Source organism: Coptis chinensis, chromosome 8 (genome assembly GCF_015680905.1).
Source record: "Coptis chinensis isolate HL-2020 chromosome 8, ASM1568090v1, whole genome shotgun sequence".
NCBI classification, from domain to species: domain Eukaryota; kingdom Viridiplantae; phylum Streptophyta; class Magnoliopsida; order Ranunculales; family Ranunculaceae; genus Coptis; species Coptis chinensis.
Genome location: NC_141463.1, coordinates 10,356,278 through 10,428,366, shown reverse-complemented (window position 1 = coordinate 10,428,366; position 72,089 = coordinate 10,356,278). Strand labels below are relative to the sequence as shown.

General features: G+C 37.2%; 3 protein-coding genes and 1 long non-coding RNA gene across 4 annotated transcripts; 2 read left to right on the top strand and 2 right to left on the bottom strand.

The window, feature by feature from the left end:
• The first annotated feature begins 20,068 nt into the window (after nt 1–20,068).
• Nucleotides 20,069–43,239, top strand: LOC147479867 (ARM repeat superfamily protein). The gene is given in 35 exon segments (XM_086581144.1): nt 20,069–20,327; nt 20,407–20,468; nt 20,569–20,661; nt 20,985–21,156; nt 21,882–21,997; nt 23,491–23,569; nt 23,683–23,807; nt 23,902–23,965; nt 24,100–24,242; nt 26,094–26,141; nt 26,235–26,303; nt 27,433–27,508; nt 35,247–35,374; nt 35,545–35,598; nt 36,057–36,126; nt 36,207–36,271; nt 36,347–36,408; nt 36,497–36,620; nt 36,743–36,800; nt 36,919–37,031; nt 37,987–38,064; nt 38,138–38,200; nt 38,320–38,415; nt 38,544–38,653; nt 39,223–39,412; nt 40,077–40,191; nt 41,562–41,674; nt 41,812–41,832; nt 41,835–41,856; nt 41,859–41,890; nt 42,093–42,158; nt 42,248–42,376; nt 42,702–42,758; nt 42,847–42,927; nt 43,032–43,239. Coding segments are annotated over 35 exon segments (3,069 nt in total). The 5' UTR covers nt 20,069–20,200; the 3' UTR covers nt 43,080–43,239.
• A 540-nt stretch (nt 43,240–43,779) lies between these two features.
• On the top strand, nt 43,780–50,374 carry LOC147479866 (sarcolemmal membrane-associated protein). Its single transcript, XM_086581143.1, has 5 exons — nt 43,780–43,917; nt 44,167–44,760; nt 44,846–44,988; nt 45,089–45,390; nt 49,428–50,374. Exons 2-5 carry the CDS (start codon nt 44,192–44,194, stop codon nt 49,788–49,790), a joined length of 1,377 nt encoding a protein of 458 aa, XP_086437269.1. The 5' UTR covers nt 43,780–43,917; nt 44,167–44,191; the 3' UTR covers nt 49,791–50,374.
• A 502-nt stretch (nt 50,375–50,876) lies between these two features.
• On the bottom strand, nt 50,877–51,585 carry LOC147479865 (uncharacterized). The gene is made up of 2 exons (XR_015206597.1): nt 51,451–51,585; nt 50,877–51,283 (listed from the first exon to the last, which is right to left on the bottom strand). It is a non-coding gene; the product is annotated as an uncharacterized LOC147479865 (long non-coding RNA).
• Nucleotides 51,586–61,727: 10,142 nt separating this feature from the next.
• Nucleotides 61,728–62,174, bottom strand: LOC147479864 (secreted RxLR effector protein 161-like). The gene has a single exon (XM_086578509.1). It carries the CDS (start codon nt 62,172–62,174, stop codon nt 61,728–61,730), a length of 447 nt encoding a protein of 148 aa, XP_086434635.1.
• Nucleotides 62,175–72,089: the final 9,915 nt, after the last annotated feature.

Below are 72,089 nucleotides of genomic sequence, written 5' to 3'. Positions count from 1 at the left end.
TTGCATAATAATTCGATTTCGACAATACTCATTGAGATTGGCGAATGTCATATAGAGAGCGGCTTTTACCCCCGGGGTTTAGAAACAACTTACCCAACTCAGATTTTAACCCTCGTTGAATGTTCTCCTCTTTCTTGACAAAATCGACTTATTAGACAATACGATTAATGATAATCGTAGAGAATACTAAACATGCAATAATAGACACTTATACATATAAATATAGATAACCATGCAAAACAGTACCATTGGTATGTATATATACATTAATATGCAATTCATACCCACTTAATCGCATATAAATATTTACGGGCGTATTAATGTGATTCATGCATATTGCTAGCCTAAGACGTAAATAATAATCCATAAACTAATTTATAAAAACTACATATATGGCATTCATGCAGAAAAAAACGAAAAATAAAAATAACACTGAAAATTTGGAACCTGTAGCTTCCCGCTAGTCCGCCTTTGAACTGAAACAAACATTTCAATCCGTCGACGCGATTAATCCCAAAGGATTATCGAATTTTTTAGGTACAGGGCCAGATATTTAGGCCTGGAAATGGATCAAGGTAGATCAGGAGAAGCTGGTGGTTGAACAGGGGCAGCAAACAAGCAATTTGACTCGCGAACGCGGGTCACACCTGCGCACGCGACTCTACACACACGCACGCGTGTCAAGTAATCCACAATGAGTTCAATTTTTTACGGAAGTCTTATAATCTCCTGTAGTGTACGTTCCCAGTCCTAACTTTTGGTACCTGGAAGTGCAATGAAAAATCCATGAGCTTATAGGTCTATTGCGAGACAAAAATACGAAATTTGACAAAAAAGCGTAAGAACGAACGAAAAGGAAAGGAAGGAAGAGAATGGGGGTTCCCCCTTGATGCAACTTCCGATCTGTAGCACAAGTCCTATGGCTTTAGAACAGCAGCGGCGTCATTTTGATATTAGCTTTTTCTTACGTTAGAGATTAGAATCTCTAATTTGGTACAAAAGCAACTCAAAGTTCCTTACTCACGATTTTCGTTTTCGTAAAGCTAAAGTAAGGATTCGAACCAACTAAAGTCTAGGACAACTACAAATTAGTTATTACTCTTAGGGAACTAATGAGTAAGGTTATACTACTAATGCTAGGTTTCCTTTCCTACACAAACATTAAGAAAAACATTAAAGGTTGAAATCATGCACTTAATACAAAAAATACAAATTACTAAGAAAAGGTGGAGAGCTAATCCTCCTCATGTGAAACTATCATTTAGTTGTTGATTTGAAAAGGTTTATTGATTCTTCCTAGACTCATAGACAAGCCCCTAATGGAAGAAAACTTGATCCCTAGCATGCGTGGCTCACTTAAGAGCTCATACATGCTAGCAAGTGGAACCAAGCAATGATTTATCTCTAAGCTCATTGCTTTGATTCCTAACTAGACACTACACCAACTATCATTTTGGGATAGGATGTAGAGCTAGTTGTTCTTCCTAACAACCTACCAAACCAACAACAATTGTTTTTCCCTCACATGAGTTGGATTAACTCCCCAAAAGGGAAGTTAGCTCATGATCCTTGGGACAAGGAAATTACAACTAGAAAATCAAAAAGAGAGAGAAAGAGGAAGAAGATAAACAATCAAACTCACTTGCTTTTTATTTTCTAGAAGAAAACAAATGTTTCCTCCATTAAAACTATTACAAGCTTTCTTACCAAAAACTAAAAACTAAACTAACTCCTTTTTTTCACTAAAGAACTAAAATAATACCATGTAAGGAAAATAAGTCAAGGGAGTAAATAGAGTGTCCCCCACCCTTGTCTAATTTCTTCTCCATTTGAGAGAAATCTCAATTCCTCCCACGTGAATCATCAAACCACATTAATTCATTTTTATCCACCACATTAAAACAAAGTGACACCTTGCCTTTTTTTCACTATTAACACCTAATCTAATTTATTACATGCAAGGTGTCAACTTTGTACAAATAATTTGTTATTTTTGTCTTGACATGCTCCATGATTGATGACTCATCCAATCTTGTGGCCCCGCATAGTGGGTCTATGTGCAGTCCAGTGGCGGTCCGGTATTTGGGCAGTTTTACAACTTCCCGCCTATGCGTAGAGTTCATCGCCCTGATTGTCTGAGCAGCTCTCTTGTCGCATTCAGAGTCCTGGTTCGAGAGGTAGGAGCTTTGGAAGTTTGATGCTTCGCGGTTGGAAGAATTCATATATCACGACGTTCCTCGTGCTTTATCGCAGTTTAACCAATATTTCCATGTTTACTTTGCAAATACACAGAAAAGTATGAAAACATATTTATTTCATGATTATTAAACACATAATTAACCAAATTTATATGTCTCAATGGGGTTTCATAATACACTTTTGGGTGCTTATCAGCACCCTCCGCTCATCCTAGACTACTTCAAAGCGCACCACGCGCCCTCTTCCGAACCGCCCGATTTCCACAGGTTAGTTCAAATTTCCATTACTTTAAGTTATTCATTGTTTCTAACTTGTTACACACACTGAGCTCGCATATACAAGACGTTATTTATAAGCGAAGCAAGGAGACATTCAGGTACTTCTTTCTTCCACTCATCGCATCACCTGTTAGAGGTTCATACTAGCATATCAGGATTGTTTTGAGTGTTGTCGTGTTTAGTTAAGATTGGTCTTAGCCTTGCATGAGATTAAGGTCGAGTAGAAGAAAAACGCCTAACGTAATTAACCGGTAACGTCAACAAACGTTCCTTTCTAGTATACCACTCACTACACCTCTAACTGGTATTCTACACACTACACCTGATATAATGGCTGAAGAAAGAGAGTTTTCTCTCTTTAACTTTTACAAAGTCTTGAACGATAGCCCAAAATCTTGCATCGTTCTTGCATACCCAGTGGGGGATTTCTGAATCCCCCCAAATATATTTAATTTGTTACCCATTTTTCATGGGTTAGACCATGAAAAACCTTATCGACACGCGTAGGATTGAACAAGTCCTTACCACATTCCACCATCCTACCTACGGTTGGTCTTTGAACAAATTAAACCGGAGGGTGTTTCCTTTCATCTTAGCTGATAAAGGCGCCTTGGTTAACTACCCAAGTGCCTAATTCGTGGACTCATGGGCCAAACTTGTTCACTTTATTTATGGAACATTTTACCCACCATCAAGAAGACATTGATGAAATACTTTCCAAGATTCATTTTTTTAGACAGAATCCTCATGAATCATTTTCAGAGGCTTGGAATCATTTCACCGATCTTCTTATAGAGTGTCCACACCATAACCTTGTGAAAGACACGTTAGTTCGTGTCTTTTTCAAGGGACTGTTACACCACCACAAAGAGGTGCTTGACATAATGAATGAGGGTAGTTTCCTCAGTAAAGGAGCCTCAGAGTATGGGTGGGCAATGGGCCGGGTCGGGCTAGCCCGACCCTAAATATTTAAAGCCTTTCAGTTATTTGGGCCGGGCCAGCCCAACCCTTAAGTCCCTATAGGGCCGGGTCGGGCCGGGTCATAAGTCTAAATTTCAAGCCCTGACCCTACCCTAAGCCCTCTTTAACAGTTTAGGGCCGGGTCGGGCCTATATATATATATATATTTTTTACTGCATCAGTTTTAAAACTCATTTATATTACAAAAAAAATTCAAAGATTTGCAAACTCAAAGTCCCACCACTTTGAAATTTGAATAGCAACCAATCTAGTAATAATTCTTGATAAGTCCAACAATTTAAAATACATATCCACAATCTAATAAACTGAAGTACATAGAGACTCATATTTATATTTCAAAATTACAGTTAAAATGCACAAGACACATTTTGGAATGAGCTTTCACTGACATAAATCCGTTATTTATTGTACTTAAATCTCACCAAAATTACATTTAACATTGAAGAACACAAAGACAAATAAGAGTATGGAATGAGTTTTTACTGACGTCAACCTATTTTTCATTAGGCTAGTGCCCAATTAATGCTCATTATTGTTCTTGGCGACTAGGTTAGACGGGGAGTTGTGAGGTGTACATGAGTTATGAGATAGAAACAATTAGGTTTACAAGTTTTTATGATATAAGACAAGTTATTAGAAGTACCTATACGGTAAGTGATAAATTACAAAGGACAGTGTTATTTTAATTGAAAATATGTAACAAAGAGTTGGATAGTTTTAGTTGTGTATTTTATAGTGAAATTATAACTAGGGCTTAGTTAAAGTCGGGCCTATGTTTCAGAACCTTAGCCTTGACCCTGTCTTAGAAGGCATTAGGGCCGGGTCGGCCCTGCCCTAAACTCTGTGAGGGCTTTAGTTGTAAGGGCTTTCTAAGGCTTAGGGTCGGGTCGGTCAGGGCCGGGTTAGGGTCGTTAGGGCCAAATTCCCACCCCTACCTCAGAGGCTTATAAATTTTTAGAAGATCAAACAAAGCATAATAATAACTGGGGGTAGTGACGATATCTCCCGTTCCGCTAGTTCTTCTTCAACAGTTAAGGCTACCAGTATGTTTGAGGTTAAATTTGATCATGAGCTTAAAACTTTAATTGAATCCCTCACTAAAAAGGTAGAAGATATTTCTGTTCAACAAAAGCCTACCCCTGTCATGAATGTCAACTCTATTCCATGTAATTTCTGTTTGAGTCATAAGCATCCCGACTCCTATTGTTCTCTCATCTATGAACAACCATCCACTCAGCTGGACAATGTTTATTCCATTAATAGCGGACCTAACGCACCTTGGCGACAAAACCCCAACTTCGGTTGGCGAAATAATCAACAAGTTACACCTCCAAGGTTTAATAACCAAAATGTTAGGCCAGTGCCCAATTACAACCAAGCTCCCCATAGACAAGGACAAGGACAAGGTAATTATAATAATTATAACAATAATAATTATAATGCTAATAGAGGTATCGTTCCGGTAAATAATAACTATCACAACCCACCCATTAATAATCAATGTGACATCATTCCAGTCACACAACCTGTAACAACCACTCCTCCACATCCGGATCATTTCGACGCCTTTATGCAAACCCAACAACAGATTTTACAAGCCATCAAATTTTCCTTACGGTGTGTTTCCAGGTCAAGCGATACCTAATCCTAAAACAACAAACACAGCCTTTGAGGTAAACGGTAATACTAGTAACGAAAATGGAAACGTAGGTGAGCTAAAAGCCATCACCACTCTCCGTTCTAGCAGAATGGTTGATAACAAAGTAACTATGCCTGTAGTTACCCCACCAGTAGTCCCTACAGTTGATATTTTACTAGATACAGAACTAGAAACTGAATATCCTACCCCTGTAGAAGTACCAGTTAAACCACAACCTAAGAAACAAAAGGCCAAGGTTAAACATCCTATTGATCCATATGATAAATATAGAGAGAAACCACCGTTTCCCCAGAGATTAGCTATGTTGAACAAGGATACAAATTACGATGAGATTAGGGAAGTTTTCAAAAATCTAACGATAAACCTTTCTTTTCTTGAAGTGATTAAAAAGTTACCTCATCATGCTAAGTTTCTTAAAGAGTTGTGCACTACTAGGTGTAAGACAAATATTCTTAAAGACACCTTTTTAACTGAACAATTTCCAACTTTAACCGAACATAATTGAATCGTTAAGTACAAGGACCATGGTCGTCCTACTGTACAATGCACCTTAGGAGATTCACACACGACGACTGCGCTATTAGACCTGGGGGCGAGTGTTAACTTACTCCCGTATTATCTATATAAACAAATAGGTCTACAGGAGATGCAACCTACTAAAATGATGTTGCAATTAGCTGATCATTCTATTAAGTATCCTAAGGGGGTGGTTGAAAACATGCTTGTTAAGGTTCAGGATTTTTACTATCCTGCGGATTTTGTTATCCTTGATACAAAAGTCGTTAATGACTCTGTTCCAATCATTTTAGGGCGTCCTTTCTTGGCTACTGCCAACGCGCTCATAAAATGCCACGATGGTTCAATGTCCTTGTCCTCTGGCCATCTTTCTGTGGAGGTAAATGTTTTTAAAACGACGAAACTGTTTCCAGATACGATTTCTGATGGAGAGGTTAGCATGATCAAGAGTTTAGCTTAAGATTATTTCAAAACCACGTTTCTGGATAATCAGATGCACAAATTCCTTTCATTTGGAAGTTTCAACTTTGACGAGAACTCCCTGGAAGTCGAGGAAGATTTTCTTCGACTCTTTTGCAACTCTTCCTTGCCACCTTGCGAGTCCCCCCCCCCCCCCTGTCAACATCCATTCATCGCTTGACGTTATGACGGAAGATGAATTTTTCACTCTCTATCCCATTGATTCTTTTGACTCACCTATTAAGGAATGTCTTGCATATCTTACGGCTTCTAATGATCTAGACCTGAGAGCTCTAGCTGAGCCTCATTCATCCACCTCACTCATTTATCTTCCACCATAGCTAGTAATTCGCCGAATTATTCGCAAATTATAAGGTTTACCGAATAAAACGAATAATTCAGCGAATTTTTGAATTATACGGTTTAATTCGCAAATTGGTTGGGCTTAGGGGTGGGCAATGGGCCGGGTCGGGCTAGCCCGGCCCTAAACATTTAAAGCCCTTCAGATATTATGGACGGGTTGGCCCGGCCCTAAAGTCAGCATAGGGCCGGGTCACAAGTCTAAATCTCAAGCCCTGACCCTGACCCTAGCCCTCTTTAAGGGCTTTAGGGCCAGGCTTTATGGCCGGGCCTATATATTTTCTTTTTTTTTACTACATCAGTTTTAAAACTCATTTATATTACAAAAATGTACAATAATCTACAAACTCAAAGTCCAACCAATCTAGTAATAATCCTGTATAAGTCCAAAAATTTAAAATGCACATCCACAATCTAATGAACTCAAGTACATCGAGAGTTCGAATTTGTTCTTCCTTGTACTCAAACCTCACTAAAATTACATTTAACATTGAAATACATAGACAAATAATTATATTATCATTTTAAAGGAAGAAGTAATAGATATAAAGAAGAAACATAATAGTTTTGGTTAAAGATCATGGAAGTTGTTAAACTATTTGTAATATCATAAATTATTTCTATAATAGATTCAAACAAATATAATATTACCTTTCTTCTAATTTAAAAGTGATTCAAGCTTTGTATATGGAAATGAAAATATTGGCTTTTGAACAAGTGATGGAGAAAGGTTTGAGATTACAAATGTCATTTTTCCTCGACAAAGGGTGTTTTTGGTTTCTATGTTACAAATGTCCGCTCAGATTTTGCTTTAATGGTGTGGAAGGAAACCTTTAGTTTTAGACTTGGCTTGGATGTGAATAAAAATATAATTTATAAGAAATAAGTGATAAAAGAAATTGAGAATAATAAGTTATAGACTTTAACTTGATGATCAAAGGAATAAAGTCTTATTTTTTATTAGGTCGTGCTCATTGTTCTTCATGGTCGCTAAGTTGACAAGTTTTTGTTATATAAAACAAGTTATTGGAAGTACCATTGGGTGTAAGTGATAAATTACAAAGGACAATGTTATTTTAATTGAAAATATTTAACAAAGAGTTGGACAATTATGGTATGTGTATTTATAGTGAAAGTATGAAACAGGGCCGGTTAGGGCTTGGTTAGGGTCGGGCCTATGTTTTAGAATCTTAGCCCTAGCCCTGCCCTAGAAGGCATTAGGGCCGGCCCGGCCCGGCCCTAAACTCTGTGAGGGCTTTAGTTATGAGGGTTTTATAGGGCTTAGGGTCGGGTCGGTCAGGGCCGGGTTAGGGTCGTTAGGGCCAAATTCCCACCCCTAGTTGGGCTAGGCTTATAATTGCCGAATTATAATGTCCGGATCTTTGAAATTCAAAAAAACGAGCCGGGCCTTAGTTGGAACCAAAAATAAATGTGTTAGTAATAGTAAGTTGAACCAAAAATTTGACATTTGTATTATTTTTTCATGAATAAAACTGTAAAAGTATAAATAAAAATATTATGTACTTATATATCAAAGTTTTAAATGTAAAATATATAGCCGAATTTTAAAGAAATGCATTCGTATTATACCCGTTTAAAACATTTACATCGTATTTTTACCGTTAATGTTTTATTGGATTGAATATTTAAAAGTATTATTGTTGAAAATTTCGAATCTTAGGCGAATAATTGCCGTATCGAACTTTTGCCGTCCACGAATTTACTAGCCATGCCTTCCACCTTTTCAAAGGAACCTTGAGTTTGTACTTGACCCCTTGTTTCTTCTGTGTTTAATGATTTTCTAAATCCTCCTAATACGAAAATAATTCCAAAGGGAAAGACACTTGACACCTTCATTTTCAGATTTGAGACAGTTCTTACTTACACCATGAATGAGTTTTGTGCTAAACCCACATTCTCATTTTTTCCATTCTTTCCTTCTAAAACTTATCCATATCCAACATATCTTCCACAAACATCTATTTTCTCACGATCATTTACTTGGACACCCTCTCGTTCAAAGATGAAGAAGAAGGTGCATGCTCGGCTACGTTCTAGGTCTATCAGACTTCGCTTTCATTTCACTGAGTTACGTCGTAGAAAATCTTGGTGCTTGATTCTGTTTGGGGGGTGCATTCCATGTTATTTATTTATGGAAAACCCACAACTCTTTAGGTTGTTGATATATAGAAAATTATAGGGTATATATATATATATATATAGTTATTTGTTACAGTCTCGAGTATCTGACTATAAATGACTCATTTTGTTGTTTGGTGTACTTCCTTACACTTTCATATATTAGTAAGTGCACCATTCAGGTAATCGGGCCCTCCCTATGGAGTGTGTGGCTGTAAGTACAGGATCCTAAGACCACGTTTAACATAATTCACGTTTTCCACTCTTGCATGTTTTTTCAGTTTTTGAGTTATGTTCCTATATGGTGTGAATTATGTCCTTATTGCTTTTTGTTTTTCCTTATATTAATCCGTATTCATAAAAAGTAAAAAAAAATATTAAAACCATAAAAATAGTAATTTAGGAAGTCTCGGGAATCTAACTTTAAAAGACCCACGTTTAAAACAAATTTTCTAAACTCTGTTCTATAAAATTTGTTTGGGGGGTGGGGTAGGTGTTGGTATTTCCATCCTTGATTGCTCAACCATCTTCATCTCGTGGCTAGTTGTTTAGGAAAATTGTTTTTATTATTTTTAGTAGATTGGATGTTAAGTTGTTAAATTCAGTAGTTAAATTTGAATTTTGTAGTTAATTGTTAGTTGAATTTCTATTTTAATTTAGATTGGGTTTTGTCTAAGCATGCGATGATTTGTGTGTTAATCCCACATTCCCGAATTGTTTGGGGGGTGGTATTATTTCTTTTAGCATGGTTTTTATATGATCCACAAGTTTAGCAGTAAATTTGCGATGATTGTTGGGAATGTTGCCGATATTGGCATAGCTATGATTAGATATTGTGGTAAGATAAAATTTCAATGAGTTAGGAAGTTATTATTCTAAATCCAATCTAAAAGATATTAGGTTTGTTTTGGAATAAGGAATATGGGTTGTTTCCGTTTTAGGTTTTGGAAATATTTTGTTTCCAGCAATTGCCTTAAAGATTTTTGGCAACTTGTTAATCCGTTTTAGAAACCAAAACCCTATATATACTTCCTTCATTCTACAATCACAACCCACACTACAAACCTTGCACTCTCACCTTTCACTCCCTATTTTTTTTTATCTTTTTTCTTCTTCACTTCAACACTCAAGTTGCACGGAGCGCACCCTGCGCTTGAACCACCTGTTACTCAACTTAGCCCAAAGCGCACCCTGCGCTCTCACAAGAACAAATCCGAAGCGACCAGCCAAAACACCGAACTTGCCCAAGGCACGAAGCGCCCAGCCCATCCCAGTAAAACTGAAGCACCACATTGCCCAAGTGCTCGAACTTCGACCATAAAGACGAAGCACCTCGCCTCTACCCAGCATAGTTTGAGCACCCGCGCTCGACATCCATAGGCACGAAAAATTCCGATTTTTTGTGGGTTGTTCCAGGATCGTTTGCAGCTATTCTAGAGAGTAGTTTTGTGATGACATGCCCTACAGTCATACCTGAGCAGTATTTTGAAGATTTGTTCTCAAGCGAAACATACGGATCTTGGTTTCGCAAAGTGATCATACAAGCAGGATGACAAGCTTTAATGGTAAGTTCTGAGGAACTTTACTTTTCTGCACTTACTTCGTATTTTTATGACCATTGTAAATTCTTTTATCGGATGGATGGATAACACGTGTTCTCCATCACCATTAATGACGAAATAATGGAAATAACCAAGTTCTTGTTGGCTTTTGTTGTTGACCTTCCTATGCCTGCTGAGATTCAAGACTTTTGGGGCTATTTAGTTGATAATTTCTCTGCCTACAACTACGAGTTTTTGCATGAGACTTATGGGGCCGGAATTTTCCGTGTAGAGGACCAAGGGAAATATAATGTATCCCTTGGTAGCTTGTCCCTTAACGTTGGCACGGTGATGTTCTTTATCATGATAAACATATTAGGGGAGTGACATTTTTCTTCTACGAATGACGCCACTTGTGCCGTTTTCCTTGCTCTAGCTGAAGGACGTCTATTATACGACCTTCCCAAGACATTAATGTCTAGTTTAGCACGAGCCCAGAGTATGAGGCATAAGTATCTTCTTATGCATGTCTTAGTTTGTCAAATCATGCTATGTTTCTTTCCCGTTTTTTGTGCCCGTTTTACGGATTGGGTTGGGGTCGACATAGTACGATCCACCAACTGTATTATTCGTTCTTTCCGTGCAATGACTTGGTCGGGGTGGAGGATACAACCTCATTGGGTTGTCCCCTACACCCCATCCAACCAAGTGGCGCTAAACAGGTTAGCAATTGTAGATAACAAATGGCGTGAAGCCTGACAAATCATCATGGCATGGCAAGATGCAAAGGAATCTCATCTCTTTCAAGAGGATGATAAGGAGGATGACGATTAAATGGGAGAGGAGGTAAGTTTTTAGTTTCAGTTAGTGTCTGCTTATGTCCCAAGCAATTTGATTCTTGTTATCCCCATTACGGGTGGAACTCCTATAGAGTTGCGTCCGTTTATATTTCCTATATTAGTATGTTTAACCTTATTTTGCAGATGTTCCAGAATTTCACGCGTTTCCATGGTATTTTTCTACCCTTTTTATTTCAATACTTTGATGCATTGTCACCAAATACGGGTTTAAAACGCGTTTAAAACCCGAGATATTGCCGAGGCGTCTGGTTCCAGTTTAAAACCCGGGTTTTTCAACAAAACGCGTTTTAAACGTTTTAAACCCGTTTTAAACTTAAAAAATGTTTAAAACCCGAGATTTTGAAAATCTCCCGCTTAAAACTTTTTTTTTTTTTTTTTTTTTTTCTAAAAGAAAACGCTAGAAAAGAAAAAAGGTTATGGAGTTTACCTTTTTGAAGAGTGGGCTTAGATTGACTTATTGAGACCGCTTCTATTTTGCTTTGGACTATTAATAATTAATTGAAATTTTTAAAGTTATTAACTTATTTGTAGTACTTAATTATGTCATTATGGTTGGTAATTAGTAGTATCTTATTTTGAATAGTGTTTTGGCACTGAATCTAAAATTTCTAGTATTTGGATGAGTAATGATAATTTGATACTTTCATGTATTTGAATTTTCTTTCATTTGTATTATTATTATTTTTATTTTACGTGTCTATTTTTTTTTCCACTTTTATAGAAAATCAAACTCATTATCTATTATATTATTTATCATCGGTTTTACCGCTTTTTAACGATATTATAATTATTATGCTTTTAAACCCGCTTTTTACCGTTTTAAACCCGCTTTTTATGCCCCACGCTTTTTTTTTTTTTTTCCGTTTTTTCCCGAGACGCCCGTTTAAAACACGAACTAAGTTTTTTTCAAGTATACCGTTTTAAACCCGTACCGTACTTGGTGACAATGCTTTGATGACAAAGCATGCTTCTTGTTTGGGGGTGGCATAGAAACACGTGTAATTAAAGCATCTGTTAGGATATAGATATGTATAATATGCACTTGTTTTCTAGTAAAAATTTCAAAAAAATAATAATAATAAAAATAAAAAATTATGCTATACACTTAGGAATATTGGTATTGTTTTCTTTCTCTATGCTCTTAATAATCTAGAAGTCTCACGTAGCTTTTGCATTAGAATAGTTTTTAGAAACTTAGGTTAATATGTAGGTAATAATCTTTGCATATATCTATAAATATATTATATGAGTATCTATGATTGTTTGGCAGTAAGTTTTTGAAATCTATGCTATAGTACTTATTCTACAAATCATGTGAGAATATAGCCTAAAGCTTTATATGAGTGAAACATTTGAGAAATGACACAAAGGAGAAGTAAAATCCGGATAGAGAAATCACACGCCACTTGCTTGATCACTATATCATATCTTAAGCGAGAATTTAGGCCCTCTTTGGATCGATATAGCCAAAAATTCAAACCTTATGAAATTATTTTCCGCTAGTCGCCCCTCTAAGCCTTTCTTTAGCCTTTCATAAACCGCAAATCCTTTAACCTTTTACAAAACAAAATAACAATAAAAATTAGCCTACCCATTATTTGAATGAGTCTGAGAATAGAGATGAAAAATAGAAAAAAGAAAGACATTTGAAATCAAGAATTTGTTAGTCACTTCAAATAAGAAAAGAAAGTTTACATCCAAATAATAAAATAATAATAAAAAAATAAATAAAAATAAAGAGTTAGAACTCCAAAAAGAATCAAAATAGTCAAAAGCCAAAGAAAAATAAAAATATGGCTAAGGATGGAAACAAGGTGTAGAAGCAAAAGTAAATAACAATGTTTTCTCTAGTTACATAATATGAAGACTCTATTATCTTAGACTTGTTCCTTTTGAATATCAATTTTCTTTTTTCTTAAACCATCTCCTAATCCCCGCAAAATATAATTAAGACCTCTAACTCAATTAGGAATAAGTTAGTGTGATAGTAAGTGGCAGATGTGTTTGATCGACTCCGGCGTCCTTGTGTGTCATTGAGATTGTAAGGTAAAGTGTGTCTACTGCGAACTGGAGTAGCGAAACTTGAGTGGAAAAATCAGAGTAGTTTTTGTCTTGACATTTATGTGAGGACCTACTTAAGGACGCTATTCCGAGTTTCCAGAAACGGACCTGCTAGTACATTTTATAGTATTACTCATTGTATATATGTTTATTCATAGATGATTGATTATTATGCATATATTAGCTTAGGTTTCGACTTGATTATTCTGTATTCATTGCTAGTGAGATGTATAAATAATTGAGACATAAATAAGGAAACAATAGTTTTATTTCTTAGTCGTTGTAGTATAGATGAAGTTTGTGAGTACCTTCACTGGAAAACTCTCATGAGGCTATAACTCATCCACTAGGGAATTCCTAGTGGTTTAAGGCCTTGTTGCATACGGTCAATGCAATCGCACTTGGCGAAAAGAGAGTAGTTAGAACTCCATTTTTGGTCACTTATTCTAATTTCTCATATTTGCTTGAGGACAAGCAAAATGCTGTTTGGGGGTGGTTTGATAAGAGCCCAAAACTATAGTTTTAACCCCTTAACAATAATACTTTTTAGACCAATTATGCGAGTAATAAATAAGAGTTAGTTAATGCTGATTATGTGCTTTTATGTATTTCAGGCATTGGAGTTAATTATGTGTAGAAATGTGTCACTTTGGCGAGATAAATGAGCAAGGGTTGGTTGCTAAGAAGTTCTATGATTAAAGGCCAAGATTCAAGGAGAAAAAACCTTTTTAAAGCCCGGTCAAAGCTGAAAAGTCAAAGTCAATGCGGCGTAGCGATACAAAAGTCAGCCAGAACTTTCGAGTCAGATCTTTGGACTCATACCTCGGAATTGAGCCTACCTTATGTCAATATGACCAGCTCGGAAAGAGATTTCCAATGGTCTAAGCCTTGACCCAATCAAAGGAGCAAAAGTGGATGAAAAGTCTGTTAAAGTCAAATCCAGCTGAAAAGGCTTCTGTGGACTGAAGAAATTGGGTTTTGGGCTCGATTTTCCGACCCAAAACATGACTCCTCAACCCATGCACGAAAAATTGGATCTGGTCTCCTCCATTTCAACACAGAAGACTTAGCTATTAAGCAATCTAGTTTTTTAGTTAGTCAGTAGCCAATAATTTTAGATCTAGTTTTACATTCAATTAATTAGTTTTATAACAAAGTAGAATATTATTTTAAAATCAGTATTTGTTATTTATTCATTAGATCAATAAAGTTGGTTAGTTATTCATAATCTAGTTTCATTCCATTAAATCATTTTAGTTTCAATTCATAGATTTAATTATTAATCATTACTAGTTCAATTCAATCTTGCGTGATTAGATTTCCATTTTAATTCAAATAAGCAAATTTATAATCTTTATATAATGTCTTGTTTCAATTCCTATAGAAATGATAGTTTTATGAATCAATGCTAAACCTCCATTAGAGGGGTTTGAGGAAGCCTTGATGAAAACTTGATTGTGTAGTGTAGAAATAGTTGTAAGATTCTATTCCAATCTAGAAGGTAGTTGATTCGCCATGAGAATGGGTCGAACTTCCTCACATGCTAGTCATTATTTGGTAGAAATTGTCATAAATGATTAGGGATTAGAACGACCAATTCTTATCGTAAGAACGTAAGAATTGGATTACAACAATCTATGCTAGTTTATTAAGTTGAATTCAAGGTGGAATCAAATTCCCCTAATTCTTAATCTAAATTCGAATCTTAGTATTTTAATTGTCATCGTAGTATTTAGAACATTTTGATTACATCATTTCATCGTTGTTAGCATAGTTACATAATCATTACTCTCACGAATTTGGTGGAACCGATAATCTTAGTTAGCATTGAATTCTGAAGAACTAGGAGTGGAACGAATTCTCTACTCCACTTAGTGCAATAGCATCGAGAGTGTAGAAAAATTTGATAACCATAACACAAAATAGCTTTAGTTTTACTTGCATTGAAGTTTAATCACTTATTCGTAGGTAAAACTATATTATTTACATTTATCACAAATACTGTCTTGCATTGATGTCCAATGCATTTTTTTTGAAAAATTTAGTTAACATCGTGCGTGAGGTCATTTCATGTGACAGCAATTCACGTAGATCTCGACCCTCGGAGTAAAGGACTTGGTGCGTGTTTTCAAGATGAACTTGAAGGGCATAAACTGATGGATAAATTTTATTGAGTGGAAACTTGAATATCCTCCAAAACGCTTCATGAGGTGTAATCCAGCGTGCCTCTACAAATTTCTTTATCTCATCTTGATCATCATGAGATGTGGAATTTACCTCCATAGATACCCGGTAGGAGCCTTTATACACATACTTGTACATATACTTCATACACTTGATTGTTGAGCATATTTCTACATTGATGTGACAATCATATTTCCGCAGGAGCCAGGGATTATAAGGGATAACCCAATGATTGTCAACAGATAACCCCTTGGTGAGAGTTAGCACCCGACCATTACGTCTTCTTCTATATGTTGGGTAAGAGTCGTTTCCTTGAACTGTGTCTTCAGCAAACTCCTTCAGCTATTTTTTTTTTTTTTTGCATAAACCATCTTTCATGCAAACAACATCTGATTTAAGGTAGCCACAGGGCCCATGAATCATATCTCGCTTGACTAAATCATATAAGACAGGCTCTGAATTTGAATCTGGAATTTCTGCTTCGAACAATATTGTCGTAGTCATCAGGAGTGTTGAATGTATCATCATCATCAAGGATTAAGAGTATGTGTGCATGTGGGAGACCCCTTTTTTGGAACTCAATGACATGAACATGTGCTATTACCTTGCCCAAGATGTTTTTGGTGAAGAGATCATTTTTGAGCTCTTCAAATCTTGCATGAAATACACGGACTACTACTTCTGGACGATCTTGCGGTGTATGCCCTTCATATAATTTTTCTTTGATTTCATCCCAGTTGGGGTTGCAAGTCATTATAATAAAGAGATCAGACTTTCCAAAATTTTGAACCAAGGCCATTGCATCATAGTACCTTTGGTGCATATCGCGAGGACTTCCTATATAACTTGATGGCAATATTATTCTACGACCAACATTGCCTAAAAGAATCCATAATGATAAATTATAGATAAGAAAAAAAAAGTATAAATAATAATAAATAAATAAATTATAACAGTTGCGTTTGTTGCAAACCTGTATTAGTGACCCCAGCGGCAAGAGAATCATGTAAACCTTGGTATAGTTCAGCCCTAATCTTATCTTGGTTGTTGCGTATAAAACAGAGTTGTTAAGTTGCTATCTTAACATAATTGTCAACTGCGTACTACTGCAAAAGTCTACTGCCACGGAGTAACAACGATATATGGTTATCTCGAATCTGGACATGTCAAACATGAACTTCATATATGTAAGCATTATGTATAACTTGAACCTAATTATATAAGAATTAATCACAATTATTAATAATATATATAAGATGAAAATCGATATGTACCTATAGCATGTAAGAATAAAAAGCTTGGCAACTAATTCTACGTTAACTATAAGAAAATATGTGCAAATCCCAGCCAAAGTTACCATATGGATGCAATAAAGGATATTGTAAAGGGTCATAATAACCCGCAGTGTCTGGGATGTTGAATATATCACTAGATCTCGCTTCAACAATAATGTCTCTTTCATTTATGTCAGTTGGCTCTTCACCTCCGATTAAGATAGTTGCAACCTTCGAAGATTCTGGTAGTGAATATTGATGGCGATTAGGTGGCTGCTCTTTGATGTGTAGACGAATATTGTTAAGAATGTCATGATGAGAGATCTCACAGAAAATATGTACGAATTTGTTGTTTGACTCTAACACCTTTTTCAGGATAGCCAAAACCCGTCTATCAAGAATTTTTCTCTCAGTTAGACGATACTCCAATTCATAGTCAGTGTCATAAATATACATTTGCAAATAACGCGGCCGGTCACCAGGTCGTGGTAGGAGACCACCAATCCGATGATATATGGCACCTCTAGCACGATATGTGTACACACCATTTGCCAAAGCATCATCAATATGAACTCCCATGGAAGTAAAAGAGAACACATGGTTATATGAACGAATATTATCTCGAAAATGAATACCATCAGCTGATTGTGACGTGTATAGATATGCTAATTCAAGTTGAGGTGCTAGCAAAGGGAGTCTGACCTGCCCGTTAAGACAACAGAGACTACTTGTCTCAGAAGGAAATAATTTCGCTCTACAGTGATGACATGTTTTAAAACTTCGGAGTTGGAACGGTTCAATATAAGGGCTATCTTCAAAGCCTCTTGCACACTGTTGTGGTATGAACGCAATGATGTCCTTCTTGATCTAATACCATCGGATGAAAATCTATTATTCTCTAGTGTAGCTGCCATATATTTTACAAAAGATCGGATAAATTTAAGTAAGAAATTAGTATATTGATTAGAGAAAATTCCAATAGAAGTGAACCTGTGGTTGTAGCTATCTCTGTAGAATGAATTTCATCCGTAAATGCGTGCCGGGAACGAAGCAGGTCATTCTCAATATAAACATCATTTAAGTCAATATTTGGATTTCCTACGTTATCACCAGCTTTAAAAAAAAAACAAATAAAATTAGTCAGTAATAATATCAACAATGAATTGATAACAATAATAAATTAATAATATCAAATATAACAAACAAATTAATAAATAAATAAACTGAAGTATAATCATAAAAATCTACATACCAATATTAACTCGAAATGTGCGACCATCAACTTCAAGGGTAACTGGTAAGTAATTACCATTGAATCTACTAAACTCTGACTCAATATGTTGCCTAAGTAGATAGAGCAAATGGTTTACGTTTACGTCATACTCAACAATAGTGACACCTGAAGTAAAAAAATAGAACATGCATAAATAATGAAAATCAACAATATAGAATTAAATATACTAAAGTCTAAATAGATGTTTACATAGATATACATTAGACCCCAAGTAATTAATTACCTGAACGTTGTGAGCTTTGAGCGTCAACTTGGGTAGATTCTTTTTGGGACCGTACTTGGCTATGGTCTACAGTATTAAATACAGCAAAGTCTAAATAAATAAGCGCGTATTAATCAAAATAACATAAACCAAGCAATCAATTACCTGAATGCTGTGAAATCTGATCGATGCCTTGAATGTATTCTCCTTGGGAAGGTAGTTGGTTTGGTCCTTTGACGTTGGTAGGGCCTTCTTGTGGTCTATCATGGTCGAGTTTGACTCGTTCACCAGTTGAAGCATTCTTTCGACATCTATAGTACTCATGTCTCTGTTCCCAATTAATAGATTGTTGTTCAGCAGTCATTCGATGCCCTCTCTCTTGTTGACGCAGACATTCGCGTTCCCTGTGTGCGGAAAGTTGTTCTTCACTCATCTTTTGGTGTCTATCATGATTGAGTTGAACCTGGCCGCCAGTTAAACCATTCTTTTGACGCATATAGTATTCATGTTTTCGCTCCCGTTCAATAGATCATTGTTCAGCAGTCATTTGTTGTCTTCTATCTCACCGACGCAGACGTTCGCGTTCCTTATGCGCAGAAAGATGTTCCTCACTCATGTTTTGGCGTCGATTTCTTTGTCTCAGTCGTTGCCGATCTAGACGATCATGAATTCCGTTAAGTACCAATGAGTTCTCTTGGGATGAGTTCTCCATTTGGAGTGCAAATGAGAATAAATGGTGGCGAGAAGAACATGCACAACTTGATCATTAAATATATAAATCAAACCAATAATAAAAAAAATTAAAAAATAAGTAAATACAAACACAACAGAATATAAACAATTACCAAAATGAGCACCTTATTAGTGAAAAATAAAATAAAATCTAACATAATTTCTTAAAAGAGATATTAATTTCAATAATCATAGAGTTTATTGGACCACTTAGATTAGAAGTCTGCATTTAGATCTTGATAATATTCTCAGACTAAAGCGATATAAATGCCTGAAAGATTCATTGAAAGGTGTAAAGAGTAAAAAGAGTTGCAAATTTGAAGTAGCAAATTGAACCGGTCTACACTTTGAAGTAGCAAATTGAACTGGTCTACACAGAGATAATTAGACCTATCAGAGTATACGTTTGCCAAGTGCAAGCATATGTATTATCTTATCAGAATTGATGACCAGGACCATTTGTTTGAACTGTATAATACCAATAAACTAAAAAAATAAAATGGCCTCTATTAATTAAGAAATAGGAGTAATCAAGGAACCTGTTGTTTTCGCTGATTTGTTCATAGTGCTGGATACCATATTGTTTTTCAAGCACTTCCACCACAATAATTATTCACATATATACAGTAGAAGAGAAAGCACTAGAAGAGAAGGCGGTGCATAAGAGCAATCCTAGTGGTCACTAAGATAGATAAACAAATATGTCTTCACATACTATCTTTGGCATTGTTGTTGTGTTCACATATATATTTGTGTTTTCTCAGTACGTGATTAAACCCATTCTAAATAAACCCCATGAAAACAACAAAACTCAAAACCCCAATCTAAATAAACCAAAAAGTTGAATTTTCAAAAACTAAAAACCCCATTATAAACAACAATATTTACTTCAAGAGCAAGCTTGAATATTCGAAAATTCCTTAATTGTTAGGTAGGTTTTGAACGAAATTGGGTTAAAACATTAAATGAGTTTTGAGTGTGATGATGTCGGAGATGAATTTGAGAGAAAGAGTGGGCGACCTCTAAGTTTGAGAAAAGAGCGAAATGGGGAGACCGAGAGAGAGAAAAAATCGAGAAACACTATAAGTTTTGTTAAGTAAGGAAATTACAATTTTGCCTATGTGACGGACACAAATGTGACACCAAATCACTATTTCTGGTACCCCATATTTTTCTACAGTAAGATATGCCCAAGACAAACTTTGGTCAATGGAACAGTTGACTTCACCTGCTAATCTACGCATCAGGCGCAAATTAGAAAACCCGAAACCCTAAAAAAAAACGTATTTTATAACGCATTCACTGATCCACTCTCTCTATATAAACCCCAAATTTAAAGCACACTCTCCCATGACCCATCTCACACTCTCCCCCCAAAAAGGCGCGAAAATAAAAAGGACCACACTTTACTCTCTCATCTCAAATTAGGGTTTCTTTTATTTCCTTCTTCTCCTGTTTCAATGTCAAACATTATAGTTGACCAAGACCAACAATGGTTACTCAATTGCTTAACTGCAACACTTGACCCAAATCACGAGGTCCGCTCCTTCGCTGAAGCTTCTTTATCTCAAGCTTGTTTACAACCAGGTTTGTTCTTTCTTTTTTTTCCTAAAAAAAATCATTTCTTTATTCAATTTTGAATGATAACATTTTGTTTTTTGCTTAGGTTTTGGATGTGCGTTGACGAGAGTTGCTGTGAATAAAGAAGTTCAATTTGGGTTACGGCAAATATCCTTTTTTAAATTATATATATATGTATATATGTTTTTTTTTGCAAGTTTGGATTTTTGTTGGATTTTGTTTCCTTAATGTTGTTGTTTGTGAAAACTTAGCTGCAGTTATTTTGAAGCAGTTTATTAAAGAGCATTGGCAGGAAGATGGGGAGAATTTCGAGCACCCTGTTGTAACTAGCGAAGAAAAGGTCATTTCTGTCTTTGGAACTCTGAAATGAACCACATGATTTGACTTGATTGTTTATATAGTACTTGATAGGTAGAAATATAAAGGGACTGAGTATACATGTTAATGAAAGAATATAGCATTAATAGGGGATTTAAATCTCTTACGTGTGTCTTTTTACACCATACTATGTATGGACTGGTTTGGCTATTTTCTATGTTTCTCATTGTCATTTACCATGATATGGTTTCTTAACTCTTGAAATTTGATGGATTTGTATCAGCTTTTTGCAACACACCTTAGTACATTTGACTGTATCACTTAATGTTACTGCTACATTTTCAGGCGGTTATATGTAACCTTCTTCTCTTGTCTTTGGATGATCCTCATGCGAAAATCCGCACAGCTATTGCTATGGCTGTGGCATCCATCGCACAGTATGATTGGCCAGAGGATTGGCAAGAATTGTTACCTTTTCTGTTGAAGATGATTGCCTGTCATACTAGCATGAGTGGAGGTAAAATCTGAAATTCAAGGGGGCACAAGTTATTTACTTCAGAGATGTTCCACCAAAAAATTTCAAGCAATAATTGCTACATTTTTCATTAACAAAGACAAAAATCACTATTTTTTTGGTATATGAACAAAACCAAAATAAAAAGAAAAAAAAAACATTTTTATAATTTTGTATGCTGCTTTGAAGGAGAAGAGTTTTTCCTCTTATATGCTATTACACAAAGGTGGTACTAATAAAGAGAAACATTAGTAAGTTATCAATCACTTTACGACAAAAAATTGGGGGGGTGGGGGTGGTGTGGGGGTGTTTGTGTATCTTGCCACACTGCCACAGTATGTTTTGCTTGATTTCGAATGCTCTCTAAATTACCATGAAAAATCCAAAAGGAATATCATTCAAGACTTGGGCTCAAAACAACCATGTTCTTATATTACGCTTCTTTTGTGTTAGGCTTATTTTGGGAACTTGTCGTTACATTACCTTGTAAAATTGATTGGAGGCTTCCAAATGAGAGAGACATTCTATTATTGATGAACCTCACTGCCATTTTATGGGGTGTTAGACAACTTTAAAATAGCATAACTTTGCACTTTACAGACCCACTAATGCAAGTTGTATAACAAAAATGTGTGCAAGTTGTATAACAAAAATGTGATTAATTTGCTCAGTTTTTGTGTTAAACAAGTTTAGCTACAGAGGTAATAAATATTGGTTTATTCATTCAGTGTGTGGAGCTGTAAAATGCTTGAATCTTCTCTGTGATGATCTGGACGATATATCAGTGCCAGGATTAGTACCTGTTTTGTTCCCATGCTTGCATACAATTATATCTTCTCCCCAGGTTAGTCTATTGTCGGAGAGTTTTTTCACATTTATAATAAGCAGCATAATATTTCCATATTTTATACAGGGTTAAAACTTCAGCATATAAGATGGGTGTACAATGAAAAACAAGAAGGCCTTATTCCAATCCTTTAAGCTATAAAATGAATCTTTGACCTTTTCCCTCTTCTAGTGTTCCGAGGAAGCTTTCTTGTGTGTAAATAAGATCTCACTAACTCTAAATGGCTTTACTAATGGTTGTGCATCTCGTGGAGTGTTCCTGAGTGGACTAATGACATCAAATTTGATGTTTGTCCACATTAATTAGAGAAATGTATTAATTGCTAGAAGAATTTTCTTTATCATTATGTAAAACAATAGGTGTGCACACCGCTTGTTAAGAAAGAGAGTGAGCATTTACCAGTTTGTAATAGATATTTTCTTGAGTTGGTTGAACAAAGCCACAGATCCATATACGGATGCCACTTCCCTGTTGTGTTACTCGACTTGTAATTTTTGTTAATACACGCCGTACTTGTGCTCTTCATTTATTTTTGATGTTGGACACCTTGGAGTGATGTTAATTACTTTTTTCCCAATGGCGGGAGCTCCTAACATTCAAACAACATTGTTTCGCAAGCCTTTGATGAAAATCTTTTCTCGCAAGTTTAGATGGAAATGACACTTGAACATAGGGCAGGGAGCTGGTCGGATTCGAGGTATATCCGAAATCGAACCTGAATTCTAATGTGGTCCCATATTCCATTCCCTATTTGAAATTGAACCTGATATCGGGTTTGTCGGGTTGAAGTCAAATCAGTCTTCGTTCCATCTCCACAAAACCCCCAAACTTTTGTTTTTAAATCACAAACACCCCAAACTGTGTAACCATATAAATCTACATCTTCATCTAAAAAAAAGTTCGGAAGCAATTTCCAATCCATATCTTGATTCAATCAGTATAGGAAGAGCAGAGAAAGAGAAGAAAAATTTGAAAAAACTAAGACACCAATTTGTAGAGGAAGTGATTCAGAGGTGGACATATTGCTGGATTTCATTACAGACCAGAGACATGTTAAGTAATTAGAAGTTAAGAAATCAAGGAACAGCAGTCAATCACCTCCATAGCTTCAATCGCCTCCATAGCTTCAAATGAAGAAGATTTTCTAATGAATAAAGACACGTATACACCCTTTAGTGTTAAAGCTTCTTTTTTCCTCTATTATCCTTGACAATATCTAAAATTCCTTCAATAGGTGATCAGATCTAACTGGGTTAAGTCGGATATTGGGTGAACTGACCCGTTCCCTGCTCTACTTGAACATAAGCTATGAACTTTCTCCACTCTTCTTATAAGAGTCTGAGACTACTCGAACTCCAGAAGTCAGTGAAGTGGCATTTCAACTTATTTACTTATATTGCATAGCACGAAAACAGAAAAAGCTGGATTAGATGTATTTTGTTTTACATCTATCTTACCTGTGTCCACTTTTTAATTCCCTGTTTGTGCAGATATATGATAAAAGCTTACGCACAAAAGCTTTTTCAATAATGCACTCTTGCACATCCATGCTAGGAGTAATGAGCCATGATACAAGGTATTATGGATGTCAATCTTAATCCTTTATTTTTTCTCCAATTGAGATTTTTTCATGGAGCTGTGAGTTATGATAAAAAGGAGTTAACCACACCCCCCCCTCTCCCTGAAACAGGCTGAAACGAGTTCACTGATTATACCAATGCTCAAGTCATGCACAGAACAAATTGCAATGGTTTTAGAAGGTCCAGTGCAGCTTGGAGATGCTGAAGATTGGAGCATCAAGATGGAGGTAGATACAATTCAAAATTTGTTAGACGCCTCTCACCGTCTTGTGAATATATTTCCTCTCAAAGTCTGACATTTCTTGGCTTTTGCACAATCAGGTATTAAAGTGTTTGATGCAGTTCGTTCAGAACTTTCCAAATCATATTGAAGCAGAGTTTTCTGGCACGCTCACTCACTCAACAAGATTAAACTTCATATATGTTTCTATTTTGTTAATGTTTTTATCAGCTTCTCGTGGTTTCTTTTCTTCGTTTTTTCACCGGAGAATCTCAAGGTGGTACTTTATGTTGATACAGTTATTGAAGCACCTTTGTGGCAGACATTTGTTACATCTCTGAAAGTTTATGAGATTTCGTCAATCCAAGGTACCAATGATCCCTATTCTGGAAATTATGATTCTGAAGGTGAAGAGAAAAGTCTTGAGGCGTTTATCATCCAGGTATAAAGAATGGAAGTAGTTTGTTGATGGAATCATTTCGTGCAATATAATCTATTTTCTCTTGTGGTCAATTTTAGTATGGTTAATTTTGTTTTACCCTACTTAATAAACAACTGTTGGAAGCTGTAAAGTCCTGTGCATATTCTTGAGTTTACCATTTACCTTGATGCAATATTAAAAAGTCCATAAATATCAACAACGGCAAAACAAAAAAGAAAAGAAAAAAACAAGAAAAAAAACCCAGGGATTAACGCATTATTTGTGATGGAGGGAGTTGAACAGTTTGTGTTTACTGCTTAGACAAAACTTGGTAATTTGGGGATACTTGGTTCTGTAACTTGTTTGGAATAAATTATGTGTTCATGTTTGTATTCCTAGCTTAGGTTTGTGCTGGTAATATCTTTTACTAAATGTGTTTTACACATGTAAGGATTTTGATTGTAGATTTGGCTTACATAAAGCAATAAAGCATAGATCCTTGAGGATACTAGGTCTTATATGTTTGACATGAATGTCTTCCAATCACCCATTATGACAAGTGTTAAGAAAAAGTTGAATCATGAAAAAAGTTGTATTATGAATATTATGTCAATTTGTTTCTCTTTTTACAAGTGAGACGCGAATACATTTTTCCATTTAAAACCTGGCTTATGCTTCATATACTTTCAGGTTGACGCCTTACTCACATAAGTAAACTATTCCGATCAGTAATAGGGTCAGGTCTAGCAGGCCTGGTAGTTGAGAGGCAAGGCATTAGGTTTCCCAAGTGGTGCCTTGGGCCACCTCAGCGATGACTTTGACAGCATTTGCAACTATTTCACCAAAATATGGTGCTTTGTCCACCTTGAGTACTGCAGAACCTTACCCTCCTTGGGGTGCCTCAGCCCCACCTTTGACAACATTCAGCAGTGTATCCATGTACAGATATGTCCACCAACAGAGATATAGGAGTGGGAACCATTGGAGAGAAAAACATATATGTTCAATTTACTCGAGTCAGGACAGTGGAACTATGATCTCTCCGTCAATTTCTTATGGAACTTTAATAGACTTAATTTGATTAGTTGAAATCTTTCGTTGCACTCATTTGCAGCATGAACAGCTCTGTATTTCGTCAAATCTATTAGAGGAACGAAATTTATCCCCTCCAAATTTGTTTGGACCCACTGATTATAGAGGAATCCGAAGTGTTATTGGAGTGAGGGGAACTACATTCTAAATTTCTTAAGCTAAACTTCGGAAAATCCGAAAAATAGTTACTTCTTGTCGTCTCACTCAAAACCCGAGTTAAAACTAGGATATTGAAAGTTCTGCATAATATAATGTCTTTTCACATGTGGACATTGATGATGAAACTGCATCATCTGCATGGAAACCATGATGATCAGAGCTGATATTAACACAATTAATAAGAAGTACAAAGGAAGAGCAATTAAAAAAGAAGATTAGTTAGGTTGGTATGTGGAACTCGCCTTCTACATTTTTATTTATATCTCACAATCAGTAAGAGGGGAATAACAAAAGAAAAAGAAAAAAGAAAGAGGGTGTGGCATATGAACTATAATTCTACCGTCCCGATTACTATCATTTGGACCCTACATCAAACTTTTAGTATTAATGTCATAATGTAATACATGTAATTTCTTGATTGTCATTCGTATTTGGATCACAAGAAATGGTTTCATTTCCTTCTGGTTTGTTTTATATCTAACATTTTTTGTGGTAAGTGAGCTGGAGTTAAGTTGGCGACCATATGGTTTTTGTCAAGTTTGTCAACCATTTGATCAAGTTGCTTGTGTCTTAGTGCAATCTGAACAATTTCAGTGATTTATTTCCTTTTGTATTTTGTAGTTATTTGAATTCTTATTGACCCTGGTGGGTAGCTCAAGATTTGTGAAGGTATAGTGCAAGAGATTGCTCCCGAGTCAAGTTGTAATTTGTTTCCTGTTTATGTGCATTGTAATACATAGAATTGATAAATGTTCATTGCAGGTGATCACAAAGAATGTCAAAGAGCTAATTTATTATATTATCGCTTTTATGCAGATGACAGAACAACAGGTGATTCTTTATTTTATTCTTACCTTCATTTACTTTAATTTCATTTGGAATGGATATTCTCTGTATCATTGCCTGATTGTATATGTGCTGATTTCTTATTACATTTCCACTCTTCATGCTGTCCGTATTTTACACATCAGTGATAGGGGTAGGAAGTCCAACTGCATGAGGCACATTATATAGTCAGAGTTAATTAATTACATAATCGCTTTTATGCAGATGACAGAACAATAGGTGCTTCTTTATTGTATTCTTACCTTCATTTACTTTAACTTCATTTGGAATGGATCTTCTCTGTATTCATTGCCAGATTTCATATGTGCTGATTTCTTATTACATTTCCACTCTTCATGCTGTGACCAAAGAAGTCCTTATTTTACACGTTAGTAATAGTGGTAGGAAGTCCAACAGCATGAGGCACAGTATATAGTATGTAGTTAGTGATTTAAAGATCTTAATCTGTCCAACATACGTGAAAGTTGGGAGGGCATTGGTGCTCCCTGTTGGCTGCATGGTAAAGATAGATAGAAATGGAAGGCTTTCCCTAGCGGCTTATGAATTCTTGGAAAAAGGAGTAATCCAATAGATCAATGAATAATAGAGTCAAGGGTCCGACGTGCCTACCTACACATTAGCTTCCAAGGTCAGGAAACCATGCCGCAAGCATCATTGTACAGTGTTTGCAGTATTCTGTTAAATTATCTCTGAAATAGTTGTGAGACTTGATAGAGTCTCTTAACTTGGGGCTATTTGCAAGAATGGAGTGTTTCTTCCAAGTCTCTGTATTACGCTCTTTGTTCCCATCTTCCAGTTTCAATTCGTGCGAGCCCTATGTCTAATTTTTGTAGAACTTACTTTTGAAGCTCTAAGATCCCTTGTTAAGTGTCTCTCTTATTGTGTAGCGGTGCACAAACTAAAATTGTCACCACATATACCTAAATCAGAAGAAGGAAAATTATCACAACATTTTCCCTTTTCTTATTCCAACCATGTTCTGTAGCATTATGTAAGTCTTGGAATTCTGTTTCACTTAATTGTCAATCAATCTTCAATTCTTATATCCTTCATTTTGTCAGTGTTTTTTTTTCCTAGATTTTTGTAATTAACAATTCACATACTTACATATTAGGTTCACATGTGGTCTTCCGATGCTAACCAGTACGTTGCTGATGAAGATGATGGTACCTACAACTGCCGTGCTTCAGGTAAGCAACTTTGAAGTTGATGAACTTGTTTTAAAGAAGACAAAAGTGAGGGTTACCAAATAGTCTTGCGCAAGGTCTGTTTGTTACTATTTCCTTCCCAAATAAACCATGCTGTTTTCCTTCCTTCATTGCATGAGGAAGTTCTTGTCTGTTACTTGTTAGACCTTGTTCGACTGATTTTGTGTTGTACCTTCTTACTTTAAAGTGTATCCATATCATGCAAATACTTCAAAATTCAAATTAGTGTGATGTTGTACTCATAACTCCTTAAGTTATCACTTGCTGTAAAAACTTTAAGATTCAAATGGACAGTACATAAGTACAAAAAATGACAAATTATTCCCTTTATTTAACTAATCAACTGCAATGGAAAGTTGTGATTTTGATTCTAGTCATTCTACCCTACCTTTGGCATCTAAGTATCTGGTCATGTGAAGTTAATAGCTTCTTTTCTTGTCACTGGATGTTATGTTGTAAAGGCAAGATTTTTTGGTACAATATTTTTATGTTGCTCTTTACCTGTTTCTTACAACAGTTCTCATAAGATGGAAGCTAGCCGAAATATTGCTTGCCCGCACTCTTTTGCAGGTCCAACTAGCAAAGTTGGTAAAATCTTTGGGTGATGATACCAGAAGTTTGGGGATCGAACCCTGCCAGCATCAATGAGTTACTGATCTCATATAAAACAGGCTTGCCAATAAAAAAAGAATGAAATATATTCTGCCAATTTATTAGACAACAAATTAGTGATTATACATCTAGATGAAGAAGTGGGATACAATCCAACAAGAATGGTAGGTATGTGCAGATTTCTATCAGCCCATGTTCTAGTAAAGGTCGTACCGTCTTTCTCTGTGTGCCGGAAGGAAAGAATGTTACAGGCTGGAATTTTTTTGCAACTTTCCTTAAAGGATTTGCGGAAGGTTCTACAGTGGCCTTACACCCCAGGCAGGGGTCGGAAAATGTGAATCCAACAAGGGAAGAAAGTCTCAAACTGCGAAACAATGGTGAACAGGAGATACCAAGGAGGACTGGCTCATATCTTCATGCTTTGCTCGATGGGGGAGGTGAACAAGTTCTTGAAAGAGAGAATAGTAGATTGGAGGGTGAGGTTGAGGTGGGAGGAGATGAGACAGAAGGGAGGAGTAAGGGAAACAACCAGGAGGGTGGGGAAGACGAAGAACCAATCATAGCTGAAGTGCAGGTGAGGGTGGTTAGTGACGATCCAGGTTGGGAGAGTGTGATAGAGAAAATCAACTTCTGCAAGGAGATGATGTTGAAAGAGAAAGGAAGAGGGTCTGATTGGCCAAAAGAGGTGGTGTTCAATGACGATCCATTGTTGGTCTTGATGGTCAGTCAGTGGATACGGAAAACATACCAGCTGCTGTTATAGGTAGGGAAGAAGTAAGACAACACAGATCTGATGAAAGAGGGGAGGTTGGTGGTAATGATAGGGCTTTACAATCTTCTTCAAGCAGTAGTAGCAGTCCATTGGGTACTGCTGCAGCGGTGGTCGGAGAGTTTTCTTTGGTGGAGGAGACTCAGTCACGTGCAGGACACTTTAATTTGAATTTGCCAACAGCTGGAAGTCCTGCACGTGAAGGAATCACGGGAATACTTAATATCTGTGAAGGTGGGCCTGATATGCAAGTTGGACCGAACCGCTTGGTGAATCATGTATGTGGGCTGGGATTTACAAATGGGCCTATACTGGAAACTGGAATTGTTGCCCAATGCGATGGAACAGATCAGGAGGTGGCCCATGAAGGTAATTTAAATCCAGCAGACTCATCTGTGAGTAACGGGCTTAACTTGAGAGATCCAAAGGGCCCAAGTCAGGAACATGTTGGTCCTGTTCATTCTCATTCTTTTTCTCGTTCTAACGCCAACTTTAAGTCACTTCACCCTTCAGGTCATGTACTCAACTGTAACTTAGCGGGGTTTAGAAGCGGACTCCAGAGAAGGAACCAAGTGAGCTTGTCGGAGTTATCGTCTATAGGAGAAGGAGGTAAGAAATTGCAATCTGATCGAAAAGAAAATGGGTTAGAGAAAGGGTATGCAGAGAAATCTATCATGGAGAAATTGGATCAGCTGTTACTGCAGTGCCAAAATCAGAGAATAGCAAGACTTGAGGGAATCACAAAAATTTCGATATAGGTATAAGAGAGAAAGAAGAAGGAAAAACTTAATGAATGTTCTGGACAATTATGGTGGAGATAATCATCCTGCGACAGTTGGGTTTGTTGAGGTCAGGCAGAGAAGTTCAGAGGAGTCACGTAGGAGGGATTCTCTATGTGAAGAAGTAAGTAAAGAGGGGAACTCAGAGGCTGGTTTGACAGCAAACCGAACCCATATGGGGGAGTTTGGTGCAGGAACTCAGGAAGGCGTTAATGAGGGGCATATTCCAGGAGCAATACCTACAACTGAAACGCTAGTTCAGGCTGCCATACAGATATCTGCTCTAGTTGGTGGCAAGCACAGTGGTGATGCCGGGTGTAGGAACCAAGGGGTTTCTAGTCGCATTTTGTCAAAAGGTTTGGGAGTTACTGGTGAGTGTGTTATTGATGAGGGAGAGGGGGTGCAAAATAGGGAAGTTGGTGACCACAATCCTCCTGTTGAATGTGAAGGGATGGTGAATGATTTCAATGAAAAAGACGTAGAAGGTGAGAGGGTGAGGGAACAAAGAGAAAACTTTTTATCTTTTGGTGAAAGATAGGGTGTACGGGTTGAGGAGAGGAGAGAGAAGATCATTCAACTCATGGAGAATGGGGAGGAAGAAAGAAGGGCCGCCGAGAACATTGAGGGGGATCCTTGAGAGGCCTATAATGACCTTTCTTCGGATTCGGGATATGAAGACTCGGTTGATTATGAGTATTCGGAAGAGGAGGTTGACAAAGACATGGGGAGAGCTCATTCCTCATGTTAAAGCCGGTTATTCTTTCTTGGAATGTTAATGGGGTAGGAGGAAAGGAGAAAAGAAGATGGATTAGGAGGATGAGGAGAAAGTGGAGAGTAAATTTTCTTATGATACAAGAATCTAAATGGGATAGTATGAGTTTACATAGAGCAAGACAACTATGGGGAAGTGGTCGTGGTTGCATGGGTGGCACCTTATTATTCAGCGTGTCCCGTGTCGTGTCGTACCAACACCGACACCGACGCGACACAGATTCGCATTCAAATCTATTTTCAGTTTCAAAGAAAAAAAAAAGAAGATTAAGAAAGAAGGAAGATTAAGAAAGAAGGAAGAAAGCGAGTAGGCTGACCTGAATTCCTGAGTGGTGGTGTATTGATGTGGTCGGCTGTGACCATCTTCTTCTATGGCCGGCGGCTGCAACCCAGATCTAAGATCTAGGGTTTGTTTCTTTTAATAAGAGGGATGTGGGCTTGGGCTATTTTGCTTCTTTTTTCCATAGATACTTAGATAGGATTAATTGGGGCTTTTAATAAGCAATGTGGACTTGGGCTTTTTTGGAATGGTTATATTCAAGATCTAAACTTAACAAAAACTGTTTTAAATGGCTAAAAAAATATATATATATATATATTTAAAATAATTTATGTTTCAATAAAATATAATATTAAATTAAAATATTAGCCGTGTCCCTGTGTTGATTTTTAGACCTCGCCATGTCTAAACCGGCCGGCATTGCAGTGTCCAAACCCGACACTTTCGTGCTGCGCCCATGCAACACGGGGAGCTGAATATGGGCTTGGCTTTCGTGGCCTTCTTTGGGAAGGACGGGAAGGTCCGGAGGTATGATTTCTTTATGGGATAAGGAAGTGGTGGAGGTGAGTGAGGTCTTGGAAGGAGCTTTCTCTCTTACCGTTCGTTGTAGATGAGGAGTGGACCAACCTTGGTCTATGATTTCTAACATTTATGGGCCGGTGGATTACGGGTTCAAAGATGACTTTTGGATGGAATTGGAGGATGTAAGAGCTTGGAACGGGGATATGTGGTGTCTTGGGGGTGATTTTAATGCAACTAGATTTGTTTGGCAAAGAAGGGGGGTTAGCGGAGAAGATAGGTTTATGAGGGAGTTTTCTTCTTTTGTCAATAGGAATTATCTTGTTGATATTCCTATGGGTGGTGGTTTATTCACTTTCTCGAGGGGTGAGGGTAATCCTTCATTGAGTCGCATTGATAGGTTTATTGTGAGTTTGGAGTGGGAGGAGCTGTTTCCAAAAGAGTCTTTGCATGCATTACCGAAACCTATTTCGGATCATTGTCCAATTTTATTAGATTGTGAGGAGAAAGTAGGAGGGCCTAGACCTTTCAAATTTGAGATGATGTGGTTCAAAGATGATGCTCTCATTCCTTTGATGGAAGGTTGGTGGGCGTCTTTCCATTTCAATGGGAATGCGGGGTTTGTGTTTTGGAAAAAGTTGAATAGTTTGAAAGTAAACCTCAAGACATGGAACAAGGAGACTTTTGGTAGGGTGGATATTAGAATAGGCTTGAAATTGGAGGAAGTGGCCGAGTTGGACCGTAAGGAGGAAGGGGGTACACTAACTAGAGAGGAAGTGGCAAGAAGAAAAGAAATAAAAAATGTACTTAATACACTTACTTTGATGGAGGAAGTGTCTTGGAGACAAAAATCAAGGGTGGTGGAGGTGAGAGGAAGGGGAGAAAAATACTAAGTATTTTCATAAAATGGCAAGGACTAGAGGAAGAATTAACAATCTCTCAAAACTTAGGATTGGGGGTGTGCTAGAGGAGGATAAGGAAGTCATTACAAATCATGTGGTGGAATTCTATGAGAAAATTTATAAAGAACCTCATCAATGGCGGCCTAGAGTGGAAGGGATTAACCTTGATAGCATTTCGCTAGAAGACAAAGAAAGATTGGAGTCTCCAATTCTTGAACAAGAGGTGAAAAATGCGGTGGATATGCTTGGTGGGGATAAAGCACCGGGCCCGGATGGGTTTCCTATTGCATTTTTCAAGAGGTGTTGACATTTTTTAAAGGAGGATGTAATGAAGGTGGTAGAAGAGTTTCATGGAGATAACTACCTAGATTGGCGCCTTAATACAACTTTTATTACACTAATCCCGAAGAAAGGAGCGGAGGAGTTGAAAGACTATAGACCTATTAGTCTTCTTGGATCTTTGTACAAAATCATCACTAAAGTTCTTGCTACAAGGTTGAAAGCGGTTATGGGAGGTATTATTTCAAGCTTCCAAAATGCATTTGTTAGAAAAAGACAAATACTTGATTGTTCTTTGGTTGCAAATGAGATAATTGATTCGAAAGAATAATTGAGTGGTGGAGGTATGGTTCTCAAGGTGGACATCATGAAAGCTTATGACCATGTGTTGTGGAATTTTTGGATTTTGTTATGGAGAAGATGGGGTTTGGAGCTAGGTGGAGAAGAATGGATTCATGTATGCATTTCTATGGCGCGGTTTTCCACCCACATCAATGGAGTTCCACATGGATTCTTCCGGAGTTCTAGAGGATTGAGACAAGGTGATCATCTATCACCTTTCCTTTTTATCATGGTTACCGAGGTACTTAGTAAAATGACAAGTATGTTGGTGGAAGGGAGAATCATTGATGGTTTTAGAGCTTCAAGTAGAATGGAGTCGATATCCATCTCACACGTCCAATTTGCGGATGATACAATGTTTTTCACAAGTGCGACGATGGATAATGCATATGCACTTAAACACTTACTTGGGTGGTTTGAGTTGGCCTCCGGGTTTAGAATCAACTTGTCAAAGTCGAGGATCTATGGAGTGGGGGTGGTGGAAAGGTTGGGCGATATTGCTAGTGTGTTGGGTTGTGAGGTGGATGTCTTTCCTACACTCTATTTGGGCTTTCTGTTGGGAGCTAGAAGCAAGTCCAAGGATATTTGGGCCAAGATAATTGATAGGGTGGAAAGTAGATTGGCGGGATGGAAAACAAAGTGTCTTTCTATTGGGGGAAGATGTACCTTGGTGAACTCTACTTTATCTACCATCCCAAATTATTATCTTTCTTTGTTTCCGATTCCTAAAAATGTCGCTAGGCACTTAGTGAAGTTATCTAGGAGATTCATATGGGGAGGGGAGGAAGGGAAGAATAAAATACACATGGTTAAATGGGATAGGCTTTGTCTATCAAAGGAAGAAGGAGGGTTGGGGTACAAACACATCTTGCTCATGAACAAAACTTTACTAGCAAAATGGAGTTGGAGATATGGTGAGGAGGAAGAACATCTATGGCGAAGAGTGGTGGTGGATAAGTATGGAGAGGGGGTTAATAAATGGTCGTTGAAGGTACCTAGAAATCCTTTTGGGAGGACTCTTTGGAGGAGCATTGCAAGCGTATGGGACAAGTTTAAGAAAGGTGTGATTTTTCTACTCGAACCGGGAGACCATTTCATTTTGGGATGATGTATGGGTGGGGAAACCACACTTAGGGAGCAATTTGATGACATTTATAGCTTTCAGTGTAATAAGAAAGCCTTGATATCGGATTATTTGGAGAGAAGTAATCAAGGGGTGGTGTGGAACGTGTCACTTCAAAGAGGCCTTAATGATTGGGAGATAGAAAACTTTGAGACCTTCTTAGAGTCCATTTACCATGAGAGGAGTAGATTTGGAGAAGTTGACTCAAGGAAGTGGATTTGGGAGGAGAAAGATGGGTTTACCGTAAAATCCTTTTACTTGAACTTGGCAACGAAGTTTACTTTTGCAACATCTCAACACAACGGAGAGGATCCTTAATTTCCCACATAAAAGGATTTGGAAGATGTCTATCCCGCTCAAAGTGGCATTCTTTTGTGGGCTCACTTACTTGGGAAGAATCAAAAGCGGTTGATAATCTTAATCGAAGGGGTATGAACCTCCCAACCCTTTGTTCACTTTGCAAAAGGGTGAATGAAAGTATTGATCACCTTCTTCTCAATTGTCCACTTGGCGATGTTTGGAAGGATTTCTTCTTCTCACTCAATAGGCCTTGGGATCCGCCATTAAATGTTAGAGAAGCCTTAGTGAAGAATTTGATTATGGCTCTTTGTCTAACAAGTCCAAGTGGCTTGCGGATCATCTTCCTAGTGCTATTATGTGGACTTTATGGAAAGAAAGAAATATGAGGATCTTTGAGCACAAGGAGAAAGAGATACATAAGATAGTGGAAGAAGTCAAAGAATTGTTGTTCGAGTGGGCTAGTGTGTGTCCAAGCTTCCGGGGAGTGGGTTATGACAATTTTCTATGTGATTGGGATACTCTTGTAACTTAAGTGTACAAGTAGGTATGATCGAGTAGCTACTTGCTACCTAAGATCGATATGTAATTTGTAATGTGTAACCTTTGGATCTATAATAAATAAAATTGAGTTTTACCGATCAAAAAAAAAAAAGAAAAAGATGAAGAAGTTAATATTTACCACTTTAAAGCAGTGAACTTACTTTTTTTAGTTTATATGATTCTTTTTAAGCGTGCTTTTAGGTACTCATTAATATTTAGTGCAGATTGTCATTGATGTCACTTGGTCTGTTGAAATAGATTTTAATGTCATATAAAATCGACTTAGTTTTTATGCACGTACAATGTGTCCAACATTAATGATTTTACTTTAAACTTTTAAAGGGTTGCTTTCGTCGTATATGTTTTTTTTCCCTTCTCTCTTGTGCTTGTGCCTGTGCCTGTGCCTGGTGGCATTCTTTCTATAAAAGACATTAGTTTCAGGGGACATTCTACTGGAAATTCTTCACAGTTCCTAGCTTGCCTTATAAGTGAAATTGCTTTCAGGGGCTCTTTTACTGGAAGAGCTTGTCAATTCATGTGGAGAAGGAATTAATGCCATATTAGAAGCAGCTCAGAGGCGATTTGCTGAGTCTCAACTTGAAAAAGCTGCTGGTTCTGTATTCTGGTGGAGGGTGAGTGAACACAAATTTTCAATAACTATGACACTCAAACGTTGTCTCTTATGAGCAATTGAAAGATGTTTTACTTTGGGTCATCTTTTGCAATACTAAAAGTACGTAAATGTTCATACTTATTTGCATCTTCTCCTTTCAATTCGTTAACTATAAAATCTTTTATGCAGCTTCGGGAAGCAGTCATTTTTTCTCTGTCTTCTCTATCTGAATCGTTGGCTGAAGTACGCACTTTTTTTTTATTATATCTTAGTAGTTTCAATTTCTAGATTTACTTTGCATGCTTTATGCTAAATATTATTTTATGTGCGTAGGATACCTCTTTCTTCAGCTTTTGAGAACTTAATATAGTATATCTACATTTTGGTAATAAAAAAGAACGGTATTACCTGAGTCTTACTCATATCTTCAACGCCTAGAGTTGTGATTTAGGACCCAAATAATGTAACAGTAAAATTGTATTGTTGTTAATGGAGAGAAAAGAGAAAAAGTGGATACAGCCTTATTACTTTCGGCTTTGTTTCACTTCAGTATATTTATGAAAATAAGAGTTTACGATAATAGAATCTTCCTAAAACATTCGGGAGATGTCCTCTTAGAACGCTCACAGTAACATTTGGTAGGTCTATTTTGAATGGAGACTCGGATCAATAGTGATTTAGTCTTGGTCATTTGTGTGAAGATCTCAGGATCATCTAGATCTGATTTTGGAAATCTCATGGAGCAAATACTGACTGAAGACATTGGAACAGGTTGCTATTACTTCTCATCAATTGGCACTTTAGGATATTTGTAGAATTTGAGTTGACTGGGTGATATGTCCTCTGTGCAGGGGTACACGAATATCCATTTCTTCATGCACGGGCATTATCAGCAGTTGCTAGCTTTTCATCTCTGGTAACATTAGCACTTCTCTTGAATGTTATAGTTGGAATATTAAAGGTTGTAATTGTTTTTTGCGGTATTCTGCAGATCAGTCAGAGAGTTCTTGATCAGTTTCTATATGCTGCTATGAAAACAATCAGTTTGGATGTGTAAATAATACATCTATCTTCATATGGTTCATTTTTGCATCCAAATAAGAAATAGATTTCTGATGAGAGAAAAATATGTATTTAACAGGCCTGCACCAGTAAAGGTAGGTGCCTGTCGGGCACTTTCCAGTCTCCTACCAGAAGCAGACAAAGGAATTCTGCAGCCTCATATTATGAATCTGTTTTCGTCACTGATGGATCTTCTCAAGCATGTAATATATCTCTCATATCTCTCAGCTACCTCATCTCTCTCTTCCTTCCCCTCCCCCTCCCCTCTCTTCTATATCTGTATTCTTGAAATGAAATTAAGCGGTTACATTATTTGTTCCTCTAGGCATCTGATGAAACCCTACACTTGATACTTGAAACACTGCAAGCTGCTGTGAAGGCAGGTCTGCACCTCTGAAGTTTCCTGCCCTTATACTTACCTTTTCAGGAGTAGCTTATTGTATATTCTTCTGGAATTGTTGCAAAACTTTGTTTCTTGACTTATAATTTGGTTTATTGAAGGTGATGATGCAATTGTAACGATAGAGCCCATCATATCTCCTATGATGTTGAACATGTGGGCGTCCCATGTTTCGGATCCCTTCATAAGTATTGATGCTGTTGAGGTTTTGGAGGTAACACTTGTGAAATGTGTTGGAATCCTTACTTAAGTGATGTGTGCTTGTGTGAGACAGACGTGTGTTCTCAGTGCCCTAGACAGTATAGGATATTGGACAGGTTGATCCATCTTACTTATTAAGTCTAGTGACACTCCAAGACGGTTTTGACAAGTGGGTCTTAACTTCAATTGACATTGCTTTGGCAACTTTTTATAAAGATAAAGAAGCTGGAACTCATTCTTATGAGGAAGACATGGCTTCTTTAGTTATAAAAGGTAGTGTGTTACATAAAAAGAACTTTGAAAATGCCAGATGGCCAAGATTTTGGTTGTTAAAGATGACTAAGAGAGATAGGAAGTATTACGTGTTGCCACACAGCATAAAACTTGGTCAGGTGATGCAAAAGGAACACGGGAGGATTTAATTTATGTTAACAGTAATTTGTAACCCTACAGCAGAGAAGTGCGTTACTCAAAAGCTTGTGATGTTCTGATATGGAGTGGAAGCCCGCTACACTTGGGTTCAGAGGACGGACCCTTGAGAACTAATCCTTCTCTTGGGCACCAGGTCTAAAAAAAAATTACTATAACAATCCTCAGTGTAGTGTCCTTTGAAAACATAGTGTGGTGGAACTTGTGATTGGCGCGTCCGCGCATGTGCTATATTGTCTTGTTTGGTTGTCCTGTGCCCTCCTTGTGTGAAAGATGAATTTCCTTCATTTGTCCTTTGTCTATATAGGGCACCTGGAACTATCTTTAGGTTCCCTTCTTTGGTCATTTCAAAGTATGTGTCTTTATCAAATGAAAAGTGAATGGAGAGTAGGTATGCTGAATAGTTTTCAAATCTGTCACAGAAGAGGAAAGAATTTGAGGTTTGAGGCTGTACTTTTAAGAAAGATGCATGGTACTTGTGAGCTGCCTCTTTTTAGCTTGTTAATTGCAGTGATAAACTTTTGTTTTCTTTATGTTAGGCAATAAGAAATGCTCCTGGATGCATATGGCCTCTCATTTCACGAGTTTTACCTTCTATTGGACCTATACTAGAGAAAGTAAGTTTCACAAGAGTTCCTCAAAGTTACTTTGCATTAAGAGTTGTTTTTAACTTTTAACTTTGTGCATCAGCCTCAGCAGCAGCCTGATGGATTAGTTGCTGGCTCATTGGATCTTATAACTATGCTATTGAAGGTAAGTATCACTGATGATGATTCTCCTGTAATGTTTAGTGTTTTGCCTTTGAATTTCCAAACACTTCAATAGTGACTTAACTACTTAAACTGATGTTTGCTGGTGATAGCACATTGCAGAATGCTCCTGTTGACGTGGTGAAAGCAGTATTTGGCGTTTGTTTCCGTCCTCTAATACAAATTATCCTTGAAAGTAAGGATGATGGCGAGATGCAGGTATAGTGGCTTTGAAAGTGGTCCATGTCTTCTCTTTGTTTGCTAAAGTTGCTTATGTCCAGTTGGATGAGCCATTCTTATATGTGTGCTAACATTTGGCTGTGGTATGTACTTTGTATTACACCCAGAATGCAACTGAATGTTTGGCTGTGTTTGTCTCTGGGGGAAAGCAAGAAATGCTTGCTTGGGGTGCTGATTCAGGGTCTACAATGAGAAGCCTACTTGATGCAGCTTCTAGGTACTTTCATTATTCAATGGTTCATAATCTTTCTTTTGTATCCTTCAGAGATTTTCCATGTGCAAGAAGTGCCGTGGATGTTGTATTATTGTTTAACAGTGCTTCCCTCGAAAGTAAGTTTCCTAGTTGATGAAAGAGCAATATCTATCTCAAGAGAGCGGGGCTCACACGGCCAAAAACAATGTAAAATGACATAAAATAAAAAAGGAAGTGTAACAAACTAAGAATTAGTAGCTAAGGGGTGCCAACCCTAGTTGGGATTCTTAGCTATTAGGTAAAGAACCCCTACCCCTCTCTTCTTACTTTTCACTATTGCATAGAAGTATACAACTATTGATGAAATTTGCATTTACTGATTTACTAGCAAAAGAAACAGTGATTATGAATTACGACCTTCATTGCTCTAGAGGATATATCACATATTATTTTCCTTGTGGTTATATAGATATATTGTGCTGTTAATTAATCATAGTCTCTTGAGTTTGAGCTGTCTGCCGAACTACAGATATTCATGTATTAAGCTCCTTGTGACTAATCTGGATTACTTTTGTGGTATACCCCACATGCAGGCTTTTGGATCCTGAACTGGAAAGCTCGGGATCACTCTTTGTTGGTAGCTACATTCTACAACTTATTGTACACATGCCCCTACAAATGGCACAACATATCCAAGATCTTGTTGCTGCTCTTGTTAGACGCATGCTGTCTTGTCAAACAGAAGGATTGAGAAGTTCGCTGCTACTTATTATTGCTAGATTGGTAATTTTGTTCTCTGTGATTTCTTTTCTTTTCTGTTTGTCTGAACGTCGACATATTGCTGATGTTCTTTTAATATCTCGATAACTCTTTTCCCCAGTTTCATCTACCAAAGGCATTGAACTTCAATGAAAATAGACTTTTCTACAATGAATTTAAGCGTACATCATTGTTTAACATTAAATCTGAAGACGATACCAGGTTCTTTTAATATCTTGATTGCTCTTTTGCTTAGTTTCATTTACCAAATGCATTGGTATTAAGTGAATATAGGCCTCCTGTAACAATTGAGCATCTTATATTTGGTGAATATGATCTCAACATGGTGGTCATCCTCACCGAAACTAAATGGAAGATAATTCCATCAGGCAATTCTGGACTGTGATGCATCTTCATTATTCTTGCTCTAGACACTGCCATTAGCTGTCCCAAGTTGCAACCTGCAACTTCAGTTTCAAATGTTGAAACACCCGAGAAGAATTGCCTGGTAGAGTGTTTCTACTGACTAGTTTCCTAGTTTAGTTCTCTTTTTTGTTGCTAGCTTTGACATTTTCTAGCATGAGTAAGATACCGCACGTTAAACTCTTAATAACTTATCTCTCTATATAAATTTGCTTTTGGAAAATGGTATTTGTGGATCATTTATGCGTTGATTTCCAATCTGCAGGTCCATATGAGTGCCCCAAATGTTGAACAATTCATTGATTTGTTGATCAGACTGCCAGCTGAAGGATATGAGAATTCCCTTGCTTTCATAATGTCAGAATGGACTAAGCAACAGGGTAAGTTGAACTCAAAAAGATTTTATTTCAGCAGTTCTGCTACAGTGCTACTACTACTACCTTAGTGCCCAGATAGATTTATACCGGATGTGTTAGTTAATTGCATTGATTTACTATCAAATTTCACTGCAGAAGTTTCCTGCACTGCCCCATGTCTTTTTGGTATAACCACATTTGAATGTGAAGAGTGCCTTAGCCTAAAGGAAGTTCAGAAGAAAACTAGAATGGTAATGAGAGTCAACAATAAAAATAAGTGCTTCAAGCCTTTGACCCTTCAAGTCGTTGCTATTTGTCTTGAAATAGGATAAAGAGATTTGAATTATCGATGATGTGGTTCGGTATATGTAGAAAGAAATATAGTGGAATTACCAGTAATTAAGTGATATTTATGGAGAAGTACTTAATACGAACTTGGATTTGTTTTGCGCACCTTATGCCTTGCCAAAGGAGCAAGAAGGGGAGGGCACAAAAAGGTGTCGACCTAGTTTGGATGTCTTAGTACTTATAAAAACTTCTACTCATCCGTAGTACTTGGTTGTGCAGAAATATGCTTCATTATCGATAGAATTTTATTTTCTACGCTCAAGAAACTTTTGGGTGAACTACAAGATCATAAAAGCATTGCTTTATTAATATCTGGTGCTTGCATGAAGTAAGCTGTGTTTTTCAAATGAGTTGTTATTGGAAACAGTGAATATGTTCATAACCTTCTGAATATTTCCGCATAACTAGATAGCAGACATTGCTTATGGTTCTAAAAAAGTAACATCAAGTTCGTTGTAATTTTTTGAAGTTGTTACTTGTTATGTACTGTGTCAGTGCTGTGATTTACATTTTAGCTGTTAGTACATAATAACCTTGAGAGATAATCAGAATCTATTAGGCCGTGTTTGCAATAAATCATCCAAACTTTTATGAGATCTATTACACCCTTAACTATTTGGAATTTCTGATTATGTAACTTAAAGAGTCCTGTACATATATGCCTCTCAACTCCTTCGAAGGTATATATTGTATAAATTTGGTGATTTGTATGAAAAATCAGGTAACTGGTATCAAGGCTTTTTGATCCACCGATAGTTTACCCCTGGTTTTCCTACTTATTACCTTGACCTGAAATTTTCAAGTATATATTTTGGGAAATCTGGGGTATGATATATCTGTAGATCAAACTTTGGGCCTGCCTTGCTTACCTCTATCATGTTAGGAATTTTAAACTTCTAATTTATAAATATCTAGTTCATCCAAATAAAAGTCATTGTGGTATGTAGTTGATCTTTTAAATTCGTTTAGCAGAAGTTACAGAAGCAGCCATATATGTTTGATATTCATGTCTGAGTAATGTATTTCAAAATGTTACTTGGGTGCAGGGGAAATTCAAGGATCATACCAGATTAAAGTTACTACTACTGCTTTGGCCATACTGCTCTCTACAAGGCATGCCGAATTGGCTAAAATTCATGTTCGTGGCTATCTCATTAGGGTATGCATTTGATGCTAAGTATGGGAATACAAAAAAAAAAACTTAGATATATATTAGTAGAAAAAAAATATTGGTAGAAAAATAAAAAGAACAAGAGAGTTACTAAAATAAGCATCTTACCACTTCCATCATTATAGTCCACTGCAGGGATAACTACGCTGCTTCAAAAGCTAAGCTAGCTCCCACCAGTGGACAGTGATACCACTTCCGACAAAGGTACGCCTTGTTCATGTTTCTTCCCACCTCTTTTTTCAAAAAGAGAAAACCTTCCCTTATTTTTATTTTTGGTATATTTCTTTTCCACAAATCTGACAAATTTATATCTGTTTGGAACTAGTTAACATAGTTTTTCTTTTTAATGTATGGTGATGCCTTTTCCATAGTGAGTAATGTTTTTCAAGTGACATCGGTATTACAGATCATGACATTGTTGGCTGATATGTTAATTGAGATAAAAGAGCAAGTTTTGGTTGGTGAAGATGAGGTAGTCTTTGAGGTTATCCTTCGCTCTATTTGTGCTCGAAATTTTAAACGTTTGTCAATCTATGTATATTCTGTTTGTCATCGATGCAGGATAGTGACTGGGAAGAAGTTCAAGGTGGAGATGGGGACGCTGACAAAGCTCTCTTATATTCAGCTGGTGCTCCTTATGGAAAGCCTACAAATGAGCATCTTGATGCAATGGCAAAAGTCTTCAACGAGGTATCTGATTCTCTTCTTTTTAGCTAAGAAAATAATTTACTGAGACAGTACATTATATATATATATATATATATATATATATATATATATATATAGTACTAATAATAATACCAACAACAACAACAATAATAATAATATTGCTTCACAGCTTTACAGTTTTCTAATTAAATATATATAATGAAATCTCTCGATGCTTTACAGTTTTAGCATGAAGCATTTATATATGTAGCTACCATTTGCGTTTTCCTACATAATTTGGTTCTAGATGCATATTCTCGTTTTGGCTTGTTATTGAGAACATTCTATCTTTTGTATAAACGTGAAGAACCAAGATGATAGTTATGAGGACGATCTCCTACAAAGAGCCGACCCGCTTAACGAGGTTTGCTGTCATTCCTAGTATCAGCTAGCAAACCTGAAATTCTTTCTTTTTCAGCTGTATTAAGATTCTCTTTACACTTATCTCGCAGATTAATCTGGCAAACTATATTGGTGACTTTGTTACGAAGTTCTCTGCTGTGGACAGAACTCTATTTAATAATCTTTGCAAGGTATCACCCCTGGTGTCCCTACACTTTTTGTTAATAATTCATTTTGCGTACCTGGTTAGCTTCAAAATGGTTTACCTTGTGTTTTTGTTCTTTTGAAACCACAGAATCTGACACCGGCTCAGCAGAGTGCAATACACACAGTCCTTCAATGAAAAAGTGATACTGATCTTCATTATTATTATTATTTTTTCTTATTTATGGTTCATCTTTATGAGTTGATGAGGCTGTATATATTTTAATTCCGAGGGTTTTGATTTAATCCGGCTTGCCTGTAAAAGTATTTACTGTGTAATCATAATTTTTTCGAATCAATTGAAAGTATTCATTGGTTAATATTTCCATTCTTATCAATCTATTCAATTCAAGGTTGACATTAAATGGCCTTCAAGCTAGGATCCTTAGAAATCGATTATGGCTCTGCGAGGACTGGTGATTATAACCCCTTTGCAACGTGTGTGGTTGCTTAGCTAATTTCATGTAGAGGAAGTGAGAATACTTAATAAATGTTTGCTAGCTTGTGTAGTTGTATACTTGTATGCAACAAGGATGAGGAACACGTGTTCTGAATGTGGGGATGGACAAGGTCTTCTAATTTGAAGCTGCTCCAAACCTGTCCGCAGGCTTGTTTGAAGAGAGGAACATTAAAGATTAGGTGACAATTGAATCTGGAATGTAGTTTGTGGCAATTTTATTACGTTCTACGTCATCATAAATAAACGCTACATTATTTGGTAGCCCACAACACATTATTTAGGATTAGCATTTTCCTCACGATCTGAACATATCACATCGGCAATATCAGTATGTCCGGGCGTTGGATACATAAACAAGAAATGACAGTGGACTAGTGGGCCTCCTTCAAATCAAGGCCCAAATAAGTGACCCATTACATAAACTTGTTTAGGGATTTGGCTGGTTTCTTTCTTCACCAACTAGAAATAAAAAGGATTACGCTCAATACTGTATATAATAATCACAGTAGAAGCTCTCGTAAGTCTATCTCTCCTTCTTTTCTTTACTATTTACAAAAGCCTCCTTTTCAGCTACAAGGGTTTTATATCAATTTCTTGATGGCTTTGTCCTAGAGGCTTATATTAAATTTTCTGCAGTGTTTTAGGGCAAGAAAAAGAATCACCCTTCTGTTTTTTCTTTTGGGATTGCCCTTCACTGTAAATTTCAATTACCTTCATTTTCTTGTGTTGGCATTTTAAAGAATTTAATCAAATTTTAATTCTTTAGGTGGAGATTGATTGGGTGAGTTAAGATGGGAAGTAAAGGACGCATACCGCCTCATTTAAGGAGACCTCTTTCAGGTCCAGATATGATGCATCCTGACCTGTTTGGTCCAGGTGGTGGTGGTGGTGGTGGTCGTCCTCCACCTGGTGCATATCCTCCTTTTGATGTGCTCCCTCCTCCAGAGCTTTTGGAACAGAAGCTTGATGCACAACTTGTTGAAATGCAAGCCCTTGCTACTGAAAACCGAAGACTTGCTAACACTCATGGAACATTGAGGCAGGACCTTGCTGCAGCACAGCAGGAGCTGCAAAAACTGCAGTACCATATAGCTGCCGTGAAGAATGAGAGAGAGCACCAGTTTAGGGGACTTGTAGATAAGATATCTAAGATGGAAGTTGAATTTCAAGCTGCTGAGCCTGTTAAAATGGAGTTGCAGCAGGCACGTGCTGATGCACAAAACTTGATTGTAGCAAGACAGGAGTTGATGACTAAAGTGCAACAACTGACTCAGGATTTGAAGAGGACTCATTCAGAGGTCCAGGTTCCAGCTCTTATGTCTGAACTTGATGGCCTAAGACAGGAGTATCAACGTTGCAGGTGATTGGTTGTTCCATTAATTGAATTTCAGTTTCACATTTGGTGCATCTGTTATAACTATGAGGATTGCGATTTTACCTTGCAGAGAGACATACGACTACGAAAAGAAACTTTACAATGACCATTTCCAGTCACTTCAGTTAATGGAGAACAACTATATTTCTATGGCAAGGGAGCTGGAAAAGCTTCGGGCAGAGTTGGCTAATACTGCTAATCTTGAGAGACAAAGTATGACCTACCCTTTCGTCATTGATTTTACTGAAATGTCTGTACCTTTTTCTTTAATTTTTTTTGCCCCGATAGTTCATATATAGCGTTTCATATGCAGGTGCTCCATACGGTGCCCCTACAGGTTACAAGGAGAACGAGACTGCTGGGCAGAATCCTTATGGTAGTACAGGTTATAAGGAGAATGAGGCTGCTGGACACCATTCCTATGGTGGCCCTACGGGTTACAAAGATAATGAGGCTGCTGTGCAACATCACTATGGTGTCCCTACAGGTTACAAGGAGAATGAGGTTGCTGGACACCATTCCTATAGTGCGCCTACAGGTCACAAGGATAATGAGGCCGCTGGACAGCATCTGGCTGGACAAAATGCTTACGAGGATGGCTATGCTGCTTCTCAGGTGTTGTATCCACTTAATGCTGTTTGTACTTGAATGGCTATGAAGTATTAATATTAACTATGACAGTTTTCAGTGCCCACACACACACACACACACACACAAAATACAGACATATAAGAACGTACTGGGTACCTCATGTCAAACATGGCTCTGTTTGGGAGGCGACCTTTCAATTTTATTGTTTCGCGACCTGCAGAACTGTGATAATCTGTCTTTCCCCTCAGATCTCTAGGATAGCATTATCCTTATATGTCATCAAGTTGTTAAAGTTTTCCTGCAAATTTCTGCATGTGCTTGTGTACCACAAATGTAGGCTTGTCCTTTTAAGTTAGACTTCTATTATTTTGAAGGTACTCTTTACCATTTTAAACCAAAACACAATGGAGTGTTATTTTGGGATCTCTCTTGAATGGCATTTGGTCTAACTTAGATGTTGGAAGCAAGTTTATTGAATTGGTGTGGCTTATGCATCTGTAGTAGAATTGAGTGTTGACGGAAGGTTTTGAGGTCATCTTTGGTTTTATCTCTGTGCTATATACATTAGCAAGATACATATAATGTTACAGATGTTAGAGTGTTAGAATGATTATGGGAGGCTGATCTCCATGGTGAGACTCACTTGATGTGTCTTTGTCGCTGAGCAAGAAACAATAGATACACAATGTATAAAAATACCCAAAACTAGGGTTTAATGAATAAAAACGAATTTCATAAATTCAATATAATAATAAATCAACTCCGATCATATCTTGTTTACAATGGTATTTATAAACAATCAATGAAACCTAAATAGAAACCAAACTCTATTCCTAAATCCTAATTAGAAGCTACAAATAATTGAAATATACACCAAGCTAAAAGAAACAACCGTCCAAATAATATAAATATGTAAGCGTAATGCGTTGCCTGAAGCTAATCATCATGTCCTCACATCGGTACCCCGGCTTGGGAAGAGCTGGATCCTCGAGATTAAGTTTTTGTACTTATGGTAGAAAGTAGGATCCATTTGTTGAAATGCGGCATAAAAATCCATGTATTTTAGAAGATGAGCGGTTATACCACTTTTACCAAATAACGATTATAAGAACCTTGGCGAGTCGTAGTAGAAAAGACCTCAATGACAGTTTCAATTCGATCTGTAGCAGTAGCATGAACTACAATATTATCGAGAGGCAAGGGAATAGGTGGAACACTATCGCCAAGAAAAGGAGTGAGATTAGCCACATTATAAGTGCGAGATATACGCATCTCAGGAGGGAGGTCCACCTCATAAGCATTAACTCCATGATGGGCAACAATAGGAAATGGGCCAAAACATCGCATCATTAACTTGTGAGATGAAGGCTGACGTTCCTTTTGCAAATAAACCATGACCAAATCACTAACTTGAAAAGTCACTAAACGCTTGTGTTTGTCTGCATTAGTCTTGTACATGACATATGATTTCTCTAAACGCTGTTTCTTGACATCCTCATGAATAATTTTAATCCGAGAAGCAAATTCCTCTTATGAAGCACAGACTGGAACAGTCGATGGAATAGGAGCAAGATTAAGAACGGTAAGAGTCATGTCAGAAACAATCATGAATGGAGAAATGCTTGTAGAACGATTGATAGAGTTATTATAGGCAAACTTTGCTTGTGCTAAAACAAACTCCCAAGATTTGGGATTGTCATCAATCAAACACCTCAGTAAATCTCCCAAACTACGATTGATAACCTCGGTCTGCCCATCAGTCTGTGGTGAAAAGTTGTAGAAAACTGAAGCTTACTCTTAAAAAACTTCCATAATGTTTTCCAAAAATAGCTAGTAAACTTGACATTTTTGTCATAAGTGATAGTGCGAGGTAAACCATGCAAACGCTATCTATCACAAAAAGTATAAATGAAGCGACTGCGTATGCGGCGTAGTATATGTGTGCAAGGAATGAAATTAGCCATCTTGGAGAAACGATCCACAACCACAAAAATGGAATCCTTGCGTTGCGTAGAACAAGGTAAGCCTAACACAAAGTCCATGGAGACATCAACCCAAGGTTTGTCAGGAATTGAAAGTGGGGTATACAAACCAACATTAGTGTGCTTAACTTTCGTTGTCTGGCACATATAACATCACTCAATAAACTGGTTAAAATCTCTACGCATAGTGGGCCAAAAGTACTTCTCTCTGATAGAAGCAATGGTCTTTATGGTCCCAAAGTGACCACTCAACCTCCCAGTATACATTTCAGTCATAATCTGATCACGGGGGGAAGAAATAGGAACACAAAGTTGTGAACCCCGAAATATGAAACCATCATGGAGGAAAAATTCACCAGATATGCCATGGTGTATCAAACAATCGGCATGGATAGGACCAAAATAGGCATCCTGGGCATACAAGTCATGTAACTCATCAAAGCCAAACAAAGATGTACGGAGAGTAACCAAGAGATGAGAACGACGACTCAAAGCATCAACAACTCGATTATTCTTTCCAGCCTGAAATTGTAAGTGGAAAGTATACCTGGCTCTGATACCAATTTGGTGTAATGTATAAAAATATCAAAAACTAGGGTTTAATGAATAAAAACGAATTTCATAAATTCAATCTAATAATAAATCAACTCCGATCATCTCTTGTTTACAATGGTATTTATAAATAATCAATGAAACCTAAATTAAACCAAACTCTATTCTTAAATCCTAATTAGAAGCTACTAATAATCGAAATATAAACCAAGAGATGAGAACGACGACTCAAAGCATCAACAACTCGATTATTCTTTCCAGCCTTTGAAATTGTAAGTGGAAAGTATACCTAGCTCTGATACCAATTTGGTGTATCTTTGTCAAGGAAGCAAGAACAATAGATACACAATGTATAAAAATACAAAAAACTAGGGTTTAATGAATAAAAACGAATTTCATAAATTCAATCTAATAATAAATCAACTCCGATCATCTCTTGTTTACAATGGTATTTATAAACAATCAATGAAACCTAAATAGAAACCAAACTCTATTCTAAAATCCTAATTAGAAGCTACTAATAATCGAAATATAAACCAAGCTAAAAAGAAACAACTAGTCTAAATAATAGAAATATGTAAGCATGTGCGTTGCACATTGCTAATCATCATGTGTCCTCACATCACTCACCCTTGCAAAAACAAGCCGTAATTCATTTTTTATAGGCCCATTAAACTTTTTGTCAATTAAGTTGTTGGTTAATCCTACCTTATGCACTCTTCCTGTCTCCCATAAGGCTGAAGTACCTGAGACTTACTCCAGGACTTCAAGAATCTTGATGATGTCTTACGGGTTATCATCTTGATAAACTTTTATATGAATTACAGCCTTCTCAAATATAGATCTCAAGGCACTCTCTTCTGCTGTGGCAGAAAGAGACTGCAACTCATTTAGGCTTACCATCTTTCAGAAACTATAATTAATGTAAAACCATTGGAAATGTACGTCTATGATTGATAGTCTTTAAATTTACGAAGTACAAGTAGCCAAGTAGGTAAACGTGAAGCTGAAGCTTTGGATAGGTTTAGTGTGTATTTCTGGCGAGATCCTTGCTTGCTGCATAATGCTAGGAGTAAAAATAGTTATTGCTAATGAAGAAGAAAGTCTGAAGAGAAGAGAGAAAAAGAGGATACAGTCTTAGTCAGTTTTGGCCTCCTATCACTATAAAATTTATAAGGTAATAACTAATAACATGATTCTACATAATAGAAACTTTAATAAAAAATTCAGGACATGAATCTTTTATTGAAAATAACAGGCCCATCCCTTAAATCCCCTTGGGAGGTGTCCCATAGAACTCTAACAGTAGGATTTATCCATCCTCGATGGGAATCATCACCTAGTTATATAAATACAGAGTACCTGATCAATTGGATACTTGCCGAAATGTATGTTTGTTCAACAAGTAATTCATCCAGGCTGGAAGGGGGCACCCATTCCTGCTTTGCGGTCTCTACCCTTTCCATCTCTTAATTGAATGTTGTGCTCAAATCTGGAAACTTGATACGTTTGTGTTTTATCATTTAGGTCCGTGGAGCCCCTCCTCCTCCTTATGGAGGCCCTGGAGCTGTCCCTGTTGGTGTTGGTGCTGCTGCTCCTCCTTATGGAGGTCCTGGTGCTGTCCCTGCTGGTGCTGCTCCTCCTTATGGAGGTCCTAGCGCTGCGCCTGCTGGTTCTGCTCCTCCTTATGGAGGCCCTGGAGCTGCCCCTGCACATGCTGGTTATGGGGCTGGTTATGATGCGCAAAGAGGTCCTGTGTATGATCCATCAAGAGGTCCCGGTTATGATGCTTCAGTCAGGGGACCAGGCTATGGCCGCACCCCTAGAACTGCTTCGGACCTCAAGGCCAGATGGTTGCACCAGCAAATACTGCACAATATGGGTCAGTAACACCACCTACTCGTGCTGGAGGGAGTTATGAGCATCAACCTCGAGGTGGAAACATGACTGGAAGATGAGCTTGAGCCGTGTGCAGTGGGTGGTATCTTGTCTTATATCACAATTTTTACTCTAAACAGGCTATGTGAGATCGGGCGTCTCTGTTATTTTCTAGCATGGCTCTGATGAAAAAGCTCACTATGTGCATTTGAAATTTATGAATTGAACAATTACATGGTTTGTTTCAAAGGAGCAGCTCAGTCGGTTGAACCTAAGAGAAAGGCTGCCTCTTACTGTGGCTGCTGGCAGGGGTGCGTCATGGTTTTCTTCAGTCCACAGTTGCTTTGCTACTTCACCCAAGTGCCCAACTTTGTGACCATCACTTTGTAATAGTCATTCTTCAACGGATTGTTTAGTGCTGTTTTATTGCCGCAGCGGCCGCGTTGATTATGAAAATATTTGTCATACTTTTGAGGAGATTACTGATTCAATTTTCTCCGAGCATATTGAAATTTACGAGCGGCTTCAAATGACTGTTCTTTTATTTGGCGAAACGAGCTGTTCTTTATGGAGTGGTTACCATTGTCTCGTCTAAACTCACTTGTGATAGTGATATAGTTTATTTAAAGTCTAAACACATCCGAATGTTTACATGTTGTAGTGAAATGAGACTGGCATTTTATTTGGGAAAAACCATATTTCTCTAACACTGGATAATTGGAGAGGAGGAAACCTAGCTTATTCCCTGGTACTTGCATTAGATACGTCTTTCTTATCCTTTAAAGCAAACCCCATGTTCTCTTCAGGTTGGAATTTCCATACAAAAACAGTTTTGAAACAGAAATGACTGATGTATCACTGATCTTTGAGATATCACCTAGACAGAATGTTATTCCAAGTTCGGTACATTTGGAACGTCTGCATAAGATATTTGAATTCTTGGAGACTCCCAGCACAGGAGACATGCCTGGGTTTTGCTGGGATGGAATTCCAAATTCCACAGGCGATTAATCGGAACACAACATGATTTCATTAAAAACAAACTATAAATGAGATTTCCTATAGTTGTACTCTTGAGTCGAGATGAGCTTATCAAAATTAACACAAATCGAAACTCGTTCTTGATTGTCTTTGCTTCATAAGAATTGCCTCAAGAGTCCATACAACGAACGGGTAACTAACTTTATGGAGAGAGACGAAAATAAGAGTTATTGCTTTTACAACATCTCCATCTTATATAAAGTTTATCAAACTACATAACAGAAGAAGAGTGAACCTTGATGTATAGTACAATTAGAAAGCATAGCTTCTGTTCCTTGGAGAATCTGCAATCTTGAGAGTCTTTTCTATAAGCTTTCTAGCTTTCTTACTTCTTATTTCTATCCTCATGCTATCACTCTTCTCTACCTTATCATAAAGCTTCTTTGGCCTTAAAGCTCTAAGTACTCTAGACTTGAGACTCATCACCAATCTCTCCAACCCCATCATCGCCAAGCTCAGAAAACCTTGAGATATCACAAGGATAAAGAAATAGTTAGTGTTATATACTTGATAATATATACTATACCTATAAACTCTACATAGAAGTCTTGTGATGAAACAAACTATGTAAGAGATGGTTGAATAGAATAATTAGATAGATGGTATGGGAAGAACAAGTAAAGAAACAAACCTGAATGAAGTAACTGTTTGAATGTCACAAGGAATGCACAAAGCTGAGTAAGGAAGACCACACAATGTTCAAGAGCAAAGGCCTCACTTGGAATCCATGTAAATGTTTTGAACTTTTATATGGAACATTATCCCTATATTACCCCTTTTTCGTATTAAGGTTACTAGAAAAAGCTTGACCATTTTTCCCTTATCCAGTTATTTCTTACCATGTATATGTATAATCTTTTTTAGTTGATTATTATTTATTCTGGTCTTCCAATAAAGCAAATTTGCTTTTGAATGTTTTCCTGAGTAGCCCCTGTATTCCTAGAAAAATATCGCAAAAAATCTCAATATATGTTTTAATTAAAATGTTACTAAATAATAAGATACTCCTAAAAAATTATGTTGAAAAATTCGGTGTAATCTAAGGGTAATCTTTAAATTTGTGCAGAAAAGTTGGAAATAAACTTCAACAATTATTGTTGAAATATCACACATACTTAGGCGTAAAAATGGATATAAGATTGCATTTTATTATAATGAGAATGATAATGATGATAGTGATGATATATTGATATACGCGGGAGTGATCTAATGAGAGTGGCTCTATTCTTTTTCTATATATATATATAAAAGTAAAAACAATGGGCATTTTGGAAAATGTATTGTAGGAAAAGTAGTGCCTCAATGGATACTAAGGGTAGGCCACCCAATTGACAATTCTTTTTGCTTTTTTCCAAATGATATGAACTTTATGAGCTCAAATCATTACTTTAGTGAGGGTGGGAACAAGAAAGCCCTGGCGTTGCTTGATTTGTTCCTGGCGTTGCTTGTTTGGAAATGGAACTACTATTTTTGGACCTTGATTTGTTGAAGATGACTTGCATGAGTGTCATTCTTCCACGTAAAATCTTGATCATAATTTTGTCTTCATGTCTTAAAAAAGAAAAACGTAAAGCTCCACACATGAAACAGCACCAACTAGTTGTCGTCTCCGCAAACAAATATAATATTTTTCTGCATAACCAGCATTTTTTCTCTTATTTTTTTCGTGGGCCTGGAATTCCACATAACCAGTTTTTTGGTGGACCTGGGAACCATACTTAAGGGACTAAGCCACTAAAAGGCAAGGATGATTATAGTTTTCTAAATTTTTTACTGACCCTACATCTTGGATTGCCCATAAATATGTTTTCTCATCGAACCATTCACTTCTCTCTATATATTATATATATATTAGAAGACAGAGCGCGCACGCGTTCTGACATAGAACAATTGGAGCGCGCACGCGCTTTCCATTCCAATATCGTAGCCTATACCGTTTGTTTCCTATTTATTTTAGGATTTCTATTAACGTAGATAGAAACTATGTGTATGTATTAGGAACTTATAATCTTTATATAAACAATTGTGTAAACATTAAAAATCAATCAAGTAAATATTCTCTCGAATCAATCTCTCTCTCTCTAATTTATCATGGTATCAGCTAATTTCGATCAAAACCCTAACCCTAATTGCTCTAAGTTTTCGACTCCTCTCAATTCTCAATGGCCGACGTCTCAAACACCAATAATGACTCTCCTCCAGGTTCCGATGATCCTTTCTTTGTACACCACTCAAATAGTCCTACGGCTATTCTCTCTCTCCTCATTTATCTAGTGACAATTATCCGACTTGGTTACGGTCTATCTCTAAAGCCCTTAGAGCAAAGAATAAGTTTGGTTTTGTCGATGGCTCTGTCACACCAACCAGTACTCACAAAGAAAAATCCAAGTGGTCGCGATGTGATGACCTCGTTGCTTCATGGATTCTAAATTCTATTACTCCAGATATCCGTGGAAGCATCCTCTATGCCGACTCTGCATCCGAAATCTGGAAAGATCTAGGTGACCATTTTTCACAAACTAATGCACCCAAGGTCTTTCAACTGAAGGATTCTGTCACTCTTCTCAAACAAGACAATCGTCTGGTATCTATTTACTTCACTTTGTTTAAATCTTTATGAGATGAATTAAGTTCTTTGTCTATTATGCCTGCTTATACTTGTAGTTATGCATCTATTTTTGCCAAAGAGGTTGAAGACAGTCGTTCTATGAAATTCATGGAAGGCCTAGATGCTCGTTTTCAATCCATTCACAGTCAAATTCTCTTAATGGATATTTTTTTTCGTATATCCAAGATTTATTATTTAATCCGACAGGAAGAGAAGCAACAAGAGATTGATGCACTCTCTCTTCCTTCTGCTTCAGACGCTGCTGCCCTGAGTACCCACTTTCAAAAGACCAACTGGGCTTCTTCGTTCGAAATTAGGCCCGTCTAAACCTCCGCAGTAGCCTGACACACCGGTTCGCAATGACCTCGGCCTAGCCAGCTATTAGATCTGAGGGCAACGAGCACGCACGTGCTTGTCCATTCTGCAATCACTGTAACCGCGTTGGACATCATATTGGTACATGTTACAAACTGCACGGTTATCCCCCTAAGCCTGCTTAAGCCAATTCGGTTGCTACGAACTCTAATTCTCCTGTTTTCTCCACAGAACAATACAACTAACTTCTCAGTTTGCTTGATTCAGGTAGCACCACTTCACAAGCAAAGCTGACAGTATTTCTCTATCATGTTTTTCTAAATCCATATGAATCATTGACCTCTGGTGCTACCAATCATGTATGTTCATCCTTACATCTGTTTTCTCATTCTCATACTTGTTTAACACATTCTACTCTTAAACTTCCGGATGGAACAGACCATTTAATTACTCATGTTGGTAGTGTTATTCTCTCTCCTCTATTGCGTCTTGACAACGTTCTGTTTGTTCCCACTTTTCATTTTAACTTGTTTTCCATTAGTGAACTAGTCAAGTCTCACCTTATCTCTGTCACGTTCACTAATGATTCTTGTCTTTTTCAGGACTTGTTATCGAAGAAGAAGATTGGATTGGGACGGCTTAATAGGGGACTCTACCATCTCCAACTAGCTTCCATTTGCTCATCCCACAACTCTACCACCAATAATTTATGACATTATCGCTTAGGACATCTCTCTTCCACGTCTTTGCAGATTTTAACTAAGCAGTTTCCTTTCATTTCTAGTTCCAATAATGCTACTTGCAATGTATGTCCGCAAGCTAAGTAAACACGTTTATCTTTTTCTCATAGTTCAATAAAAACTATTAGACCTTTTCAAATGATTCATTGTGACATTTGGAGTCCTTTTCATTTACCATCTTATTCCAATGCTCGTTTTTTCTTAATTATTGTCGATGATTTTAGTTGTGCGCGCGCTACATGGATTTATCTTATGACTGTCAAATATGAAACTGCCATGCATTTACAATTTTTTTTTGCCATAGTTCATACTCAATTTCATTCTACAATACATTCGCTCATATCTGGCCATTGCAACATTGATGACCATTTTCATGAAATCCAAGTCCTTCGATCCGATAATGGATCCGAATTTATATCCCATAACATGCAACAATTTTCCCCCCCCCAAATATGGGGTTATCCACCAACATAGTTGCGTTGCTACTCCCTAACAAAACGCTATTGTTGAAAGAAAATATCGTCACTTACTCAACGTTGCACGAGCATTACATTTTCAAGCTCATCTCCCGTTATCCTTCTGGGGTGAATGCATTCTCACCGCAGGCTATCTCATTAACAAAACTCCTAGCCCCTTGTTAAATGGCAAATCACCTCATGAGCTTTTGTTTACAACACCTCCCACTTTTGCCCATCTTTGTGTTTTTGGTTGTTTATGTTTTGCTCACAATACTTCTATTAAAAATAAGTTTGATCAATGCGGGAAACCTGGCATCTTCATTGGTTATCCTTATGCTTAGAAAGACTATCGCATTTATGATTTATCTTTCAAGAAAATTTATACTTCCCGTGACGTGATTTTCCATGAGAATGTATTCCCCTATCAACATTTATCTTCCCCACCGTCCCGGCCATCTGCCAGTTTATCCCTTACCCATCCCAGACAATGAAACTTTCGACATTCAATCCTCTCCTCAGACTCCGGTGAGGCCGAGTGCGCCGCTGCGTTCGATCCAAAGACAAATCGAGTGTGCACGTGTCCTCCCTCCTCAGAACTCCGATGAGCGGGCGTGCACATGCTCGATCCAAAGAAATCGAAGGCCGACGTGCCCTCCCTCTGTAACTCCGATGAAAGCCGCGACGCCGCGCCGATCGGAACAAACAGAGCACGCACGCGCCCTCGCTCCCTCCTGACAATCTTCCAACTCAGTCAACTCCGTCACCTGCAATTTTGGAACTCCCTCAGCCACCACAACCCAACCCTCCTACCTCACCTCGATCTACTAGAGTGCGAAACCCCCCACCACTTCTCATCAAAGATTATCACTGCCCTACTCTCACCAAGGCACCTATAGTCCCTCATTCAGCCAACCTCATCCAATCGGACTCTAAGGTAACACGGTCTTCCACTCCATATCCTATGACTTTCTATGTTTCTGACACTAATTTTTTTACTTGTCATAAAGTTTTTTTGTCTAAAGTGTCTTCTTCAGTTGTTCTTATATCTTTTTCTCAAGCTGTAAAAATCCCAGAATGGAGAGCTGCTATGGCTGCTGAAATTGCAGCTTTAGAACACAATAACACATGAACTTTTGTTCCGTTATCCCCTCATCTTAAGCCTATTGGTTGTAAATGGGTTTTCAAGATTAAATATCATGCAGACGGCTTTATTGAGCGTTACAAAGCTCGTCTTGCTGCCAAGGGTTACAATCAGATTGAAGGACAAGACTATCATGACACTTTTACACTTGTTGCTAAATTAGTCACTATTCAATTACTTCTCTCCATTGCTGCTATCAGATATTGGTCCCTTCATCAGTTGGATGTCCACAATGCCTTTCTCCAAGGCGATTTGGATGAAACTGTCTACATGACCTTACCTCTTGGCTTCACCAAACAGGGGGAGCCACAGGGACTGTCGACTCGATCAATAAGTCCTTATATGGACTCAAGCAGGCTTCTCGGCAATGGTTTTCCAAACTATCTACCACTCTTGTCAATGTCAGCTTCACTCAGTCTAAGTGTTATTATTCTCTGTTCACTCATATTCGTGGTTCTAATTCTACATTTGTTCTTGTTTATGTGGACGACATTCTAATCACAGGGAACAATCCATCTCTCATTAAGAACTTGAAGCAATTTTTAGAAGCAAAGTTCTATATCAAGGACTTGGGACGTCTTAAATATTTTTTGGGTATTGAGGTAGCTCGGTCCAAAGAAGGATTATTTCTTACACAGCTCAAATGTCTTTTGGACGTTCTGTCTGATTGTGGTACCACTGGTGGTCGTATTTCTGAGTTCCCTATGGAATAAAACATCAACCTCAATACCAACGATGGCACATTACTTCAGGATCCTACTGTCTATTGTCGCTTGATTGGGCGTCTCCTATATCTCATAGTTACACGACCAGATATCACTTATTATGTTAATTATCTCAGCCGTTTTATGCAGTCTCCACGGACTTAGCTCCACATCTCGATGCTGCTCATCGTATACTCCGCTACCTTAAAGGTTCGATCAATAAAGGGATTCTCTTATCCGCTACTAATTCTTTACACATCTCCGGCTTCTGTGACTCTAATTGGGTTGGTTGTCCTGTCACTCGTCGTTCTACTAGTGGTTATTGCACTTTTCTTGGTTCTAGTCCTATCTCCTAGAGAACAAAGAAATAGAGCACTGTATCCCGTTCTTCTGCTGAAGCCGAATATCGATCCATGGCTACCCTTGCGTGTGAACTTCAATGGTTGAAGTATCTTGTGCATGACTTAGGCATCTCTCACCCCTCTCCGATGGCCATTTTCTGTGACAATCAAGTCGCACTCCACATCTCTCAAAATCCAGTTTTCCATGAACGAACGAAGCACATCGAATTGAATTTGCCATTTCTTATCGCGACAAGATCTGAGGCCAAGTTATTATCTCCTACGTTCGTTCCATCCTCAGATCAAGTAGCAAGGACACCTTTCTAAGATTAATTTGCAAGTTGGGAGTTTTTGACATTCACTCTCCAACTTGAGAGGGAGTATTAGAAGACAGAGCGTGCACACGCTCTGACATAGAACAATTGGAGCGCGCACGCGCATTCCATTCCAGTATCACAGCCTATACCGTTTGTTTCCTATTTGTTTTAGGATTTCTATTAACATAGATAGAAACTATGTGTATGTATTAGGACTTGTAATCTCTATATAAACAATTGTGTAAACAGTAGAAATCAATCAAGTAAATATTCTCTCAAATCAATCTCTCTCTCTCTCTCTCTCTAATTTATCACTATATGCCCTTGAAACTTGGAAGGGTGTGTACTTATTGAAAAAAATATGAAAGGTGTCTACTTACTCTCGAAGACTGCAAGGCATGTTACAAAATCATGCAACCAACAAGGTGTGGCGCTAATCCCGGCATACTTGTTGGTCAACTTAGCTACCTAGTTAGCTTCTCTATTACATTCTTTGTTTAACCATTAGAATTTAACTATCACTGAAGGATAGTTCTCATAATATTCTTTCATAGTGATCTTGAGCCTGTTATAGACCTCTTCAGAGTCCCACGTAAGGGTACTTAATTTCTCCTGCTGCCAGAGTCTTCATGAGCCTTTGATTATCTCCTAGTATCACCATGTTCAGAATATGTAGTTTCTGTGTCAGTATTATTGCAAGTTCGATCTACACTTTTGCATTCTGCTTGCATGGCATTTTGACATTTAAACTTGTTGTATACTACTCCAATTAGCTTCCCATCTTGTCCTTTACATATTGCTGCTGCAGCTCTTCTTCCTGTGTCTTTCTCATAAGCACCATCACCATAGATATGTGCCAATTTTCATGTTTCATTTGTTCAGCTCTTGCAAACTCAAACATAGTATTTGATATCTCAATCCTCCTGTGAGTGTCTGTATCCTTCTTATATGCTTCAGTGACTTGCTCTGTGCGAGTCTACACATGCTTGTAGATATCTTGAATCCTTGTTTCCTTTCTTTCAAACTTAACTTTGTTTTAGCAAGCCCATATTTATGATAGCAGACAAATTGCATATGTTTTTGCATATTTACCTTCAGAGTCTTGTTTCTGCCCAATTCAGAAGTGAATCGAGTGCAATTTTAGCATCTTTATCTTTATTCTACATCATTCTTTGGCCAAATATAGATTCCATCCACAATCTTCTAGACCATTCACAACCAAAAAACACATGGTAATCTGTTTCTATCTCCTTCCAGCAGAAAGCACAGCTCACATTTTCTTTGAATTTTCTTCTCAACAGAACATCCCCAGGGGCTAAACCTCCCATATACAATTTCCACAAGAATAATTGAGCACTAGCATCAAGTTCTAAACTCCATTTTTTTTTATAGAGTTATAATTGCATTTTGAGCTTTCTCCTCTCTCAGTTTCTCTTGTGAGCATCTTGTAAGCTTATTTTACTTGAGATTTCCTTTACTATCTCTCCACCAAATAATTTGATCCTGAGTATCTGGCCTCACTGATTTGAGCTGCTCTTAAATGGCTCACCTTTGATTTATATTTTCCCGGTCTCAGGCAAGGAGACCCCTTATCACCTCATCTTTTCATATATACTAGTAACAAAAGCATTGTCTGGATTACTGGGAAAAGCAGAAGAGGAAAAAAAGTTAAGTGGATTCAAGATAAGGAAAAACTCTCCTGCAATCAACCATTTATATGTTGACGACCTGATTGTATTCAACAAGGCTAGTTTTGAAGAAGCAAGTAATATGAAGAAGTTACTAATGCAGTACTGCAATGCCACATGTCAGGAGGTTAGTCTGGAATAAATCTAGTGCTTTTTTTAGTCAAAATGTACATCATAGGCATCAAAAGATCTTGCTTAAGAAGTGGAAAGTAAGAAATTTCTTGGACAAGGAGAAGTACTTGGGAGTGCCCATATTGTTGAGTAAAAAGGAGAAGATTTTGAATATTTAGTTGATAATATGTAGAAAAAAGTTACAAGTTCGAAGGCCAAGATACTCTCACAAGCAAGTAGAACTACATTGGTAAAATCAGTAGGTCAGATAGTCGCAATATATACCACAGGAGTCTATCATTTAATTACTAGTAAACACATGTGAGAAGTTAGATCAAATAAATATGGATTTTTGTTGGAATGGGAGTGAAAATTCCAATGCATGGTACACTCTCAATTGGGACAAACTGCGGTAGAGCAAAGATACATGGAGGATTAGGCTTCAAAAGGCTAGAGATATGAACATGGCAATGCTTGCCAAACACAAATTGGAGATTGATACAAGATCTTTGAGAGTCAAGATGGGCAAGAACATTCAAAAGTTTGTACAAGTGGGACTGTTTTGCTCCAAAGACAACTCAGAAGAAAGAACCTAGATCTTATTTCTGGAAAGGTGTCAAGAACAGCTTGGAAGCTGTAAGGGAAGGCTTACTGTGGTCATTGGGAAATGGCAGCAACATAAAAACTTTTAGTGAACCTTGGATGGTACTAAACAACAAGCCAGTGATACTCTCAAAATGATGCCGGCCCTAGCCTGAATTCCTGAAAATCAACTTTTCATGGAAAATCTTCAGGTTGGAATTTCCATACAAAAACAGTTTTGAAACAGAAATGACTGATGTATCACTGATCTTTGAGATATCACCTAGACAGAATGTTATTCCAAGTTCATTACATTTGGAACAAAGAAAGATAAGATATTTGAATTCTTGGAGACTCCCAGCAGAGAGGAGACATGCACAGGTTTTCTTTGGGATGGAATTCCAAATTCCATAGGCGATTAATCGGAACATAACATGATTTCATTAAAAAAAAACTATAAATGAGATTTCCTATAGTTGTACTCTTGAGTCGAAATGAGCTTATCAAAATTAACACAAATCAAACTCGTTCTTGATTGTCTTTGCTTCATAAGAATTGCCTCAAGAGTCCATACAACGAACGGGTAACTAACTTTATGGAGAGAGACGAAAATAAGAGTTATTGCTTTTACAACATTTCCATCTTATACAAAGTTTATCAAACTACATAACAGAAGAAGAGTGAACCTTGATGTATAGTACAATTAGAAAGCATAGCTTCTGTTCCTTGGAGAATCTGCAATCTTGAGAGTCTTTTCTATAAGCTTTCTAGCTTTCTTACTTCTTATTTCTATCCTCATGCTATCACTCTTCTCTACCTTATCATAAAGCTTCTTTGGCCTTAAAGCTCTAAGTGTGAGGATTTCTCCAATACCCAGAATACATGTCAATCAATAAAGAAAACCAAATAATAATAGGACATACCTGAAGCCATAGCGTTGATCAAGCAAGTCCTATAAAGAGCGGAACGTTGTTGTCTTCCACTCCAAAACCCTTCTTGTGTTCTCTCACAGTGGATGGAAAACTTATGAGAATCAGAATAGGGTTTGGGGTGGGGACCTCAACTTATATATTATGGGTGTATTTCTATTATAGCCCATCATGATAATAGAAATACGCTTAAGCCCAAAAAGTATCTGCACATATCGTTAAGCCCATACTCACTTTATACACGTGTCATGACTTGACACGTGTGGTTTGAGACATGTAAATGACTCAGTCATGTTACTTTAAGATCACAGTTTAGTGAGTCTTTACGAATGTCACTCGAGGGCGTAGTTCGACAATTAACAATTGTGTAATGTGTATGATCTATGTAGGTACACCTTAAAGAGAAAAGTTCTAACAATCTCCCTTGTACCACATAGGTCATAACCCGATATTAAACAATGTTGACCTTAAGAGCTCTAAATTTTATTGTCGAAAATAATGAGTGGCGTCTCAAAAACAACAATGTCGGTCCATTGAAAATAAAAATATAGGATCACAAATGACCTTTGCCACATTTAGCATGACTAGACCCATCTGTGGTCACAATACTAATATCTCCAACGACATAGATTAAGTATGGATGTGTAGCATGAAAATAACATGTAATGTGATCCCGAACATGTTCATTTTCAACCGTCCAACCTTATGATTTATAATGATTTCTTTATTCTACTTAATCAAACTTTATATGTGCAACCATAAATGAATAAGTAGATAACTTTATTTCAAAAAATAATCATCAATAGTAAACAAAAAATTAATACAAACTCCCACTAAAAAGGAAACATCGGAAGGACTAACCACCCCCATAATGAGCTACATGCTCCTTAAATGCCTTAGGTGGTAAGCCCTTAGTTAAGCGGATCGGCTATCCGAGATTTGTATTAACATACTCAATTGTCATATGATGATCTTTAACCCTCTCTTTCGACAAGAAACTTGATGTCAATGTGCCTAGACTTTGACCTTAACTCTTGTTGTTCTTGGAATAAAGTTCTCATGGCTTTATTATCACAATAAACCGTTAATGGTTTCTCAATGAAACCCATTGCATGAAGCCCGTAAGTGAAATTTCTATACCACTTTACTTGATTTGATGCTTCAAAACAAGCAATAAATTCTGCTTCCATAGTGGAGGAGGCTATTAGTGTTTGTTTGACACTTTTCCATGATCTGACACCTCCAAATTTAACATGAAAAACATAACCAGACGTGGATTTTCTACTATCCAAGCAACCAGCAAAATCTGAATCCGAATACCCAATCAACTCAAAATGATCGGTTTTTCGGTATGTGAGCATAAAATCTTTTGTCCTTTGCAAATACCGCATCACCTTTTTAGCCGCTTTCCAATGATCCATTCCCTCGGATTACTTAAGTATCTGCCTAGCATTCCAACTCGTCACAATATCCGGGCGCTGCACAAACTTGAGCATACATAAGACTCCCTACTATTGATGCATAAGGAATATCTTGCATTTGTTCTTTCTCTAAATCGTTCTTTGGACATTGAAGCAAACTCAATTTATCACCCTTAGCAATGGGGCATCACCTAGTGCACAGTTTTGCATGCCAAACCTACTTAGCACCCTTTCAACATAAGCCTTTTGTGATAAGCCTAGAATGCCACGTGATCTATCACGATGAATTTCAATGCCTAGCACAAAAGATGCTTCACCAAGATCTTTCATCTCAAAATTCCTTGAAAGAAATCGCTTGGTTTCATGCAAAAGGCCTATGTCACTGCTCGCTAATAGGATGTCATCAACATATAGCACTAGAAAAATAAATTTACTCCCAATCGATCTTGTGATAAACACATTGATCCACATCATTTTCCTTAAAACCAAAAGAGGAAATGATGTGATCAAACTTTAAATACCACTGACGAGATGCCTGCTTTAAGCCATAGATGGATTTCTTTAATTTACAAACCAAATGTTCAGAGCCTTTGGACTCAAAACCATGAGGTTGCCTCATATAGATAGTCTCCTGAATGTCACCATTCAGAAAAGCTGTCTTAACATCCATCTGGTGTAACTCTAAATCATAATGAGCTACAAGTGCCATAATAAGTCTACAAAGAGTCTTTCGATGAAACAGGAGAGAGAGTCTCTTTATAGTCAATGCCCGCCTTTTGAGTAAAAGCCTTTTGCAACAAGGCGTGCTTTATATCCGGCTCAATGCTACCTTTTGAGTCTCTTTTGGTTTTGAAAATCCATTTGTTAGCAATGGGTTTGACTCCATTAGGCAACTCGACAAGATCCCAAACGTCATTGTCTTTCATAGACTTTAACTCCTCTATCATGGCATTCATCCAATCTAAGAAGTGAGCACTTTGTTTGGCTTGAATGAAAGTAGTAGGATCATTTTCCATTCCTATATCAAACTCATGCTCTTGGAGATAGACTATATATTCATCTGAATTAATAGCTGCTCTCCGGCTCCCTAGTTGATCTCCTTATTGGCACTTCCAATTGAATTTGTTGAGGTTCTTCTATAATAGCAGGGGCCAACTCAGGAATATTTAGTTGATCTACAACCGCATCCTGCCTAATGACAGGTGTGATCAACTCATCTCTGTGGATATCCATTAAAGGAATATCAACATGCTCTTCTTCAAAAGTAATATTCCGTTGTTGTGTGCTCCCACTATCCTCAACATCCTCAATAAATTTGGCATTATCCGTCTCAATTAGGGTATTGGAAGAGGGGCAATAAAACTTGAAACCCCTTGACCTTTCCGAATAACCAATAAAGTAGCAACTAACTGTTCTTGAGTCCAGTTTTCCTTTCATTAGGCCTATATGGCCTAGCCTCACCGGACAACCCCAAATATGTAAATGCCTTATCTTTGGTTTCTTTCCGGTCCATAATTCATATGGGGTTTTAGTTCTTTGCTTTACTAGGTACTCGGTTAAGGATATATACTTCGCGTCTTTAAGGCTTCACCCCAAAGAGACTCGGTAAGGTAGAATGACAAATCATACTCCTAACCATGTCCTTTAGAGTCCGATTCGTCTCTCGGATACACCATTTTGACGCGGAGTCCCCGGCATGGTGTATTGAGGAACGATGCCACATTCCTCCAAGTATCTTGCAAATGGTCCCGGATGTTGGCCTTTTCCATCATACCTACCATAGTATTCACCACCACGCGGTCGGATCGATAGCTTTAATTTTTCTTAGAATGTTGATTTTCAACTTCAGCTTTATAGGCCTTAAATACATCCAAAGGATCGTGGATTTTTCATGAATTAAGTATAGATACCCATAACGAGAATAGTCATCTGTAAACGTGATAAAATACCGTTGACCATTCCAAGAAGCCGTAGGAAATGGACCACAAATATCGGTATATATCAAGTCTAAGACACTTGAACTCCTGCTGGCACCAAACTTCCTTATATTTGTTTGTTTACCCTTTATACATTCAATACAAACTTTAAAGTCTGAAAAATCAAGGGCACCAAGAACTCCATTTGACACAAGCCTTTCAATTCTCTGTTTAGAGATATGACCCAAACGCATGTGCCCACAATGTAGGGAGTTCTCATTAATTAATCTACGCTTAGTACCATAGTTATTAACATGCAAAGTTTCATTTAACCTTAAGTGAGAGGCATCCAAGTCTAACTTGTATAGATTATCAATCAAAGAGCACATGCAGATAAGATTTGAATTTTGAAAGAGACTAAATATTCCTTTTCCAACTGAACAAGTATAACCGGTTTGTCCAAACAGAAATAGAAATTAAATTCCGCCTAAAAAGACGGTACATAAACAAATCTCATCTAAATCCAAATAAAAACCGGACTCTAATTTTAATCTAAAGACTCCAATGTCCTCAACACATGCCTTATTGCCATCACCCATGTAAATGAACCTTTCGTATCACTTGGCTTGCGGCTCCTTAGACAACCCCCGCATGGAAACACTAATGTGAATAGTTGCTCCCGTGATCTATCCACCAAGAATTAGAAGGTACCGGCAAGATTTAATTCAAACAAACAAAACTAAATTCATTACCGCTTTGCTTTGCTTTCCACTTTATATACTTTGGACATTCTTTCTTAATGTGACCTGGGTTTCTTACAAAAAGTAACAAGTAGCCCCGAACTCGCTTTATCTTTCGCATTCACCGTGGTGTCACATTATCTGCGTTCCTTTACCCTTATTATTCCATTTTCTTTTCTTAGTGCTTGAATTGCCAATAGAGGAAGTGGCCAAGTGAGCACTTTCTGCTCTCTTGTTTCACCTTTTCCTCTTCTTGCACACACCGAAGCAATGAGCTCATTAAGAGTCCATTTCTCCCTTTGAGTATTATAATTGATCTTAAAGGGACCAAATTGTGCAGGAAGAGAAATAAGAATGAGGTGCACAAGGAGATCATCAGAGAACTCCAACTTTAGTGCCCTCATTTTGGCAACAAGATTAGATATTTCCATAATGTACTCTCTAACATTTCCTTTGCCAAGATACGCATGGTGACAAGTTTGCTAAGAAGCGTACTTGCCTCCACCTTTTCCGATGCAACAAATCGGGCTGCAACTTGGCTTAGGAATTTCTTGGCATTTTCTTCCTTAGGCATTGCACCACGAAAAGTTTCAGAAATAGAGTGCTTCATTATACTAAGACTAAGGCGATTGGAGCGCTCCCACTTTTCAAGGGTAGCCTTTTCCTCACTCCACTATCAGCCTTTTAAGGTTAGCAGGCTCATCAACACGTAATGCATAATCCAAATCCATACATCCAAGAACGATTAGAACATGCTCTTTCCATTTTGTAAAGTTGGAACCAGTAAGAACTGGAATACTAGTTAAATTGGCAGATATAGAAGATGTATTCACTGAACATGATACAAAAGATAACTCACATTAATACATATGCCATTTTCTTTAATGCATAGACAATAATAAGCTGTAATATTATCATGCATTCATTAGTCTAAATGAAAAAATAATAATCAAATAGACAAATGACAAGAAAGAAAAAACATTTATAAAACTTTAGTAGGGGGCCTTAATGAGAAACCTAACACACCGTTATAATTCAAGTCTTTGGACAAGCATTTAACGTGTAAGTGGTTTTCCCTAAACACATAAGGCTAATCGACTTATCGACATATGTAAAACAAAGTTAGGCTTGGCCAAACAATAAGTCTTCCTTAGGGCCGACTATTGAATGCATAAGTAACTCCTAAAATTATTTTACATATATTAATTACCTTATACCGTCACTAATCCGGCCAAAGTAATAAACTTCCTTTGGGCCGATTATTACTGGCATGGATTAAGACGCAACCATATACAATCTAATCAACTTTACCATTAAACCCAAATAAATTTTCCATGAAAGAGGCCACTTAGGCAATATCACGCTGAACTTACCCAAATTTCATGGTTTAGATTGCTAATTTTCAAATGTTTGGAACATGCTATTATTCAATTCTATTAATTAACATGATAATAGTAGAAAAGAAAATTCCAATAGCAAACTTAAGAAATCCAAACATGATCAAACTGAAATTTAAGTTCGTCTACTTTATTGGGCTCGAAAAACTCTTCGATTTGACTATTCAACCGCCCAAAACGGACTTAAATTGAGTTATATACAACTGAAATAAGATAATTGGCAGGTGTCGACTAGCAAAGTCGGTAAAACCTTTGGGTGATATACTGGAGGTGCGGGGGTTCAATCCCGCCAAACTCAAAGAGTTACTGATCTCATTTAAAACAGGCTTACCAAACAAAAAAAAAAGAAATAAGATAATTGGGCCCAAAAAATACCAAATAGACCCAAAACCGGGTCAAACTAGGTCCATTCAGCATGAGTAGGACCCGGTCAGCACAAGTCAAACTTTGTTTGCAAAGTCAGACTTGCCATACATGGGTCAGACCCAAGCCTAATATAGTTTATGGGTCGAGATGGACTTTGGGCTATGGGGCAGACTTTAATAAAACACAATCTCTCTTTTAGTGGGCTTTAATATAAAACAAAAAAGGCCCAAAAAAAAATTTGTGTTTGGATCGGTTTTAAAACTCAAAATTTTGGATCAGTTTTAAAATTCAAAATTTTGGATCGGTTTTAAAACTCAAAATTTGGGATTGACGAGTTGACTCAAGGACAACTCATCGTCACCTTCCTCGAGTCTGAAGCAGTAATGTAAAACAAACCCTTGATGCTTCGGCAACCTTACTGCCACCCCTGAACGCCACAACCAGATGATGCAAACACAAATCCAACCGTACAGATGTAATCTAGAGTTTAGTACGACCCTACCCACCAAATTTCAGCACAATCCAAAGATAGATTACAAAGATCTATGGATTTAAAGTCGAGAAAAAACGAGTTTTTAACGGATTAGCGGCAACGAATCAAAGGTATATTAATCGAAATCCATCATCCACCTTATGAACATGATTCTTGGATAACGAAGTTGCGACCCTATGAAAACCTTTTACCGGAACAGATTCGGTGATCCGATAAAAACGAAAAAAATATATTTCGCAAACTTAACCGCATAACTAAAAAAATTCGATTTTTACTCAATGTTACACAGTAATTAAATTAAACTGTATGTTTTCTTCATGATTAACATCTAGGCGATGATACCAATTGTGAGGATTTCTCCAATACCCGTAATACATGTCAATCAATAAAGAAAACCAAATAATAATAGGACATACCGAAGCCATAACGCCGATCAAGCAAGTCCTATAAGCGGCAATGAACGTTGTTGTCTTTTCCACTCCAAAACCCTTCTTGTGTTCTCTCACAATGGATGGAAAACTTATGAGAATCGTAATAGGATTTGGGGTGGGGACCTCAACTTATATATTATGGGTGTATTTATTATATACATCACGATAATAAAAATACGCTTTAAGCCCAAAAAGTATCCGCATATCGTTAAGCCCATACTCACTTTATACACGTGTCATGACTTGACACGTGTGGTTTGAGATACGTAAATGACTTCGGTCATGTTACTTTTTAAGATCACAGTTTAGTGAGTCTTCCAATGTCACTCGTGACGTAGTTCGACAATTAACAATTGTGTAATGTGTATGATCTATGTAGGTACACCTTAAAGAGAAAAGTTCTAACACTAAGTACTCTAGACTTGAGACTCATCACCAATCTCTCCAAATATAAAAAAACTCTTTCTAATGGGGGTGGTATACTCTAGATAATAGAGTATTAGTTGATAGAGGAGGTGGGGAATTCCCCATCTCGCTATCAGTTGATAAATAGCTCGGGCGACACTTTAGCCAACGTCCGAACAAACAAAATTTCGGACGTCACTTTAAGTAACGTTCCTTTCTAATTCTAAAGTAATTTTTTAACTCGGACGTCACTTTAAGTGCCGCCCCAATTTAAATTAAAGACGTCCGAGTTTATAATCTATTTTTTTTTACACTTCTCCATTGGGGAGTATAGAGTGTGGATATTTATAGGCTATACAATAGTATATAATTAGAGGTGTAAAATCCTAATGGCACCTACGTGGAGCCTACGTGGAGGTGTAATTTTACACCCCCCCCCCCCCCCCATTGGAGATGCCCTTAGAAAGGGTTTTTTGACATTTGGGGTGTAAAATTTCCACTTTATACGGTTTACACCCCTATTGGAGATGCCTTAACTTCATGAATATAACATAGAGTCAGGGTTTTTTCTATGTCAAAAAGTTCGAACCTTACACATAATCCACCCAGGCACCCACAAATTACATGAGATTAACAAGATAACAAAGTAAGAATGTAACCATTCAATAGTACATAGCCTGGACAATATGCATAATAGGTTTCACTAGGAGCAGGGCCAGCTCTAGGCAAAGCGAGGCTTTAGGCAAAAACAAAATTTGTGGCCTTAAATTAATGGAGAAATAAACCGCTACCATCACACATCATCGCATTAGAAAAGTACCATGTTTCATTGTACAAAAATTCAAATTACGAAATAATTAAAATCAACTATATAATCGTTATACATAATTGGAAAATAAAACACCAAATTTACCATGGTGTAGATCCAAATAGAAAAATTAAATAAATATATATATTTTTTATTATTTGAAAATGATGTTGAACTCAAAAAATAAAGTATAAACCGTGGAAGTATTATAGAAAGAGAGGGGAGAAGTGAAGGGAAGGTGTGGGGAATATGGAGAAGAACAGAGAATGTGGCTCTTTGGTTAAAAAAAAAAAAAAAAAAAAAAAAAATCCATTTATTCTTTTTTGAGAAAGTGATTAACTAAGGACGCATTCACAAAATACAAAGCTTATGACTTATTTCTGATCATCGGATCCTTGATAAACTTCGAGATTAGCATCTGATAGAAGAGCACTAGATTAATGTGTACCATAGTTAATTAATTCTCTCTCGAAAATTAGTGCGTGGAGTAAAAGGATTTATATAACACCCCGTGTTTTTTCTTTTATTTTTTTTCTAATAATAATAATAATAATAGATAATAATAGATAATATATAAAACAAAAGATAGGATATATATTAGTAAGGATATGAAACCCAGTAGGGTTAAGAGATAAAATTTCATTCCTTATTTTTAGGAGAGTTTGAAAACAAAAAGGAGTTCACATGGAGTTTTTAAAAACATAGAGAGTTTTTACCCATAAAAGAAAAGAAAAGAAAAAAAAAATGGAAAGGAGAGTAACATCAGTGAGGGGTTGCTGTGTAAGAGTAAAAAGAAAAGGTTTCAAACGAGGAAGACCGTCTTCTTCTTCGCTACGACATGTTCACTTCCGGTCTTTTCGGGTTTTCCCGCTTTTCGGAAATCTAGCTGTTCGGTTTACAAATAGTGAGTAGATATTTTATGAATTTCTTTTATATAAAAGTTCTCGTTATTGTCGATTTCACGATGCTGGAAAATGGTCTGTGTTCATACTGTGTTTTGATTCAGTTTTAGTACTGTATTCAATTTAGTGTTAACTGTGTTTATATCTTGTTTATGGATTGAATAACCAACTCCGTCTCTGGAAAACTTGTCCTGATCTTTTGATAAAATGCGAGAAATCCATTGATTAAGGGTTACTGAAATTTTCGTGGTCGACCTATGTATTGTATATGCGTTTTCTCGTTTTGAATTGATTGTGATTGTGGGGTTGGGTAAACTGTTGGTGGTATGGGAAGATTGTTGGTTTGATGTTTGGGTGATGTCGGGGGCTGTTGGAGCTTGAAAGAGCGTTAATGGCGGCCCAGAGAAATCGCCCAATAGATTAGATTAGGTGAACTCTTGTTGTTGTGATTTGAATTGGTTGGTTTGATGTGCAGTGGGTTGTAGGGGGTGTGTGAGTGCTGTAGAGTGAGGGGAAGGCGCTGGCGAAGCTTGTAGAAGTTTTTAATGGCGTCGAGATCCAGATCTAGTTTTGGATGAAGAATTTGGATTTCATGATTTGGGGTTTTTGTGTTAATTAAAGGTGTTTGGTTTTTGATAAGGAGTAAAATCGGTGGGATGAGTGGAGGAGGAGAAGAGATGGTGGTGGCTAGAACTTGGTGGTGCGCTGGTGGAGAAGGTGACCGAGGTCACGATCCAGTGCACCCAATTCTTTTTTTTTTCCGGTTTCTAACTTAGGTGGGCTTGGGCCGAAAACCATAGGTCTGTTTTGTTTGGGTCGGAATTAACTTAGAATGTTTGGGTTGGGCCAGTTCTCTTTTTCTTGTGTTGGGCCGAAACCTATTAGTTTTTGGGCTTGAGATCTTATTTCTTTAGGCCAAATCATTTAATTCTTTAGGCCGAATCATTTAATATTGTTTTGGGCTAGGTCTTTTTCTTTTGTTGTTGGGCCGAATCTATTTAGTTCTATGGGCCGAAACTAAGTTGTGATTTCTTTGGGCCAGTTTCTAATATTGTTTTGGGCCAGTCCATATGACTTAAGAATAGATCCAAATGGGGTCTTTAAATGTTAGACTTTTGGACTTTGGTTTTGGACCTTGATTGTGGACTATTGACTGTTTAATTGTGTTACGTTTATGTTGTAAATTGTATGGACAAATCTAATGCTAAAATGTTGCGGAAGCATGTATAAATTGGTTCATCATTTTCTAAGAGAGATTTGATGTTGATATTATCAAATTTTGGACACGTGACGAGATTTAGATTTTAAGAGACAAAGACATAAATACCTTTGACTTGGCTATGATTAGGTCTATTGGGATAGGTATAGTGCTATAAGCGTGCTTGGCTTTGGGCTAAAACTTTATATGTGTGTGTGTGTGTGTGTGTGTGTGTGTACGTGTATTAACTACTATGTGATAGTCCAGTCTTTAATGATATACGACGTTATGACACTTAGACATCGATATATTAATAATGCGTAAACAATTTTACCACACCCTTCTTGAATCTCTCCATGCCTCAAGTATTGGAAATGAGATTTATGTCTGAAGATGTCATGTGATAGATGGGCGTTTATTGAATGTGCCATAAATGGCTCGCTAACGTTATAACTGGGTATTCATTAAATGTGGCGGGAATGGCTTGAGGTACATAGGTAGTAAAGGGTGGGTATATAAGACAAGTAATTGATTAATTAATAAGAGAAATTAATTTGATTGTGCGAGTGTGCTTGGGTTTACATTTGAATACCTATAGGATATCTATATATGTTATATAAAATTTCTAACTTCCGTTTGCAGGAGGGTAAGATTTAATAATATTTTGTGCAGGGACGCTGTCCTACCCTTATACCGAAGTGGATATCGGTGAGATTTAATTCAATTATTAAGTAATTAAGATGGGTTATTATAACGAGTTAATAGATTGGAAGTCTTGCTTGGTAAGAAATTATGCCGGTTGAAATGACGGAACTACCTGTCTTTCAAGCTGATAATGATTAAGTTATGGGAAAATATAAAGTGATTGTTTGGATAATTAAAGTATGACATTGTTTTTATGTGGTTAGTCTACTCATACCAACAAATTCTATTTTGCTGACCCATGTTTGCTTTGTTTTGGCAACGTGGGTGTGTTCTTGGGAACATAGGTGGAAGACAGTGAAACCACGACATTTGATTTGGATTTGTTTCTAGAGCAGTCCGGGAGTTTATTTTTATTAGGTCTGATTTTTTTTGGAAGTATGTAATAACGTAGTTTTCTATTTATATGACATGAGAATACGATATTGAAGACCTATTATTCTTAGAGTTTTATATTTATGATTTTTGGACGGAAGATAGTTTTTTAATAAAGTGATGGTGGAGAAATTTTGGGGATATTTTGTTGTTAAATTGATTCTTTTATGACGTGGGTTTTC

Excerpts from the sequence above, each read along its gene's own strand:
- LOC147479866 (XM_086581143.1), top strand. The coding sequence starts at position 44,192 with ATGGGAAGTAAAGGACGCATACCGCCTCATTTAAGGAGACCTCTTTCA. Across the intron at positions 44,989-45,088 it reads TGCTAATCTTGAGAGACAAA|GTGCTCCATACGGTGCCCCT; the intron begins GTATGACCTACC and ends TTTCATATGCAG. Across the intron at positions 45,391-49,427 it reads ATGGCTATGCTGCTTCTCAG|GTCCGTGGAGCCCCTCCTCC; the intron begins GTGTTGTATCCA and ends TTTATCATTTAG.
- LOC147479864 (XM_086578509.1), bottom strand. The coding sequence starts at position 62,174 with ATGGATCATTGGAAAGCGGCTAAAAAGGTGATGCGGTATTTGCAAAGG.